General features: G+C 40.8%; 1 protein-coding gene across 1 annotated transcript; it reads right to left on the bottom strand.

Annotated features, from left to right (window-relative positions):
- Positions 1-18,483: 18,483 nt before the first annotated feature.
- fgf11b (fibroblast growth factor 11b) lies at positions 18,484-55,649 on the bottom strand. Its single transcript, XM_004557336.3, has 5 exons — positions 54,472-55,649; positions 32,689-32,799; positions 31,608-31,711; positions 19,446-19,644; positions 18,484-19,349 (listed from the first exon to the last, which is right to left on the bottom strand). The coding sequence occupies exons 1-5, from the start codon at positions 54,662-54,664 to the stop codon at positions 19,213-19,215; spliced, it is 744 nt and encodes a 247-aa protein (XP_004557393.1). The 5' UTR covers positions 54,665-55,649; the 3' UTR covers positions 18,484-19,212.
- Between the last annotated feature and the right edge of the window lie 16,440 nt (positions 55,650-72,089).

Consider the following 72,089-nt stretch of genomic DNA (forward strand, 5'->3'; position numbering starts at 1 on the left):
CCAAGTTCTGTGACTGTGAACTACGTCATGGGGGGGGGGCACATGATTAAAGCCATCGCCTGACAAGCTCCCCTCCCCCACAACTCCATCTCAAATTGTTAGTTGGTTGAGCCTAAACAACAGGCCATTTCCTCCTGTCGTTCGAAGATTTGAAAAGGTGAAGCTGGATGGAAGCCAGGGGTTTGAACAGGTTAGCTAATAAAAGAAAAACAAGCAAAGGGAGGGTGTGTTGCTTAAAAAGATTTAAATAGGTACTGTTTTTAAAAAGCGGAAAAGTGAGTATATAACAACAGCGGAGGGACTGTGTATAACATTTGCCTTTCAAAAACAAAAACCACACATACTCAAAAACGAAAGCAAAACTATGCAAGGGAACTTCATCTGATTCAAAGTGATTTTATTTCTATGGAACATTTTACAAAAGCTCAGTGTCGAGCATGTTAAAAACACAAAATTGAACGGATGAAAGAAATAATAGGTTCATGTCTTTTAATCTGTATTTGCTCTACACGCTGAATTCTATGAATTGTGTCGATGGCCTTCAGACCTTTGGCTATACTTAAAAAAAAAATCTCCCAATACCAGAAAGCAAGCAAGCAAACAAACACTAATTGGCTGAATGACCATAAAACTGACTAAAATCGATCTTGGCACTGCAGTCAAGCTTTTACCAACGTAGTGCTTACCACTCTTCTTCTACTGCTTGTTTTCACAGCTCACCCCAAACAGTTTAACACGGTTAACTGAAGTTAAAGCAGTAGGTGTAGATTTCAGACACCGGACACCATGTTATAAACCTCCATTCGACTGCTCCCTTCAGCTGAACATCTTTTTTATTCTTTTGTGTTCATGAGAACGAGAAATTAGCAAAAGGCTTATTTAGAAAAACAAACAAAACAAACTACTATAACATGTATTCAGCTGTTGTAATGCTTCTATCTCTAGGGTATGTGACTGGGCTTAAACACAATCCTAGCCTCTGGGGAGCATTGCGTCAGGAATTGCATCTGGTTTAAAAATTCAAATATACAGAACCATCTACTGCAACAGACAGCAGTCCACTTTTTTGAGAAACAAAAGAGCAACCCCCCAAAAAATTTTTTAATGGATTTGTCGCCGTCATAACATGAAATCAAAGAAGCCTTATATAGAAAAAAATGCTATAACATTGCAGTCAGCAGTTGTATAGACTCTCCTCTGCTGTGCACTCAAATGAAAAAAGAGGACAATATTTTCAAAAAGAGAATATTGTGCACTTCCACTCTTCAACTCCTCAATAGCACAGCTGAAATGTGCTTGAGTCCTAAAAATCATCAGAAACACAGCTGAATAAAAACCCTGAACATATAAAATCCTGTGGTTTATACATTAATTCATTAAAAGGTGACTCAATGTGCATTTAAGCAGATTACTTCCTCAAGCCAAGGACACAGAAGTACCACGATATCACACAATTGTCATATCTCTCAATCTGAAACAGGAAAGAGGACCACAGACTGTTGATAGACGTAAGCAGGGTCAACAGGGCATTATACTCTCTACTGACAATGAGCCAAATGTTGCAAAACTGATTGGACGGCGCAAATAGATATTGACCCAAACCGCACCGCTAAAGCAGCCCAAGAGATGGTCAAGTGTGGGATGTGATATTCTTCAATGGTCAAGTCAGTCACCTGATCTCAATCCAACAGGTGATTTTGAGTTATTAAATACTAAAGTTAGATCTGCACCCGCACTGAAGCAGTAATTCAAGGTGGCTGCAGTAAAGTGAAGAAGTCTCAAGTGAATATTTGGTTATGATTTAAAAGAAATTAACATCTGTAAAATTATGTTAGGTTGTGGGGACTATGTATAAAAATAGCTGTACTTCCTAAACAGTTGATCCAATTTTTCTTATCAATCACACCTTTATTGTTTGGTTTATAATCCACATTACTGACCTCACGATACATACAAACTAACCAAACAAGTTTTTGTAGTTTAGTTCATTTTATAGAGCAACGTAAGGAAATAACTCACTGGAACTCTTTAAAATGAAACAAAACCTTTGAAATTTTAACATAGTTTCAAAAATTCTCTAATCACAGATTTTATAGTTTGCATGAAACCTCAGCATATCACGTAGGACTTTTCCTCATACAGTTATGACTCACCTGAGGTCTTTTTTCCCAGAATTGTTCTTTATGATTCTTGGAAGCAGGATAAAGGACATAAGGTTACACAGGGGTGAAACAAACAGACATGTGAAGTGAAATGCTGCCATCTAATGGTTAAAGCAAATAGAACACAAAGCAGTTCTATACACAGCCATTTTAGCTCACGCTTTTACTAAAACATCCATGATGCTGTTCATATATTTAGAGGAGCTTGAATATTTAAGGACACGGTGTATGTTAGGACTTCTTATATTCATCATTTAAAGTCATTGGGTCACATATATACAGGTAAAACAAATGGACGCAATTTTAATCTTGATGATCACAAACTGTGTTTTATAAGCCTACTTCTTATTTGCTATTTTCTAGCAAACACTATGGGAAAAAAAAAAGAAAGAGCCAGCAGTCATTCCTGTCCCATAAAGCGGTGGAGAAATCAGCTATGATCTTAAACAAGATAGATACACAGCTGGAATGGCCCCTGCTTTTGCCTTCAGAACTGCCTAAATTTTTCATGGCATAGATTCAACAAGGTGCTGGAATCATTCCTGAGAGATGTACAGCTATGAACATCCTATTCCACCACATCTCAAAAGTGCGCAATTGGTGGCTGTGGAGACCATTTGAGTACAGTGAAATCACTGTCATGCTCAAGAAGCAGTTTGAGATGACATACTCGAAGCAGCCATCAGAAGATTGGTGCGCTGTGGTCATAACAGTACACAGGTAGGCTGTGGAGTTCAAATGATGCTCAAGCTGTAGTAAGGGGCCCAAAGAGAGGAAAGAAAATATCACCACGCCATTACCCCCCCCCCCCCCCCCCCCCCCCCCCAATGGATCCATGCTTTTATGTTGTTTATGTCAAATTCTGACCCTACAATTACAGTGTCCCAACAGAAATGTAGACTCAACGCAACGTTTTTAAAAATCTTCTATTGTCCAGTTTTGCATTGCAGACTCAGTTTCCTGCTCTAAGCTGACCGGAGTAGTCTTCTGCTGCAATAACCAATCTGCTTCTTCACAGATGGTCTTCTGAATAGCTTGGCTGTAATGAATGGTTGTGGTGGGCGTGGTTTGCGGTGCCGTGCGGACGCACCTGCATGGCAGCCGCAAACACGGGGACCTCTGTCACCTCGCGCAGCTCCTCTGTAAATGCCGCCGCTCCCGGCTGGAGCAGCCACTCGCGCGGCTCCTCTTCCTCCGGCTGGCGCAGACCTTCGCGCTCCTCGTCCGCCGCCTCAAGTTGGAGCGGCTCCTCCACCACTCGCGGCAAGAGCAGCCCTTCACCCGGCTGTTCCTCCTCCTCCGGCAGGCGCGGACCCCCCGCGCCCCTCGTCCATCACCTCCGGCTGCCGAGGTTACCGAGGTTACTGTTACCTACTTTTCAGCTTGAAGCAGTGTTGCCATTCTCCTCTGACCTCTAGCAACAACAAGACATTTTCACCCAGAGAACTGCTGCTTACTGGATAGTTTCTGACCATTCTCTATAAACCACAAAGATGGTTGTGTTAGACAATCTCAGTAGATCAGCAATTTCTGAAATGCTCAGACCAATCCATACCATGTTCAAAATCACTGAAATCACCCTTTTGTCCCTTCTGATGATCAGCTTTAACTTCTGCAGTTCATCTTGACCACATCTTAATGCCTAAATTTACATAGTATTTTAAACTTTAGCCAACTATCTAAATTTGGCTGTATTTCGACAGCAGCTGTAAAAGGCTTTACTCGTACCTTTAGAAAATGTTTTTCATTGCCCTCTTACATCTCGGGCATTGGACAACACTTGAGAAGAATGAAGCAGGAACACAGACACTGTGTCTCACTGACATAACTCAACATCTTTGAATATTACTTACTGATATGATTTATATTTAGTTTCTTTCCTCTAAGCAAACTTTTACTAAAATGTTAAATGTTCATTTTTGTTAGAATTAGTTTTTATGACATCTTTTGCTTCATATTTAGAAGTGATGCTAAATAGTAAAGCATGATTTTCATATGCATTCCCATAATGTACATGCAATTCTTTCAAATTTTTCTATCATTTCTCTGCATCCGTTTGATGCTGTGCTGTTGACAGGAAAATCAACGACAGACCATGTGAATTGCGTGCAGTCGGGAGAACATTGGCACTCACTGGGAAAACATAATTAAACGTGGTGCAAGGTTGTGATTTTCCCACGTTTGTTCAAATTTAGCATGTAGATTCCTATAATAGAAACATACACATGCTGAGGGTAATTGGTTCCTCCAGATACCCTGAGAACTATATTTGGTTTAATGCCTTAATCCTTATTTGTTACATTAAGAAATATAAAGCTCCATTCAGTCTGAGCACAGACTGCTCCACTCTGTGTGGGTTTACTGAGAATAATCTTATATAAATGCGCGAGTCATGCTTCCATGAGATTTAAGATGCTCCCATTAAGCAAAAGAAGGATCAGAGGAAGAAAGCGGGCTGTCTGACCCTGACTGAGGTCACATCTCAAAGGGGAACTTGTTGTGACAGACCAGAGTGCACAATAATCTCCTCGATCAGATGCTGCTCAACTTTGGCTCCAGAATATAACTTGTAGTCTAATTATCAAAGTCTGCGAGGCATTAATTTACCACAGTTATCTCTGACAGATTGTAATATGTAACTGACTGCTGGGTCGTGAACGAGAGACGTAATTGCAGCTATTCATCCGTCTGATATGTTTTGGTTAAATAATCTTAGGTCTTTGAAAAGACAGATTGCTTCTTAGTAGATCAGACAGATGTTAGTTTGTTAATTCCCCATCAGAAAAAAAATATGTATGTATGTATGTGTGTACATGATATGTATATTTATTTCTCTTGTTTGCTCTGTCCTTTGGATTTATACTGACAGATTTGACAGCAGGGATGCTGAGGCAAAGAGGCGGGAAAAAAAACAGACATTTTTTTCTTAATATATATCAGGCTGCAGAAACTACAGACATGCCAAAGAGCTGCAAATAACTGACAGACTTTGTTTTGATTTGGTTGTGCTTATCGTCTGAGACACTTGGAGAGTCCAATGCTGAGCAAGGAAGAGACACACAAGAAGACTGGCAGCTGTTGTCTTGAGCTTTCAGATCTTAAACATCATAATGTTTTACTTCAATAACCTCCATGAAAACTCCTTGAATTTGAATGTAGATTATGGCCGTTGGAAACCACAAACAAGATTGTCAATTGGATAAGGGGGCAATTTTGAAGAAAATTGAAGAAAAGTGAAATCTGAGTTGTTCTAGCAAATAATTTTGCCTTCTGACCGCCACTTCTCCACTTCTGACCTCAGAGGTCAAGCTGGAGATTTGGGGCACATTCTGTAACAGTCTGGCAACCTATGCTGTGTTCAGTATAAACAACTGGTCTCCACATATACACACAAAGAAGGAAGAAGGCACAACAATGCTTTAATTTAACTTGTAAGGCTGGAAAGGTGCAATGCCAAGAGGCAGCTCTACAATCCATACCAGTACAGTGTTTTGTCTTCGGGATGCACCTTTGACCACTAATAACTTTTACAGAAAAAGACACATTTGTCAGCACAGTATTCTCATGGGTGATCCACATACAGGCGGACTGCACTGACCGTGTCAGAACATCACTAATACAGAACGGCAAAGCACTCTAAGAAATATAATTTGCACTCAAGAAGTTCAAAGGGACGGTGAGGGCCTTGAGAGCAAATGCATCAACATCTGAAGAGCTTCAAATCAAGATAAGTAAGTGTCCATGCTCCATTTCGTGACATAACAAACTAATATGCTTCTCCTTTTTTTTCTATTAAAACTCACATGAAAGCTGGAATAGCTGCTAAGAGCGCGTTAGCTGTATAACATTTCATATTTGGCATTAATAGGACGCTGGAAAGGAATATTGTTTCGCAGCACACTATTCTTCAAACACTCTCTACTTAGTCGTAAAGCCATCTGGTTGCTGGCCTTTTTCAACTGGTCACCATGAAGGAGCTGCCTCTATTCCACCAGCTAGCGTAAGGGTGATTAGTGAAGAGCAATTACAGCGTTGGATTATTTTCCTTCTGGCCCACCAGAATGCCTTTTCTACTTGTGGAGTAAAATGAGAAGATATTTGCTCCTTCTGAATGACAGCTGAAATGGCTGCCAGCAACCAAATACTGGCCTAACTGAATAACGCCTTCTGTTGATTGTTATACTAAAGTAATTTAGGCCTTACCTAAAAGTGAAAGTGTTTCAATGCAGGGGCAATTCTAGGTTAATTCACATTAATGGAATAAGCTGTTTCCAAATGTCATCTACCCTTTTCACATTTGCAAACCTCAATTCAGTGGGATAAACATTACTATGTTACCTTCAAAAGCAACCAAATTAGTTACATTTACAAGAGTCTAACATGTAATTTGAACAAAAGGATTTTATGTTTCTACGGTAGTTAAATCACGTATGATCTGCATGAAATTCAACAACCTAAAACTAGTTAAATTTATTCTTGTTGAACTGAAGATGATCTTAAACAATGACATCTAAGGTAAAGTTTAAGGCCACAGATCGCAAGGACTGGAAGTGCATCGTTGACCAAGCTGGAATCCCTACGGAACCCACAGTGCATATTGGCTTCATGGACAGCCTACCTTGCTGGCCGCTAGCTAGGGACAAAAAAAAGAGATTCTTGTTGTGATGACATGATATACTCTGGTTTGTAGCCTGGAGTCGCAATATTACAAAGTCATGGACAAGAAAATATCGGGGGTTATTTCAGGCAGAGAAGCATACATACACCATGTGTATGCTATTGCTATTTATTGTGGTTTAACCTGTCAAGGACAACAACATAAAGAAAATTCTGTATCAAATTCATAGCTTTCCAACTTCTTTTAAAGTATGGAGTGGCAGCTTGGTGGCATGGTGGTTAGCACTGTTATATCAGTGCAACAAAGTTCTGAGTTCAAATCCACCAACTGGCCAGGGCCTTTCTGTGTGGAGTCTGCATGTTCTCCTTGTGTCTCTCTGGGTATGTGCAGTTACCCCCCAGGACAAGCAGAAAAGGATAGACAAGTGTGATGGCATTTCTTAAATCCAATAAATTGGAGGGGGGGAAAAGATGCGCATGACAAGCTTTATGTTAACCAGACTCTGATTTGTTGAACACTCCAAAAATAATTCTTTAAATGAACTTAAAATACTCATGGAAAAGATTTCCATGTTAATAAATGCCTTTCTAGTAGCATTATGTACTTTCTTTGGACTAACATAATTTGCATGTGTTGGATCAACTCAATTGAATTAAGCTGAACTCAACTAAAGTAAATATGTTGATTCATCATTAATTAATTAAGTTGGTCACACTCAAGTACATTAAGTTGGAATAACAGAACTGTATAATGCTAAAATAAAGCAATTTAATCACATGGAAATCCTTTCCATTATTTTTTAATGTTCACTCAAATAGTTCTTTTTTGAGTGTAATTTAGAGTGAATGATCAGAGATTTCAATCTAATCCACCCGTTTTAGCGTGGAGCCTTTAGTTATTAAACACAAGGCAAAGGCTAAGTCTTTAAAGAAGTTAAAGAAACATTTTTGGCAAAGCAGATAAGTCCAACAAATCATCAAGCTTAAAGTGGCATTATTCAGTACAAACACTGGAAAATCACACTGCCACTCCTTAGACATGTGCACAAAGTTTTTCAATTCATACAGTACAAACCCTCCCTTTATTAAGCAGACTCGGCACAGAGCATCATGTACCCCATTCCAAAACACTTGCAAACTAAAAAACACATGCAAAATCCAAAACACGTACAAACGCCAAAACACATGCAAACTCCAAAACACTTGCAAAATCCAAAACACGTACAAACTAAAAAACACTTGCAAAATCCAAAACACGTACAAACTAAAAAACACTTGCAAAATCCAAAACACTTGCAAACTAAAAAACACATGCAAACTCCAAAACACGTACAAACTCCAAAACACAACGGAAGTGCTCCAGGACGCTAGGGGCAGTGTTGAGCTTTTGTTACCTAGTAACTACACAAGCCAGGAAGTACCAATGACCGGATTTGGGGTTTGCAGCTGTCACTGTCACTACCCGATCCGTACCGGAAACCCGATCGGTACCCCGCATGCGCAAATCTTACGTCACTTCCTCTCTTTGCCAACATTGCGACATTCAATATATTTGAATGATACGGTTAGCGCCCAGTTAGCTCCTAGCATTTCTCAACAGCTCTGCCTCCTTTTCGACTGCCCGGGACATTTAAACAATGGATAATCCGTATACAAAGAAATTCATGCTTTTCTCCTCAACAGAGAGTGTCATTACAAACACACGTTTGTAATGACGCTAATTCAGTTTATAACAGGGTTTATTCGCTCGGTCAGCAGGTGGCGGTATCCTCGTACACTGGGGAGTACACTGCCATTAAACTAACAGAAGAAGAAGAAAACATCTGCACATGCGCGGTACGGATCGGGTAGACCCGATTTGTACGGTCAGACTTTACACAGGATCGGGGAGTCCTGATCCGTAACTATCTTTTTATTTTTTGTTTTTGTCTACATTGTACTGAAATGCTTCATTATTGCAAACATTTTAAGATATACTTGTTATTCTTAACATCTTAACAGATACTCTGACCTGTAACTATCGTAAAACGCTACGACCGGAAGTAGAAACCTTTCGCGCATGCGGGGTACCGATCGGGTTTCCGGTACGGATCTTGGTGGTTTATTTTGCAAATCGAGCTCAACACTGCCCCTAGCGTCCTGGAGCACTTCCGTTGTGTTTTGGAATTTGCATGTGTTTTGGATTTTGCAAGTGTTTTTGAGTTTGCAAGTGTTTTGGATTTTGCAAGTGTTTTGGAGTTTGTACGTGTTTTGGAGTTTGCATGTGTTTTTTAGTTTGCAAGTGTTTTGGATTTTGCAAGTGTTTTGGAGTTTGTACGTGTTTTGGATTTTGCAAGTGTTTTGGATTTTGCAAGTGTTTTGGAGCTTGTACGTGTTTTGGAGTTTGCATGTGTTTTTTAGTTTGCAAGTGTTTTGGAGTTTGCATGTGCTTTGGAGTTTGCAAGTGTTTTGGAGTTTGTACGTGCTTTGTCTCTAGGGGCCACCATAGAGAATACATTTATAGTCCACGTCAATGTAATGGCATCCATCCTGTTCAAGCCATGTTTAGAGTGACATGAATCCTGTAAAAACCTGTCATTCATATCAATAGGCTATGTTTACAATGTCCACTGGCTTTTTTTAAGTGTGCTACTGGAAAGCACACTGAGCATCACTGAAATACATGGGAAAAAAAACCTACTTTGTGAAAAATAACTTTTGTTTTTCCAGTTAACTTCACTATTTGGTCCCTCGTTCTTCCTGTTCTTGTGCAACCTGTCCTCTCCCCCCCTCTATCTCCACCCTCCTCATTCAACTAGAAACTAGAAAATGACAAAAATATAATCTTTTTTTTTTTTTTTTTTTGCCTGTCCCGTTTGGCTCTTTTGCCATCAGAATTATTGTCTAAAGGCAAAGAAAGATGCCCAACGGATTTACTTTACCAAATTGACCATCCCAGCCTTGCCGTAATGGTCCATTTGATTCACCTTTTATTGTTTATTTTATTTTCACTTGCTGAATACGGGACAGACTTGACTGGGGGAAAGAAGGGGAGAAAGAAAGAGGGACGGGGGAGAAGGGCAAAAAACAAAAACCAACAGAATGGGCAGAAAAAAAAAAGAAAAAAAAATGCATATACTGATCACCTGGATCACCTGTTGAGAAAGAAAAAAGAGAACAAGAAGAAGAGAACAAGAGTAATAGAATAAACAACATCACAATGATATATGGGAATATGACAGTAAATACTAAATATTAAACATTATTGTGCAGCACATAAGATCAACAGAACACAGTGTGCTTTGAGGTAGGAGCCAAAAAGGGTGTAGTTTGTGGGTGTGTTCACCCGTGTGTACACCTGTGAGCATGGACGCGCTTGTTTTTAAAAGGTTCCTTCATGTAATGATCTGCTAGAGGGTGTGGGGGGGGGGGGGGCACAGCCCCGTCCTCCAGGGCATGAAGCAGGTATGGAGGAGATCAAAACTCCAGACATCCAGAGGCCCCCAGAACACAAGAGACCAAGGAAGACCAACAGAGGGGCAGCCGCGCCACTGTCCCAGAAAGAGCTGAGGAGAGTCCCAGATGAGGGCTCACTCAGCAGCCGCGGAGCAGAAGCCAGGGGGGGTTGCAGTGACGTGCCTGTGAGCTCCACCAGCAGCCAGCTGTGCCTGAGTGACCGAGCCCCAGGCTGAGAGGCCGGGGGCACCCCACCTCCGAAGTGGCCCGAGCGAGCCCCAGGCTCCAGGCAAGAACAGGAAGAACGAGGGACCAGGCTTATCGGGATAAGCGGCCGCCAAGGAGTGAGCCGGTGTGTACCTGGACGCCCATCCCCAGACACAAAGAACCACCAACGCACCGATGTCTGAGGGAGTCCGCCACTGGCAGGGGAAGTGGTGGTGGTGGTGGTGGGGGGGGGAGATAGGCCTCCAAACCTTGGAGGGCCTGAGATGTCCCTAGAGAGGTGGCGTCTGATACCCAACCTGACACAGACATACAGGCACACACAGATACAAACGTCCATTCCCACCCTCATGCTCTCATATGCACTTACTCCACACTCAACCAACGTGGAGACAAACATAAAGAGACGCTGTACACACGATCACACTCCCCAAGCGTACTCTACGAACTGGGTCTAGGTACCCTTGACCCTGGAGGGGGGAACTGCACCCAGACCCAGGTGGTGTTACCCTTTTCCCTGCGGTGGGGAGAGGCAGACCGCCCCGACTCCGCAGCAGCAGGGAGGCCCCACACTCCAGACCGCAGTCGGACGGCCAACTCCTCCTCCTAGCCCCCCCGCTCCAGCAGGTCGCAGAGAATGGGGGTGAGGGAAGACTCCAAACCTCCCTCCACCCGCTCATTGTAGTGTTGATGCATGTGTGTTCTAAGGTGCATTTAAAACCCAGGAGGGCATGGAGCTACCTGCCAGAGAGCAGCAGGTAAGCGCATAGTCCCTCTTGCTAGACCTCAATGTCTACGTGTATTTAAAATTGAGAGGTGGGCAACGACGTCAGGGGTGAGGTGTACACCCTCAAAAAAAAAAAAAAATATATATATATATATATATATAGCAAGTGGGGCGTCCACAATCGACAACAGGACAGCACACTGTTTAGTTATGTGAAATCATCATCGATGAATGTGTGGAAAACAGAAACTACAGCTTTATCATTTTTGGTAAATTTACATGTTACAGTGAATAAAATACATAAACGGATCTGTTTCAGTTTATAGCAATATTTAGACTGAATACAGGCTGCTGTTGGACATGGACAGGTAACATCTTTTTGACTTGCTATCACCAGGATCTGGAGCTGTATTGTAAACAAACACTGAAGCTCAATTTGATCAAAATAGGAATAGAAATGTTTTAACAGACTGAAATAATAACACATTAGCTCCTTGGCTGGCAACTCATGAGATACAAGCAGACCAGTGGATCAGAAGGTTACAATTAGCTAATAACCTTTAGTGATATAAGTAGCTAAAGATTATTAGCTAACTAGCTAGTTAGCTAGCTAACGTAACTAATGTCCCCACATTATCAAAACAGTTTACACTTTTGCTGTATTTCAGTTAAAGTGTGTTTTAAATCTACATCACTGATGTGTGTCATGAAATTACCTCTTCATCTTCTTTCTCCTGCAGCAACCATTAATGGCAAGCCATGCTTTTGTGTGAGTGCACTGCAACATCATGACATCAACAACACTGGACACAAAACCTTTTCATTCGATCCTGTATTGTCCTCAATAGACAAGTTCGGAAAATATAAGATTTGAAAATAATTCCAGAAAATGATGCTAAACTATGTTATTATTAGTATAATTAATTTGAGCCAGGACACTTACTTATACTCTTAAGAGAAGAAGAGCAGTTAGCAGGTGGGTTTGATAAGATCTTGCAGTACTGTCAGTTGATTCTGGGTAAGCTAAGTAAGCTTTGATAAAGTAAGGTGGCATATAAAAATCAGCACATGCCTGTTGATACTACACAATTCCAATAACAATCACCCTTTTATGCAGTGATTGCTGCTAATATTTAGCTAGCAGTACACTACAGATGGAAAGTGACTTTCTGTGTGCAGTTTACGGGCTCTCAGGTGTTAATTCAGGTTTGACACAGGTCATTAATTTGCACTGTAAATACAGCATCTTATTAGGAACTAACCAAAACTGTTCTCCTGTTATCATTGTGCTTAGCATACGTTACTCTGCCTGTTGTGATGTTCTCTTGCTACTGCTATTTTTTCTCCTTTTATTGATTGTATCCTAATTGATTTATGTAAATTATGAAATTATCTAAATGATATTGTTCTTTGCAGACTGGTTAACCTCTGTCCATCTTTTAGCTGTTACTTGAAATACCCATGCTGTCTTATAACTACTGTAGTCAACATAGTCTGACCCAGTGCTGTCAACATTACTATTTAAAATTTATCATGAAGGTGCAGTTTATTTGACTAGGAAATGAGGGACGAAGTACAATCTCACATGCTCTTTAGAGAAACAAAGGGAAGAATAGGGGCAGGTCAGCTGATTCATCCTGAGCTGCCACCCTCTGTTATTTGTCTCCCGTAGCTCAACTCTGACCTACATTTAAAAAAAAACAATGAGATACTTCTTTATTTCTAACATAATTGTAACTTGGCTCAAAAACATTTTTTACTTTATGTATTTTTTTGACATTACATAGATCAGACTATGGAATAATAAAAGCAATGTGACTGCAAGGACAAATAAAGGAAAGGAAAAATGTTAATGTCCTACAGCGCATTAAAGGGGAAACTCATTTTGTTACTAGCTAATGCCTTTAAGAAAGATTTAGAAGGAAGCTGAGACAAAAAGAAATCACACAGAAAAATCAGAGAACATTGCTTATAATCATACAAATATATGTTATTTTATTGAATATTATATCAGAATAAGACATCTCCTTTCATTTCATGTAGGAGTTATTGTAGAAATGTACACAGGTCTGATGGCAATCATGGAGAGAGGGTGAATTGAGGGCACGTGTCTGTCAATACTGAGAGGGAGTCATCCGTAAGGAGCCAAAGAACATTAAAGTATGCATGCTTTGCAAAAACCACAAAATTAAGAAAAAAAACAACCCATGTCAGTAATTCTTATTGCAGACTGTCATTATAGCCTGCAAGTTGTGAGTGCAGTTAGCGTGTTAGATTTGTTTCCCCTCCTTGAGTGCAGGCTGGTAGTTCTGGTTGCATATTGCTGGTCTTTACTCCTGCTTTGCTGCTTCTTGGCATATCCAGAAAAGCCAGAACGTCCCTGCTTCTGCTGCTTCTTTGGGCTCTTAGTGCAAGGAGTCCGTGTTTAAATCCCTGGTGACACTCGGGAGGTGCCTGAGGAGTCAGGCCTGCCCTCTGTGGATAATCGGTGCCAAGGCCAAGTGTTATTTATGGCTTCTTTATCTTTTTCATTTTTTAAAGTGTTTGTTTGTTTTTTGGAAGACAACGAGATCAGTTTGAGAGAGAGAAGTTAAGAGTCTGTAAGAACAAGAGTGGGAAACCGTCTGGAAGACTCGTGTGACCGTAAGTCTGATGCCACCAAGGTCATTGCTGAACACGTTTTGGCTTTAGAAACTGTTCTGCTGTTTTTATTTTATCTTTCTGACTCGGTCACACAGTGAGATTCTTTTTGGGGGAAGTTTCCCCATCGGTGTAAGTTCAACAGTGCTGAGCAAATACAACAAATAAAACCGAGCAAGTCCAACCAAATAGGAACAATTCTTCATAAAAACAACATCAACGAAAAACATGAAAAGGTATAACAACAGAAAGGCAGTAAAAAAAAGAGTACAACATTAACACAGTTAGTACAGTTTTAAGAAAATGAAAATATGTGTTAGTAGATCAGATATACAATATTTGTTAGTATTAACATATATGTAAACTGACAGCATCCTGCACATATAAACCATCCAGACGACTTCTGTTGTCTGGAAGCAGTCTGCTACCCTGTGTAGATTCCTCACATACTCAGGCATTCCTGAAAGATGCCATTCACTCACTGAAACAGCAGAAATATCAGCATACTCCACAGGTTCAGCATATTTGGCTTTGTGCATTCTGCACATTAAACAAATCCTTATTCAGAAAGAACTATTAAAAAAACAATGTTGCAGCCAAGACTCAATTTCTGTTAGTGTCCTGTTTTGAATATTTAAAACGCTTGGAACAGCGAGCGTGGCACACATCCATTTTGTACTGCTGTAATTCCAGGACTGATTTATAATTTATTTAGGATGGTTTTTGAGGTATTTAGTTGGCACAACTGCCTTCAAAAATGAGATCCATCAGTTTGAACCCCACTTAGGTTATGCAAGAGGGAAAGGATTTTTAGAAAACTGTATTTTATAATGGTGTGCATATTGTGTTATCCAATTTATATTAAATCTCTTGTGTATGGACCACTGTCATGTACCATTAGTGATTGTTTGTGAGTTGTAATAGATAAAATAATTCATTGGGATAGCATTAATCAAATTCAGTGAGATGCTGCATTTTGACTATTTAAACTTACAGCATAGCAAGGCGGTGGCATCAAAACCACATTAGGAACCCACGACGAGCACATTATAACCACATTAGGGTATGATGCAAACAGCCAAATGTCATGATATATTGCCATCTTATTAAAATTCTGTGGAAGGAAAAAAAAATCTTGAAGTTATGCCTTCAGCACTGTGGCTTTCTGCCCCTGATTAAAAATTCTGCCTCTTAGCAACCAACTACATCCATTAGAGGGTGCTAGTTAAACATAATTTTTCCCTTTAATTTGACAAACTCCATGGCGCACATTTCTGTACTGTGAATGCAGGTTAAGTTGGTTCACGGTTTTGTGGATTTTTGAGGATCATTAGTGTTCATTAGAAAGCAATAAGAAAATCCTGCATGCAGGTAAAATAGATTTTGTAAAATGTAAAACTCAAAAAGGTGCATGGCTCAGATTGAATTTGTGTAGCGCATGGATAAATGCTATGCCTGAAAAGGCCGTTTTGTTTTTGCGCATGTCAAATGAAATGTTACCAGGGTTTGCTGCAAAGAATTCCCTGGATGTTGGTTAGTTATTGTACAGTGCAGTAAAACTGCTGCTTCTAAGGTTCAGTTTACCTTTGGTTTAACTGGTTTACTTTTCGCAGATGTGTGTCTCGAAGCAGACTACGGCTACTGATGCTCACACTGTTCCAAAATGAGAGAAAACTATTTATTCATCATCCAGTGTAAAAGCCTCCTCCACCGGGGGTTGTCCATGTGGCTCCTTTGTTGAGTTTACAGGTTGAAATCAAACAACAGCCCTCTGAGTTCATCATGATCAAATGGATTTCCCTGTCTTTGGCAGACCTTGGGGAGATTTTTGCACCTATTGCAGGGTTGATGTTTTTTTCGTTTGCGTTTTATTGAGTCTATCGATCATTGTTTCAGTCTCATGCCCTTTCTTTTTTCTCGCCTCTCTGTCTTGTCTTACCATACTGTTAGTCATAGATACACACACTCACACACAGAGACCTTATAAAGACACTAAAGGTATGCACACCTACACAGGCAATGTGATGTTGAGAAGAAACTTAATGGGCTGTAGGTACTCTGTTAAGGGATCTGTGTGGGATAGGGATTACGACTTTAAACCTCTCATGTGTGGGCACGCAGACTATAACATTTTTTTTTTTTTAAATTTTCCATGTCACCACCTTACTGTTAGCTTTGCGAGACCTGTATTCATAAATGTATTCTCACTTGCAAAGCAGAACAATTCAGACTTTAAACTACAATAACAAAGATCCTCTTAACAGCTTTTCTACTTTTAGGACCACCATGTCTTTTTCCTCTCCTAACTTTTCCATTCAAGAGCATGACTAGTTTCACTTAACAGCTGCATTGCTTAACTTCTACATTGCAGAACATTGCTTCATGGCCATAAAGCCATACTTTTCCATTTAGCCCCTCTGGTAAAGCATTCAACTTTGTTCTTCATTTCACGTCAGACCTGACATTCTCTGATCTAGGCTGTCTACTTGCAGTATCACCATCAGACAACTTACTGTGGCATTCGTCATTACTACAGAGGTGAGGACTGATTGGCTTTTGGGACTAAGGAATCTACGGAAGAATTTGGATCAAGCGACAGAGGGTGCTGAGGGTTATTTCTTAAAATCTTCTTTAAAAAATGAACTGGAGCTTCAGAAATATACATTTTTATACTCTTTTGTGTTTTTAAAGTTCCTATTAGTTGCAAGTCTGGTAAAAAAAAAAAAAAAAAAGCTATTACATCTCATTCCTTTCCTGTCAGTCATTCACTGCGTTGGGCTTCAAGTACTTCCCTTTCATAGAGTGAACTTGTGATCAACTTCAGAATTCAAAATCGTGTGCTGCCTGCTGTGCAGACACATTTATATCATGCAGTAGTTAGTAATGCATGGTTAGAACCCATACAAGGCTGTACCAGACTCCTCCGAGAGGCAGAACATTGGGTTTCCAAAATAGATATTTGTAGGTCTGCAATGCAAGGACAAAATATCCAAATTTAAACTGAGTGAAGCTCCCTCTGGAAAAGCCCAGAAAAATGAAAGACTTGATAAAAAAATGAAAAGCCCTCCAACTAATTTCCTCCATAGACCCTCTGTCCTAAATAGCACACAGTGCCTCTTTGTCTCACATTCATTATCATACCCACATGCCGCGCGCAATCCTGCCAAAATTCTTGCTTACTTTACTGCACACATTCCTTATCAACATTCCTCAAGAATACACCTCCTAATCCGTCACTCTTCCTAAATAACCTCCACCGTGTGATGACTTCTTTACAATTCCGCACACAATTTCCGACTTACTTTTCACCCTCAATACGGCACATTCGTAAAGCCTCTATTTCACTTTCTGTAGCATGTCTGCACATTTGCACATTATGTGACCATTCAAATTAAACTCTATTGCCAATGCACAGAAATTCCTAGAATTATCGGGGAATTTTTAGCAGCCATCTAATAGGCATTTTTTTTTCCCGTTTGGCTTCCCCATCTCCCAACATTGCTCTTTCCTGTCATAGCAAGGGACTTAACGCTGTCTGTGTTTGTTGGTAGTATCCATGCACCATTCACTTTGACTGAACATTATGGTGACATTTGTTTTTCCCCTCAGTGACTTACCAGAGCAGACAGCACCCAACAGCAGCCATTACTGAAATATCCCTGACATCTCCCATTTAGACACCTTGTATCAGGTCAGTTGCATACAATTCTAAAATTGCATGCAGTTCAGTCTCGATGCAATCAAAATACCGGTTAATTGAAACTAAAAAAAAAGTTACATTTAATGAAGATTCCTTTGAGGACACTCATTCATTTAAAATATATACACATCACACAAAAGATGTGATGAGTGGTACAAAGTATCACCTATTCCACGACACAGACATGTCAAAGACATTGTGCTGTGTCTGAAGGACATAGTAGAGGTTACCCACAGTTTCTCTTTCTATCCTCTGTGCATGCACTCATTCACATAGAATCTTACCTCACATTTATACTCTAAAAGACAGCGACATAAGGGGGTTAAAATACAATCACAGCAAGACGTTCACTCAGACAACTACATTTTTGAGGGCAATTCTTCCAAGGTGATTTGATAAAGCTAGTGAGTGGATAAGCTGCCAGACATCCTCAGAATAACAAGTGCTCCAACTCAGAGGCTCCTTCGGCTTTGATGTTGGGCTTCAAACCTGGCTTTACTCTGACAGCAGATGCCGAGCAAAGTGTACACTGGCGTGCTTTTTCAGGTGACTGATCCACCCTGGGTTTAAAATATGAGCCAGTTGTTTCATTTGTAGCCTTTAATGAGCGAGCGCCATAATTAGCGATCACCCGTTAGAGATTACTGCAGTAGAAAGAGGGTGTCATGCACTGTCTCACTTACTTATGCTGCCCCTGTTTTTGATTTTGCTGGTATAAATATTGCTCAAGCCTTTTGACCCTTTCCATTAGAGTCTGGAAAAACAAAAACAAAAATACATGAAAGTAAATTATATTTTATGGCTCATCTTCCCAAGAAGAGTAGCTGCTTCAGGTTATTAATTTATTTTACTGGGAACCACTGCTTACACCTACACCAAGCAGTTCCTTGCTCCTGAACTTTATAGCATTTGTTGTGAAATTCAAATATTCCGCTTTCTTATCTCCAGCAGGACTGAAGCAACCATCCCCACCTCTCTGCTTATTCAATATAAGGTTTTTAGCATCATCCGGTTATTATCACAGCTAGCAAAGAAAGCAAACAAAAGAGGAAAAGGATTCGTTTTTAGTTGCTGCTGACCTGACCCGACCCAAGCTTCCTGCAGATTTCTTTCGTCTCTAAGCCATATCATCTCACTTTGAGCTTTAGTTGACCTTAGTGATTAGCTGGTAGGCAGATGGTGGGTGGAAAGCTGGCTGAGCCACACTGTCACCAACTTTAGGGCTCAAGAGGGAGCCCATGGGTGAGGATTATCCTGCGGAGTCAGTGCTGGATGTGTGTGTGTGTGTGTGTGGTGACTATACAGTACAATAGAGCTGATGATGGGGAAGGCATATGAGAAAAGATGAAACTGTCAGCAGACAAAGAAGCTTGATCCTGACGGAGAAATAAATGGGGCTGCACGTAAGCAAATCACAACAGGTACAGAAAGAAGTGACACTGGGAGAAAGGGTGGGGTGGCGGTGGTAGGAGTTCTGGCTCAGACCCTGGGCTTTCCTTTCACTGGTTTCAGGTGAGGGGGGACTCCTCTCTTAGGTCTTCTTGGCTGCTGATGGACTGCTGACTCTTTATCCCTCAGCATCTTGGAGTGCACTTCTGGAATGAGGTGGCCGCTGAGCACCATTCCCCCAGCCACCCTCAGTGCATAGTGGGCAACTTTGTTTCAAGTGTCACTGCTACCCTTTGTCCCACCCTCATTCTCCTGTGCTATGAGGCCTCAGCCTTGGGAGCTTCTTTCTGTCCATTCTTTAGGGACGGCGAATCTGATGTCTTCACCGTCTTCCGAGGTGGGCTCACTGGCTCACTGACTAGCTCGTGTAGCGATGGCTCCTTATACATTGCAACTGTGTAACAAAGATAGGAGTCGTCAGTTAGCAATTTAGGTTAATGATTAATAACTGAGAAATAAACTATTTCAGTATAGTTTTTTTTAAATATACCCTCTATAACTTTAGGCAGGAAGTGTGCCGCTCCCTTGGTCTTCTTTACCCGGTTGCCCTTCATGACCTGACCGTCACGGTTGATACCGATATACCAGGAGCGGCCAGACTGGGTCTGCCGATAGAGCATGGAGGAGTACGTAACGTAGTAGTTCTCAAACACGCTCTCTTTGAACCTGCACTCAGGAGTGAAGTGCTCCTGAAACGAGATATGGAATAGGAGAAGAATTGCATTCATATTGTCAAACTGAACATAACAAGAAAAAGTAATCTGCAAATGTGATGAGAATATTTCTAAATTATCGCAAGTCTTTGAACTTGGACTACACTGCATGTCAGCCCAGACTAAAAAGGAAACAGAAAAAAAACAAAAAGAAAAATATGGGATGCATACTGTGAAACACATTAATGAGGTGGCTGTTTCCGGAGGGAAAGGAAGGATAGAATTAGATCTGAACTTGTGTTTCTTTGAGAGCGTGGATGTTCCGGTCTTTTAAGAACAGCAAGAAAAGGTGCAGACTATAATATAGATGTGAGAAAAAGCATTAACATCTCTGCTAAACATAACAACTACCCAAAGGGAAAATGCATAGATGGAAAAAGAAGATGAAAGACACCTAAACAATGACACCAACACACAGTGTGCACACATACATTGCTGTGTGTACATATAAATGACATCAAAGTGCAGGAACTGCTTCGGAGACATCACAATATGCTGAGCCTGGGATGATTATAGGGGTGAGGATAATACTGGTAAAGTTTACCAGTGTTTGGAATCACTGTTTCTGCAATATGTATGCCATAATTGGTTATGACATGCATACCGCATTTAATTTGTGTTAAGCTTATAATTATGACATGCATAAGAAGTTGTTTTTAATGTGTTTCCTGGTTAAATAAAAGTTACATAGACAGAGACGCCCATTGCAGAGCCAAACACCACAGTTTCCAAAAAGTAGACACCTATGTGGAAATTACCCAACTGCAGTTGGTTAAAATTATTATTCTTTTTTTTATCAATGTACAGTGGCAGTTACTAGTTAAAAGATGTTACGAAGCCACAATCCGCTACCCAAAATTTCAGCCCTGACAAATGGCTGCACCACCGCCTCTCTTTAAACCCTCTTTTTTGCTCTCTTTGTAATTAGATGTTGTAACATGATGTAAAGTAAATGGCTGAATTTCATTTAAAAAAATACAATAAAAATCAGTGAAGTCAAGTGTAACTATATTCTGTACTGGGACGTGAACGCCAGCATGGAAGAAGCTAACGCTACAGCTGCTAGCACTGCAGAGGCCAAACTAATCTGAAGTTCTGCACATTTCAGCGACACTTCTAGCAACGGTAACGTTATATTAGCTATTAGGTCTGGCTTTGGGGACAGGGATGGGGACACCCTTTTGCGCCTGGGGACAGCTAGACTGGGACATAACGATAAACGTGTTTAACAGTTTCAGCTCTTAAAATGCAGACTGAATACTCATTTGACCAATATTTAATTTTGTATTTTTAAAGCATGCTCACCTTCAAATCTTTTCTCAGGATTTTGTATCTTTTTCGACAATTAGAAGACTAGTTGCCAATAACATCCTTAGTTAAAGGCCCGGTGGAAATAGTTTTTGTTTCTGTAGTTAAATTTAACCTGTTGTGACAACAATATAGCATTTTCTTTTTGACATATAGTGAGTGCCATTTCTTGAGCATAGAACATAATGGCTATAACACGCTACCTAGCAATTGCTAGCATTAGCTACAGCAGAAACAAGCAAAGAAACGGCACAGCCAAAATACCAAAGTTGAGCATTTAAACCAAGGGGTGGTCAAAGGAGCTTGCAAAGAAAAGCGTCTGGACTTCTTTAAGTTACTTGAAGACGTTTCCAGATATAAACCTAGTGGGAGTAACCCACTAGGTTACTCCCACTAGGTTTATATCTGGGACTCTCCACCATTTGACCTTAGAACTGAAGAAGCTTCTCGGATGAGAGGTGAAACGTCTTCAAGTAACTTAAAGAAGTCCAGACGCTTTTCTTTGCAAGCTCCTTTGACTACGATGACCTGGATGACTGAGAACCTTCACAGACAAACCAAGGGGTGGTTTCTCAGTGGCCCAAATTAATGAATTGACTTAAAACAAAACATTTTTTTGGGCAGAGTCAACGCTGAGGTGTGAGAAAGTTCACATCTATAGGACCTCTAAATCTTAGAAAAACAGGTTGAAAACAAACTAGATTTTAAGGGTCACAAACTAGTATTACATTTATATTTACGATACATGTTTGGGTTTTTTTTGTTGGTTTTTTCCAGACTCAAATTAAACAACAGAAAGATCTTTCACCCTGCAATCCCCTAAATGAGATTATTAATATAGGCCACTCTCATGTAATGCCAATTGTCCGTGACTGGCCAAATGTGTATAGACAACAGAAAATCAAATTAGAAGAACTTGGATCATGTCCAACAGTTAAACCATTCTTTGTAAGTGATCATGTCCCTGCAGCACTTTCCCTCTCTCTGTACTCAGTGTAAGGGCTACTGAACACTGCATAATGTTGGCTGGTGAGATTAACCAATTGTGACAGATATACATCACTCTTAGTCTCCATCAGGGTCTGGACAGAGTCTGTCCCCTGTCAGAGAGCAAAGCCAATCTGTTGGATTGATTAAGTGAGAGCAGCAGGCCAGAAATGGCTGAGTGGAGAATTTCTGAGACTCGGGACAAACAGTAGCATCAAACTTGGCGTAGACACGTTTTAATAAAGAGACATAAGAGACCTTCAGTTTCAAACTTATCACAGATCATCAACTTTCTGCTTTATAGGGGAGTTTTATCCTTTAGCAAGGTATTTCAGGACTGTGTGTCCTCCCTCCATTTATTTCTGACCCACTGCTCCACCAATGTTCATGTCCATTTCACTGCCACCTTCCTACCATATGAAAATAAGCTTCTACCCTTAACTCAACAAACACTCCTGCTACCACCACATTGCAGAGCTATTTTAAGATCCACTGACAGGTTTGATATCTTCTGCTGTGCTAACACAGAGGATGGGATCGATAGATGATCTGCTTCATTCATTATTAATCAGACCAGAGAGCAAGGGGGTGGGAAGTGCGGGAGACAGAAGGGGAAAGGTAGGGGAGACAGGAAAGAAAGCAGAAGATCACTCAGAGAGGACAGAGGGGTTGGTGGGTAATAAAGGAGATTAAGAACTGAGAGAAAGGGAGATCCCTATTATCCCCCAGGACCAAAAGGAGCGCACGCTGAGCTGACAAGGGCTTTAGTCATCAGCACCCCACAATCTAACACTCACATTCCTCTGGAAACAGAACCCATTACTACAGCGCAATGCCCCTTAGTTCAACCTCTGAAATGACACCAGTGATAACCCCTCTCCCAAGTCATCCTATAATTACCCTTCATAATCACGCCCCTGAAATTAGTCTAATGATAGAACTCGTGTTTTCTGTACTTCATTCAAGTAGTCTCAGAAGATCTAAAGAAAAACCATTCTGCGAGAGCAGGCAGGACAGTAAAAAAATGTCCTTATAATACAAGGATTTTTGATGATGACCTACTGCAGTGGCTTCTATTGCTCTCCCTAATGGATACAAATATGTTACTGTAATTATCGCCATCTCTCAAACTCACCTTGAGGTAACCTTTAGACCCTAGCAAAACAATAGTTTCCGCTCCCACTGACAACATCACTCAAGCCACCAACGTCTGCAGATGAATTATTGCTAATGATGTGTGGAGCGTTGCACATTTTAAAGAGCAATGAGGGAATATTTCCATCTAAGTGGTGGGTACTTGGACTGAAAACGAAAAAAAAATCTCCTTCTTTAACCGTGACTTATTCGGAGACTTGGCTAGCTAGCTTCCCTCTTCATGTGTCGCAAGCCAAAAAATTAATGCAAATGAAAGCAGATGAGAAAGATAATATGTAGGGTCCGTGCGGAGAATTCCTAAGATGGGTAGAACCTTTTTATGATGCAGAGTATCATCCAGACCTTCCCCGCCCACACACGCAACCTCCTTCCTCATTCCTTGTGTGTGATTACATCTGTTCTGCCTGCTTCAGTAAGCTTTGCTCTCCACCACGACCATACTCTGGAAGTGCATCAAGCCACACTCACACACTCACAGGGCAGAGTTCCCTAATCTTACCCTGCAGATAATTAGGATATAGGGGACAGGAGTGAGGTTGTGACTAATTAGAGAGAGTAATTCCATGCATGATATGTAATATCTTGTTCACTTTAATTTCATCATGCATGTACAAGCATGAAATCAGAACTGATGCCCCTGAAAATATAGCTCTATTTCTGTAAACCAAAACATCATTTGCATTTATCATGTTAAAACATTTGCAGTTCCCCATTTAGACAGCAGGGGTCATAGTGTCATGCAGGCTTCCTGCATCTATTAACCGGCCCATCAACTCCTTGTGTAATCTATGGGAAACTGTGAAATGTGCCCAGCTCCAGTAATCCCACCACATTCCCATAGTTCTGCATCACTGCTGCAGCAGCCCACTCACATGACAACATGAAATGTAAAGCTCATCCATGCAACATTCACCTAGTACACACACATACATGCTCTCTGCGTTCAGGAAGCCTTCCACCTCCCCCTCCCCAGCTGGGCATGTTGCTGATGTTGTTTGTCAAGCCAGATGTGGATGCACTATGACACGACGAGTTACATAAGTCAGTAGACTACAGAAGCTTATTAAGAGGGATTCAGAGAGGATGAGAATACTGTCTAGCACCACACATGTATGATCTGTCCCTAATGCAGTCCGGGGAGAAATGAAGCTCACATGACAAGAATAGAGTGGATGATAATGTGCTGAGACTCGTGGCTCTGCAGTGCTGATTGATAGCTGGAAGTCCCTTGTCAATATAATGCTGCTGAGAGTGGAGCTGTCGCTGACATTCCCTTCTTCCACCGTCGGCGACAGCGGTGACTGTTCCGCACTGCCCGCTGCCTTTATCAGAAAACCCTCTGCTTTAAATATTCTGGGACGCAGCACTGTGGTTAATAGCTATTCCATACTAGGGCTGCCACAAACGATCATTTTGATAGTCGACTAGTCACCGATTATTTTTGCGATTAGTCGACTAATCAGATCATCATCCATTGGACGTAAAACTACAGCTTATTGCACCAGCAGCATCTGCTCATATAACTATCATTAGCTTACAGCTTTAAGTGTTTAAGGTCTGTGCTAACTAAAAATAAAGACAAGATGATAGTTTATTAAATTTTAATGAAATTTGCAGATTGTTTCGGTGAAGTTTAATGAACTCCTTGCTATCTAAAATATAACAGGACACTGGAGTAAATTCTCCAGCATCTCACACTTCTGATAATCAGCTGTCTGCTTGACGTTTATTCAGCTGTGATTAAACTATAACTTTAATCTCAGCCAAACTGATTTACTCAGGAACAAATAAAATACTAAAAAAAAAAGCCAAACAATAACATTTTAAGTTATCTAAGTGACTCATATATATTTAACCTGAGTAGCGAAAGACGGCAGTGGGTTTGAAAACGATTTGCGGGGAGTCCGGTGTTCTCACGGCGCTAGTGAGCCTAGCCCCCGGCTCGCTAACGAGCTAGTGGGTAACAGATGTCTCCGAAAACGTCGGAGCGCTTTTGAAAATATGTGGTGTCCTGATAAACTGAGCAGATATTTGAGGTTTACACAGCTACATTCTCGCCTGAAAATATGTTAAACGTTTATTTTGTGACCCAGAAAGAATAATAAGAGTAACATTAAAACTAACCAGCTGCTGCCATGGTTGGAAACTGCGCTGGGCCGCGCTATGAATTCTGGGACACAGCTGCTTCTTCTTCTTCTTCGGGGTTTAACGGTAGCTGACATCCTTGTACATGCAATGCTGCCATCTTCTGTTTCAGTCCGTTATTACACTCTTAAATCCTGCCACTTATTCCTGCGTCTTTTGTGATCTTACAAAGCTTCAAACGACGCGTCGACTATTAAATCAGTCGTCGACGCTTTTGATAGTCGACGTAATCGTGACTAGTCGACAAATCGTGGCAGCCCTATTCCATACAGTAGCAAATCGGATAATGTATCCTGACTATTTTGGTAGGAGAGCCACGGTACAGGCCGGCTCATGAATCCATCACAAAGAATAGGATTTTTGCCTTTCCTAAGTGCTCCTAATTGGCTGCCTTGGAAAAATGTCCTGCTTTATTGTTACATTTCTGCACTCTGCCTCTTTTCTTTGGCTCTGGCCAATTATTCTCCCTGCTGCTTTTTCTAATGTCCACATTTTCCCCTGTCCTGTGATAAAAGCGATGCTATCAAGCAGTGGTGCTGTCCTGCATCTCAATGTAATCCTTTCATGAAAAAGAATAAGAAGGACACAGGTTTTCATCAATACCTTCTTCACTATTCTTCTCCCTTTCCTGTGTCTGTCTATGTTTCGTCTCTTTTGGTGCCGGTCTGTTCTAAACACACCCATCAATACTTTAGTATCTTTTAATTAATTAAAAGACTTGGACACCACACTATTTAATTGCATATATATATATATATGTGTGTGTGTGTGTGTGTGTGTGTACTGACTAGTTTTGACCAGCACATCTTTGGCCAAAACTTGCTTGTTGATGGTCATGTTAGCCTTCACTAACACAAGCTCTTTTCTCCCTCCCTCTCATTCTCTCTCTCTCTCTCCGTAGCACATACACACACACTGTTTCTCTCTCTTTTTCTCAGTGTCCATGAGGAGTTTTTCCAGAACACATAGATTATAAAATGGGGCAGGAACAAGCGAAGCTCTATTTTTGTATCGGAACCAGCCTTTTCCTGTTGTCACCCACAGGTTGAGATTTATGTCTGAGACAACGCTACTGTTGACTTCCTTCCTCTGTTTTTTCCAAGTCTGGCTCAACAGCCACACACTGCTGTATATGCATGAGGCAGGGGCATGAGAAAATTTTCCCTTGAGCATGCAGAGGCAAAACCTTCTAATAACTAACATAAGTGGCAGAACAAGCAGTGAGAAAACACTCTGTTAGCCACCTCAGCTCTGTTGTGACAGCCAAAAGCATATGTATCACATAGAACGCTGTCTGAGTAAAAAAAAAAAATCTGGCATCTTTTAAATGAAAAAGATGATTTACATTTAAACACAGCACAAAGTTGTGTAGACATTTGCCAAATGCACTCACTCAAAGAACTAAGATTAAATAAAATAAAATGAGACTACTAATGTTTCAGAAATTAGAACATGCTTTATGGCCAAAAGAAAATCATGTTCTGTTGTACTGCACCTATATGAGCCCATAACTGTGTGTAAAAGAGAGGAATCTCTCCGAAAGAGGTCAGTTTGGGATGTACTACAGCTATCGACTGCTGCTGAGGAAATCCCTTCTCTCCTCTTCGCACAGAGGAAAGGCACCAAAGTCTAATGCATGCTAATCAGGGGCTGAGAAGATAATAAGAGATGTTGCAGTCCATATGCCAATATTCAAGATTTGACTCTTTTATGCACAGATGGTCCTCTCGCATTTATATGCATCGATGCACACTTGCATTCACTGATTTTGCATGTAATTTTCTGTTCTTGAAAACAGCACATATAACCAGTAGAGAGAAAAGATCCTAGTTATACAACATACATGAATAAATAAATGTGTTTTTACAAATGGGTGCATGAGTGATTCAATATTTGTACTTTTTCATAGCTAGGATATTGACACAAGGTGAAAAATGATCAGCTGTGCACAGTCTAACTTTCTAGTGACTTTAAGATAACCTGGTCTTTGTTATTTATAGCAACAAATGTAACTTTATCACCTTGGTATTTTTTTTTATCTCATGCAGGATTTCATAGAAAACAAAGTTGTCACAGTAAGGTGTAAAGAGTCAACATTTCCTGTAGTAGTCATAAATTTTTAAGCATGTAGCCATGGTTAAGTGATTTGACACTAATCGCATGTAAGCAGTATTGCAAGCACTGTCCAGAGTGCTGATCAGACTTTATCCTCTTGAAGTGACACCAAAGCTGTCCAAGGTGCTGACTGAAAGAGTCAAGTGTTCTGAGACAGACGACATTGGAACTATCCATCTGCCCTTTTTGTCCATTCCTTCACTTCTTAAAGTATAAACTATTTAGTTAAAACTCCCAGATGAGTTGGTACTGTATATGCTTGGTCTCAAAGCCTGAACATTTTATTTTCTTAAACAGTGAAAGGTCGACTTTTAAGAATATAAATGACTTCAAATAAATACTTAAATATCTAAAGTGGTAAAATGTAATATATACATAAAACAGAGACCTGGGACACATTTCTGAAAAATAAATTGTTGTATTTTGCTACTAAGCATTGCCTCACATATTCTAAGTTGACAGGATATTTATTTTGTTGTGGAGTATTGCCACAGTGTGGTATTGCTACTTTTACGTCAGTTAAGGATCTGATGACTTATTTCACTACTATGGAGCAAAAACTACAGAACTGTACAAGTGTTGAGCTATCTCTTATTATAACTTGGAAAATTGGAAAAGGGTGTAGCAATCTATTGAAATTTGTAAATAGAGCATCCATCCATCCGTTCATTCATTCATCCATCTGCTGTGGCATATCTGGCTTTAGGTTGCGGGGTGCAGCAGTCTAAGCAGAGTAACCCCAACCTCACTCTTTGGCTATTGTTTTAGATGTACAGCAATTGTTTTTAAGTATGCTATAGAAATAAACATGACTTGACCTCTTCCAGCTCTACCGGGGGATATTGAGGCATTTCTAAACCAATCGAGAGATTTAAACTCTCAGTGTGCCCTCCTCTCAGTAGGACATGCTCATAACACCTTACCTAGAAGGAGGTGGTTTGGACATCAAAATCAGATCTCCAAACCACCTCAACTGGCTCTTTTCAATGTGAAGAAATGGCGCAGGGCTGTCCAACTCCAGTCCTCGAGAGCTACTGCCCTGCACCTTTTAGATGCATCCTTGTTCCGATACACCTGAATCAAATGAATGGCTTGTTACCAGGCCTTTGCCAAAGATGATGGCATGCTGAAGAGAAAATCCAATCATTTGATTCAGCTGTTTTGGAGTAGGGACTGAAGTTAGACACCCGTCGAATGGTGGGTGTACTCCAAATGAATGAGCTCCTGATGCTATTTTACCATGCAATTGACATGATTGAATGCCTTCTGTAAGTCACAAGGCACATAAACTCGAGGGGCTAACTCTGATATACACTTAAATATCCTCTCCAGTATCCTGGCATGAAGCTTCCCAGGTGGGCTGAGGAGTATGATCCCCCAATAGTTGGGGCACACTCTCTGGTTCCCTTTCTTGAATAAAGGAACCACTAGTTTTTGAGATGTGGTGGTCCTTGAAGGGTTCCACCAACCATTGTGGTGCCTCTTGAGGTCTGGCCTCTTGAGGTCACTCCCTATTGTTCCCAGACTTTCCTTCCATTACAGAAGGCAAATCAGTGGGGCCACTTTTGTGCTGCTGGCCATCAGATACTTTCCAGATGGTTTTACATGGTGGATCACAATCTGATGGAACTTTTCTGCTTTCATATTTCTATTAGTTTTGACAAGATCCCCAGCACCACTGGCTGAAATTCATCCCCAAAACACGACAAAGCCTCCACCGTGTTTTACTGATGGCTGTACATACTCACTGTTGTACCACTCTCCTGACCTCCACTGTACATACTGACAACAACTTGAACCAATTTTTTTTTTAACTTGGATTCATCACTCCTTAAGACCCAAGTACCTCTGACTTTCAGTCCAGTTCTTGTGTAATTTGACATACCTCAGGCTTTTATCCCTGTTTCAAGTACGGAACTCATTATATTCTATTGGTTGCAATAAAAAAAATAAAACGTCAACAGTTAAAAGGTTCTAAAGATGTTTCTGAATTATAAACTATCTCAGTAAAATATGTGTAGCGTAACCTGTTTAGCATAACTCACTTGACCAGAGCTGTTTATTTTCTAGCTGTACTAGGACAAGAAGATGATTACATCAAAGTCCCCAAATTAATGTTTTTTAAAATACTGCAGCATAAAGATAGGTTAAATTGTTTTGGTACAAATGATCTGTAAGGTGTCTAGTATCAATGTCTATATTTGCAATTATTTAGCTTTGTTCAGTATAGCCATAGACTGACTGAACATTTTAATGGCAACAATAGTGACCAGAATAATGCTGTATATCTAGGCATGCTCAGAAAGGATCGTTCTTGCGCTTACTATCACAATCAATGAATGATAGTTGACAGCAAAACCCTGCTTTGAGGCACTATTTCTCATCCCAGTCACTTCACACTTATAGGTGCAAATCACCTCAGTGCAAACAGAAGGTCATTTACTCGGTGAAGCCAAAAAAGCAGAGATGAGAACCTGAAACCACTGAGCCCGACACCTTCCACCCCTTGGCTGCACCTAGAAATAAAAAAGCCCAAAACAGACTTTTTTTATTGAATTTTCCCTTCCCTTTTTAATCGGTGACAAACAGAAGGCCTGGTTGAATTTAAAGCCCACTTAGAATCAAGCTAACTTATTGCTGGCAATGAAAGTCAAGCTCTTACTATGGTTTTACAGGGACCAAAAACAGTCCTGATACCCAATACCACCACAAGCATCCCCCGCAGGATACCCCAGTCCACATAACACATGTAGACTGGTTGAGCAATCGCCCATACACCCTCAAATATCATGACCAGGATGAAAACCACATTATTTGTCCAGAATCCAAGATTCATCTAATGGTTGAACTCTCCTCTGAGGTATGCTGGCATAGACCTTACTGGTCAAGCTGAGTAGTGTGATCCCCTTATAGCTGCAATGCAGAAGAAACTTAACGTGAAGCTCATCCACCCCTAGTGCCCTGCCACCAAAATGTTTTTTAACTACCTCCTGACCTCTCACTTCACTGTCTCTCTTTCCACTACAAAAGGTGTGTCAGTGGGATTGAAGAGATTCTCGAAGTACTCCACTATCTGACTATATCCTCTGTTGAAGTTAGCAGCTCTCCATCTCCACTGAATAAAGTGTGAGTTGGAAGCTGCTTTTCTCCTTGTGTCACCTGACAGTTTGCTAGAATTACCTCAAGGCTGACTGAAAGTCATGCTCTGTGGCTTCAGTTTTTGCTTCTGCTACTGTGAGAACCACACTTTGCTTAGCATTCCAGTACTTGTCAGTTGCCTCCTAAACTATCCAGGCTTGACAGGACTCATCTCCTGTGTCCACTTTCTGGTTCTGGGCTCACTGCAGTCACAACAGACATCGACCACCTTATGATTGTAATCTGTACACTAATGGCAGTAGGGAAAATGGTCCATTCATACTTGTGAGGTCCTTTCTGAAGTGCTTGAACTTATAGCTAAAGAATATTTTTATCTACATAGCTGTGATTAAGACGTTGAAGATTACTTTAGCATACAAGATCACAATCTAGTTGACCAACCCCATGCAACCCAAAGGGAGAAAATTGTCATTATTTATTGACATCCTATTTAGTAGTGTGTGCTCAAATAGCTTTACAAACTGTAATACATCAACTTATATTAATACCCATACTAATATATTGTTCTTTTCACTCTTTGTTACTTTATTTCTGTTTTACACCTTTCTAAGTTCATAAATTAGAAAAATGATTTAAAATTGAATTTATGTTTTCAATGCAATAAATAAGCGAGGCAAGAATCAAAAAATATGCAAGCTTTTGTGGTAAGTGGGCTCATATCTTGAATTTACCCTCATTTTTACAGTTCTGTATATACATGCATTGCGAGGTTTGTGATGCATGTACGTATACATCATCAGACCCATGTCATGCAAATTATGCTGAAATAGAAGAGACAGTAAACTGAAGTCTAAGTGACAGACAACTGAACCTCTAAATCCAATATGACAGTTGATGATAACGCCCTGATTGGTTTTCTCCTTTTTGATTTCCTTGTCAGTGATGTGAGTAGGCATTAGCTTTTCTGTAGGAAAGATATCAGGACCCCGCAGCTGTTATCCAAACCTGAATGGATGCATTCTAATCCAAAAGCAGAACAATCATCTTGGATTTAGTGTCACAGCAACATATCTCAGATATGTCATGAAATGGAAGTATTTTGTTTGTATAAGCCTAATGGGTATACTTACTGATGTATAGAGGTATCCTTCACTATTCATGGCGAGGTACAACCCTGTCTTTGCCCCCTGAATTGCCACAATCCGCAGCCCCACTGGAATTAAGTTGAACTGTGCTAAATTGGGAAATAAAGTCAGAGATAGAGAAGGAAGGAAAGGAAAAAGTCAGAAAATCAAACTGCAATACCATATCACAACACATTCTGCTATTCTGTATTCATATTTGCAGGGTGAATGGCTCCAGTGTCAGTGCTGCCTGCGGTTTCTCTCTTAAGCCCAAATGCAGTGACCTCTTACTTTATGTTTATGGAAACATAACACTCTGTCACCTTCACTGAGCTTTGTGCTGCCACTAAAACTGAACAATAATGGAAATGTTCTGCCATGCCAACTGCAGCTTAGAGTAAAGACAGCAACGCAGTGTTGGTAAAATACACTAGTAAGCTAGTTAACAGTTCACCAAGAAGTAATGTTACATCGAGAGTAAATAAAATGCCACATTCAGACTTCGGCTTTAAAAAAAGGCCTATGTCTGACTCTTGAAGGTCAAAAACAAAGAAATGATAAGAGAGCACTGCATAGTTTCCGCTCTGATGGCCAGATTTAGTTTGCGAAAGGTCAGGACGAACATTCACATCGTCTCAACGGTTGTAATATGTCACTGCTCTCTCTGGTTTATAAAGTGCATATAGTGACCTGCAGATCCAATCAGAATCTGTGATCCAAGCGTTTCTGCACGAGAGCCGAACACACTAAATTGCCAAAGTTTGACAGGCACTGCGACATGATGTGCTTCCTATTAAGAGACAAAAATAACAGTCCTAATTGAACCAATTTTGACAGGTGAGCTGACAAAATCCTAACTTTTTCCTCCACTCTTCAGCCATAGGCCCTTACAGCACAGCACGACACCTGCTGTTGTTCGGTTAAGTTCTTTACAGCATTAACTTTGGCAAAAAAATTACGAGCATTTCCATTTTCCAGTTTTATATATATATATATATAAGTGGGTAGAAGCAATGCTGGAGGCTAGATTTGTAATAATTGTTAAAAACTTACAACATAAGCATGATATCTGTACACTGATACTCACAAAATGAGCTGCTTTCATCCCTTGTGCTGTCGACAGTGCCATCAGGCTGCATCTGCAGGTAGTATCCATGTTGGCTGTACAGCCGGGTAACGATGCCTTTCAGCTGTGGCTCTGCAAGGGAGGACCAGAAAGCAGCGTGGCATTAGACAGATGTGACATTTACTAATTTAATGGCCCTGAAAAAAAAACGAATGGTTAGTCAAATATGTCATTTTAAACAAAGGCACCAATGAGAAAAATTAAGAAGTGTATTATATGAAGCTAGAATGTGGTTTATGTGCGACGTAACCTTAATGATTTTCTGTTATGAACTAATTTAAAATGATCATGTATGCTGAAGGGCAACTGGGCATCAGCATTACACATTTATAAACTTTTATTGGCGGTGGAAGATCTCTAATATTATAATAGAAGAATATTTGTACAACCTTAAAGCAATTTGCAATAACATGTAAGAATATTACACGGCTATGTATTTTTTTGTACAAGACAGTGATTTCTCTGTAGGGAAACCAGTGGGTGATGTCATGCTGGTAACATCCATCTTTTTTATATACAGTGCATAGTTTGTTTCACTGTTCTTCTTTAGCCATGTGCCATGAGCAAATAAAGTAAAGTGAGATACTTCACAGTCTCCTTCTTGCTAAATAAACAATATATTCAAGGGGACTGGGTGCTAAATGTGACTGACTAGAGGAGCTGAATGTTTCATGAGCGGAGTCCCCACAGCCTACTCTGTGTCCATTTAACAAACTGAATCTCTGCAGCACCAGGCTCTTTGTTGTGATTTCTCTTTTGAGCTCAGCACCTTAATGTCGTGCTACTCCAACAACAAGGATAACCCTGCATTTCCCCTGATTTTGCTTGTAGCAGAGTGCTTTATTCAGTCAGGACTAGTGACCTGATCAGCCCCCTTCATTCCAGCTTTAATAAGGCAGATGAAAGATGGTTAAAGGAGCAGTTTATGATGGAGCCTCTGGAGGGCCATCTGGGAGTTCCCCTTCCACTATACTCCTCACATGCACTCGCACACACTCCTCTGGGAATGACCTGGGGCACTGCGCAATCTGCCCGTCTTCTTCACACTATAGCGCGAGGAGCCTGAGCGAGGCAGAGGATACAGGGATGAGATCTGTAGGACTATTTCCCAGAGGAAGTGTGCCAGGGCTGAAACATCAGTGAAACTGTGACCTACTCCCATTGTTACACGCATGCACGTCCTTTTGTTTTCAAAGCCTCCTGTCAAAACATTTCTCTGTCTCCACTCTCTCACTTTCCTCTCCTTTTCCATTCCATACCCTCTGAGTTATATTTGCTTTCATCCCACCTAATAACATCATGCATCATCCAATCAGAGCAGGGAAGCCGTTCATTAGTTGTCCCCGCAGATTCAAAAGAGAGAGATGAGAGACAGAGAGAAAGAAAGGGAAATGGGAGGATCGGGGAGGACAGAAGCGAGCAGAGGGACAGCGAGGGAACAGTGAATGAGATGACACTGACATTTCATGAAGAGCTGTATGTGCAGGAGAGGGGGGGGAAAAAAAGCACATTTAGGCAGAAATTCAATAGACAGCTTGTGCAATATAGCTGCAATCAAAACTCCCATGCTTGGTGTCAGGCGCACTAAAACTAATGTTTCACTTAGCAGAGCTGGCTCTGACTCCACAGTCCTCACCACAGCACCAGCACACATTAGATTTTGATCCAGCATAATGAGAGCAGGCTCCCAGGAAAGAACACGACAGCTGTATTTTACCACAGCTGCACTGAGGGTTCATTGTGGTCAGCGGATTGGTCACGTCGTGTGAAAACACTGATGTCACCACAGTCCCATCACCATTTATACTGGTGATCAAGGCACCAGATTGCTGAAATAGTCTCCTAAATGATATGTGTCGGAACTCAGCTGTTGCAACATCTTCCTCTTGTAATATGGGAATCTCAGAGCTTTTGCAATGGTGTGTCACTGAAATGTTGGCAGAAACCAGCTCAATCGTACTCTTGTATCTTCAAAGCGCAGTTTAAACCAAATGTCCCACCATTTCTGGCACACGTCACCATTTGTGAGGATGTGAGACGCTGACATAATGGGCCCTGCAGAAATGTAAGGATCTTTAGGTAAAAATTTGTTTGATCTTCAAAGATATTTCTGCTCTAGAATAAAAGACTCTGTAAAAAAAGAGTGAAGCTAATATGGAAGTGACTTAAACTTCTATAGTAGCATGTTAGCTTATAACTTCCAGTTCTTTCCAATGGCAAGTATTTTAGCAGTTGCAAAAATTCAATTCAGGGTCACAAGAGGGCTGGAGCTTATCCCAACTAGCATAGGGTGACAGGTGACAAATATTTGCACTCACATTTAAATCTTATTGAATACAATAGTGCATAATAATACTGCTTCTTGCATCCTTTATGTACAGTGTATGTCTAAAACTCAGGCAGATAGACACTCACTCTCTGACTTTGGCCCAGAATATTTTTTCTTGTCATATTTTTAAAAGAATGAATTAATAAAGGAAGTAATCCATTGATTAATAATTAATTAGTCAAATTAGCTGCAGCCTTGAACTGATTAGTTGTTTTTTGGTTGGCTATTTTCAAGCTGAGGTAGTGCAGTTTCTTCTTTTCAATTCTTTTTTACCAAAAGAAGATTAGTGGAGCAACTGAGGCCAAATCCGCACAACAAATGTCGACAGTGATGAGATATAGTCCTGTCTTTCGTGTCTGAATTCTTCCCGGTAATAAGAGGTCTCTGATTATGTGGGCTCGCGATATTAAGATTGATGAAATAGGGCTTTATGAAGAATTTCACTGGGTAGCTAATTCTTTATAGGGCACCAATGGCTTATGTAAAAAGGAATAAATATGTTTTCTATTGCCATATTGTAGTTGCTTGTTGTATTAATGGATTGGAGAGACAAATAAATAAGCTGGAAAAAAAGAGGATGGTTGTGCCAGGGATTAAAAAAAAAAAAAAAAAGCAGACTTCATAAGGACAATGAAGACGAGGAGTTTGGCCAAACATTTAGATTTTCAGACCAACATGGTGAGAATGGCAAATAGGTTGTTGTGTTTACCGTCCAAAAAGAGGGGATAGTGTAATATATCACTGGGATTTAAAGCAAATTGGAATCTGAAGTCTTTTTAAACAGCAAACTGAATGAAATTCACAAAATCATGAGGAGAAGAAATCTGAGCAAACGGTAAAAGTAAGAACTTATTGTTTATTCAAGAAAGATTACAGATGTCACAAATGTTTTAAATATAATTTTTCTTATTTTGCTCATTAAAGATGGGGAATATTATCATTACATATTAAACGTGGAAGATACAGGAAAATTCCCTTCATTTTATTTTGAAATTATTTATATTTTATTTATTTAAGTCCACATTTCTGATTTGGATAGGCTTTGATATTGAAGATTCATTTAAATGTATTTTTATTGTTTTTTTTTTTTCATTTTATAAATATATCTTTCTAAATCATGTAAAGAGGACAACAGTAACATGTTAGACAAATTCTTCATATTACTCCATGCGGATTATAGACTTATATATATATATGGATTGTGTCAAATATGCACATGCAGCATTTACATCTTTGGTTAGAAAACATAGTAGGCACAAGCATTCTCCACTGCAACCACTGAACATCCAGGGTATGGACATTGAGGCTGTGGACAGCTACAGGTACCTTGGTGTTCATCTGAACAACAGACTGGACTGGACTCATAACTCAGACGCCCTCTACAGGAAAGGGCAGAGCAGGCTGTACCTGCTGTGGAGACTCAGGTCGTTTGGGGTGGAGGGCCCACTCCTGAAGACCTTCTATGACTCTGTGGTGGCTTCTGCTATCTTTTATGGTGTGGTCTGCTGGGGCGGCAGCATCTCTGCTGGGGACAGGAAGAGACTGAACAGGGTGATCCGAAGGGCCAGCTCTGTTCTAGGATGCCCTCTGGACCCAGTGGAGGTGGTGAGTGACAGGAGAATGGCGGCTAAGCTGTCATCCCTGTTGGACAACATCTCCCACCCCATGCAGGAAACTCTGACAGCACTGAGCAGCTCCTTCAGTGGCAGGCTGCGGCACCCACGGTGAAAGATTCTGCAGGTCTTTCCTCCCCACTGCTGTCAGACTGTACAACAAAGACTCCAACTGATCAAACACACATATCCACACATGTGCAATAACACTAAGTGCAATACTCTTTTTCTGGCATCGTTGTATTTTTACTCAGTTGTATATAGCATTCGTATTCTATTTTTATCTTATTGTATATTTTTATTCTATTTTATTCTACTGTATATAGTATATTATTTTATTCTATTCTGTACAGCTGTGTACTGTATTTATTCTTATTGTATTCTAATTTTTGCGTCATAACTTTTGCACTGTCCACTTCCTGCTGTGACAAAACAAATTTCCCACGTGTGGGACTAATAAAGGTTATCTTATCTTATCTTATCTTATCTTATCTTATCTTATCTTATCTTATCTTATCTTATCTTAAAATATCTCCTGGAACATTATTACATTATTATCTCTGTTTATGTTTACGTTATTATACAACTCTGATATGCTGATGTTGACCTGTTTAAATAAGCTAGCTGTGTTGTAAATGTAAAGAACATTTAACACTTTGTTAAAGAGTCAACTAGAAACACCTGAAAATCTTATTTTCTGCCCATTGTCCAGCATCACTACTGAGAGATTTTTGTTTCATTTAAATAGAACAATTTAGATTAAAGGCTTAAACTAAATAAATATCTTACTATAATGATTGTATCAAATGCACACGTGTCTGTTCCCTAACTCCTCCTAGACTTGTTAATCAATGGGAATGAAGAAAAATTAAAAATATATGTATTTATTATTAATTTATCTGGTGTGTATAAACAGCCATTTTTGCCATCTGACTTTATCTGACTTTATCTCACTATCACAACAAGATGGCGGCGCGCACGGGTGCAGCGGCTCTTAGCTCTCCAGTTTGGTGCTCGTTTTTACTTTTAATGTGGATATTTTTGAATGTTTGCAACGCCGCCATCTCTTACAGTCGCCAGAACCTAATTGACCTAGGTTTTAAATATAGTCACCGTGGATGGTCTGCCCGCCCAGCAAGCGTAGAAGGCGACGGAGGGAAAGAAAGCAGAAGAGGGGATGCCGGTCGGGCTCAGACGCTAGGCTACGCAAACATCCACACCGGCCAGCACTTCCGAGCCTTTTCCTATCGAACGCCAGATCCATCACCCACAAACTTGACGAATTGGAGCTACAGATAGCCAACACAAGCTTTGCACGTAACTGCAGCATTATTCTTATTACGGAGACGTGGCTTCACCCGCTGATTCCCGACGCTGCAGTCGAGTTAGCAGGCCGCACGCTACACCGGCATGACAGAAACAGCAACTCAGGTAAAAGCAGAGGAGGGGGGCTATGTGTTTACGTGCATAACAAGTGGTGTTGTAACAGCAGGATCATTCACACACACTGTTCTCCTGATTTGGAGGTTCTGGCAGTCTCGTGCAGACCTTTTTACATCCCGAGGGAGTTTACAGTAGTTATTGTGATAGCTGTTTATATACCGCCGGATGCTAACGTTAGCACGGTTCTCAGCCTCTGGCTCAACACCATAAACAAACAACAGCTTGCCCACCCCGATGGGGTTTTTATTGTCGCCGGCGACTTTAACAAAGCGTGCCTAAAGACTGTGCTTCCTAAATTTGTCCAGTTTGTGGACTTTGCTACGAGAGGAGAACACACTTTGGACCATGTCTATTCAAACATCAGGCATGCTTTCAGAGCGACACCCCTCCCCCACCTGGCTGGATCTGACCACCTCTGCATGTCCCTCACCCCCACCTACACCCCCCTGCTGAGAAAAACAAAGCCCCAGACAAAGACAATAAAAACCTGGCCTGAAGGAGCCCTTTCTCAACTGCAGGACTGCTTCTCAACAACTGTATGGGATTTATTCTCCAGCCACAACCTCCAGGAGTACACGGACACTGTACTCTCGTACATCAGGAACTGTGTTGACAATGTCACCGTCAACAAAAGGGTCAGGGTATTTCCAAATCAAAAACCCTGGATGAATAGCGAAGTGCAATCCCTCCTAAAAAGCCGCAACACTGCCTTCAAGTCAGGGGACAGGGCTGCGTATAGGGCGGCCAGGGCAGACCTGAGTAGAGGCATCAGGAAAGCTAAGGCTGCCTATAGGAGGAGGATTGAAGATCACTTTGCTGACAACAACCCCGGAAAAATGTGGCAGGGGATCAATCACATTACCAACTACAGAAGCAATAACCAGGCAACATCTAGGACTGATGCCTCACTGGCTGAGGATCTAAACCGTTTCTTCGCCCGCTTTGAGACGACCAAGCCCTCAGCTGCCACACCACTTCCACCCGCCCCCAGCACTGGCACACTAACACTTAGGGAGCACCAAGTGAGGTGTGTTCTAAGGTCAGTGAATCCCAGGAAGGCGGCAGGTCCTGATGGAATACATGGAAAGGTTCTTAGAGCATGTGCTGACGAACTGACCGGAGTCTTCACTAAAATCTTCAACCTTTCCTTGTCATCAAACACCGTCCCGCCCTGCCTCAAAACCTCCACCATCATCCCCATCGCCAAGAAGACAGCTGTGGCCAGCCCAAATGACTACAGGCCTGTTGCACTTACGCCTGTAGTGATGAAGTGCTTTGAGAGACTGGTCTGTCAGCACATCAGGGCCGGTCTGCCTCCCACTCTGGACCCCCACCAATTTGCCTACAGGACAAATCGTTCCACCGAGGACGCTATCACCATAGCGCTCCACACTGCGCTGAGTCACCTGGAGCACCGAGGAAGCTATGTGAGAATGCTCTTTCTGGACTTCAGCTCAGCATTCAATCATATCATCCCGGAGATCCTGGTCCAGAAACTGTCTCACCTGGGACTCTCCACCCCCATCTGCCTCTGGATCGAGGACTTCCTGACAAATAGACCACAGTCTGTCAGACTCGGCCCCCACCGGTCCAGCACCATCACACTCAGCACCGGGTCTCCACAAGGATGTGTTTTGAGTCCCCTCCTGTTTACGCTCTACACATCCGACTGCTCCCCTACCCATCTCTCAAACACCATCATAAAGTTCGCGGATGACACCACAGTGGTTGGACTCATCTCAAGGGGGGATGAGTCGGACTACAGAGATGAGGTCAACAGACTGACTGAGTGGTGTTCAGTTAACAACCTCCAACTGAACACCACGAAAACTAAAGAACTTATCTTGGACTTCAGGAAGGGCAGAGCAGACCCGGCCCCACTTTACATTCACGGGAGCTGTGTGGAGAGGGTACACTCCATGAGGTTTCTGGGCGTGCAGATATCTGATGACCTCTCCTGGACTGCAAATACTACAGCGGTGGTTAAAAAGGCCCAGCAGCGTCTCCACTTTCTGAGAGTGCTCAGGAGGAACAACCTAGAGGAGAGGCTGCTGGTGACATTTTACAGAGCCACCATAGAGAGCATCCTAACGTACGGCATAACAACATGGTATGCAGGGTGCTCAGCTGCAGACAGGAAAGTACTGCAGAGGGTCATCAACACAGCCCAGAAGATCACTGGCTGCTCTCTGCCCAGCCTGGAGGTCACTGCAAACTCTCGGTACCTCAGCAGAGCTGGCAATATCATCAAGGACCACTCTCACCCCAGCAACCAACTGTTTGAACTATTACCGTCAGGCCGACGGTACAGGTCACATAAAACCAGGACAAACAGATTCAGGGATAGCTTCTTTCCCAGAGCTATCACCGTAGTAAATAAGCACAAAAACAATTGAACCTATTCCATACCGTCACTGTCATTATATTATGCTGCTATTCATACTGTCATTATATTAATGCTGCTATCCTGTATATATTGTACATACTATTGTTTGAGTACTTACGATTGTTTTTTTTGTACCTTTTATATTTTACATTTATATTTATTATTGAAACTTGCACCAAGGGAGTGACACTCCAATTTCGTTGTACTCTGTACAATGACAATAAAGGCTATTCTATTCTATTCTATTCTATTCTATATTGCGATATAATGAAGAACAATAACATGAATAAATGAGCAGAATCTGTATCTGCAGAAAACTGAGTGACTTAACTAAACTGACTTCATTTTTTTAAAGTTACAAATGGTGCTTTACCCCCTAAACTAGTTTGTGTACATGCCACAGTATAGCAAGCGCACATTATTAGGCAAGCCAACTTCTCCTGCTTTTATAAGCCCTGGAGGAGCATTCTGATAGATAGTGACACAGTCTGACAGCAGTCTACCTCTGGATTAGCAAAGCACACAGAGTTGTTTACATGAGCAAAAAGCCAGTGTTTGTATCATGAGCATGCTTAGTGTGCACACTGAGTATCTACTTCTGCTTCACAGGGGTAAACAGAGAAGATGATAACTTGGAGAGCTACTGGATCAAAGGTCATGTGTACTGATTTTGGCATAACAGGGCATACGTGCTCTAAAACAGTAAAAGCATATTTGATTTATTGCAGGGGACAAAACAGTGACCATTTTATGGTCCTCTAAGTCAAAGTACTGCATAATGGAGTGATAGAAAGCACACAGGTGCAAAAGTAAAACTTGGGGTTGCCATTTCCGCTGTTTCTCAGTTCTGTTTAGCTGTATTCAAAACAAATATTCTAGCTCAGAGTGTAAAAAAAAATGAGGCCCAGGGGATCACAGACAGACCAAAGACTGCAATTTGGCCCAATATGGATTTTAATTGTATTTTCATAAGTTTTGCAGCTTTTCCTGCTGATAAAGAGCTCCACCATGCCCATTCATACAACAACAAAGTAAATACGTAATAGATAAACACAAAGTTTCTATTTTCTCTGTCTATTATGGAAATGTATGCTTTCTACAAATGGATTTACAGTAAGAAAAAAACAAAAATAATAACATTCAATTGAATCTTTTATGTAATTTTCCACCTTTATTTCTTAATTAAGCCTAAAGAGTCGTGCTGACAGAGTTTTCGTTATCATGTTGAAAAACTGAGGTGTGTTAGCGAAGTAATTTTTTTAAAAACATATCAGGCATTAAATGTTTAGTTAAAGTTCTTTACACTGACATAAAGAGGAGTTTCACTGGTTTCTGCCCTCTTAAGGGGTCTGAATGTGGCCCACCGTGCACAGCTATAGTCCCAGCTTTAGTTGCTCGTTAATTGTTACTTTTATGTCCTGTTAAAGATTCAGTGTGGTTTTAGCTTGTGCAGCTTTTTTAGTTAGGGCCTTCTCTTGTTTCAGCAGAGTAAATTTCCAAACTGTGTCTAAAGTAGTTAAAACTAGCTCCGCTTCAGCCAGATGCTTCTGTAAGAGGGCATTTACACATTGTTGCGTAAGCATTACCAATGATATAACGCCTTACTCAGTATTATAAAGTGACAGGGGACTTTCTGTAGATGCCTTTTTAATATTTAAAATTACTTTTATCTGTCAGCTTTTTGGAATTTTACTTAAGTAAGCAGGACTTTTACTAAGAGTGCTTTAAGATCAGTTTACTGTTTTGGGGGCAGTTACAGTCCCATTAACTGTAATGAAGGGCTGCAGCCTGTGATATACACTGTGAGAAATTATTGAAACATATTTGCAAATCCAGTTTGCTTACTTTAATTGGATTCAGAAACGGAACTTTTTATCAAAGTGGTTGCAGGCTCTCTGCAATTCTATAAATTCACTAGTTGGCCAATTGTTTCAACTTTATATATTTATGCACACATTATCTAACACAGTAACGTGAGACGGTTAATCCTTTGGGGGGGGGGTTGAAACTGAGGCCATTAATCAAACCAGCCTTGTTTTTGTAGAAAAGAAAAACAATGTATTTTTCATTGGGTCATGACCAGACGCATGACATTGAAAGTGTGCTGGAAAAATGGAACACAAGCTTTTGGTAATCAGTGTTTCTGCACTCAAACGTGACCATATATTTAAAAAAAGAAAAAAGAAAAAAAAGCTCATGATCATCATTAATCCTACCATGTTTATCTGCTGTGATTCATTCAGAGTCAGTTGCAACCCTGTTCTGTAGTTACACGAGCAGCGGGCAGTGCACACATTCTTTCAGGGTGAACACACCTACATCTGCCTTGCAGAATTTTCTCTAAATATGCCAGCAGCACAACGTGCAGCTTCCACCGTCCAGGGTATTTCCCATGGAGAGGAAGCACGTGTGTGTGTGTGTGTGTGTGTGTGTGTGTGTGTGTGTGTGTGTGTGTGTGTGTGTAAGACTACATTCATCACTCCTGGGACATGTGTGGGCTTGAGTGACAGGAAACATTCGCTGATCCAGGTCAGTGGAGTGTGGGTCAAAGAGAGCTCCTTGTCTGTTTATGTACATCAACACAGGTGTTGTCAGCTCACCCGACAACATGTTGACTCATCAGCCGGCCCATTTTCAAGTGACCTCTCCACACATGAGAGGAAATATGACAAGCAGAAAAGAAAGTGTGTAGCGAGTCTCCCCTTAAGAGATGTGGATTTAAAAGACGCCGCACAAATGTGACACAACACAAGTCCCACGTTTGCTGCACAAAGTATAACGCAGTTTTCAAACGGCAAGACGGAGACATTATTAAGTTAGGTAAGTTGTCGAGAGCAGTTTGTTTATTAAATTGACTTTTCCTCTAATCCCAGCAGAAGCCGCTGCTAGGTTTACACCGGGACGCCCCTCATCAATTTGCATTCCACATCGATAATCATTTTGAGAATCGCACGGGGGAGAATGGAGCCTAGCCCTCCAGTTCAACCATACACACAGCAATTATGTGGGTCTCTGTATAAATGAGGTCAATGCACATAAGAACCCAAGGTAATCACTTCATACATCCCGGCTGCCATCAAGGACACTTAAACCATTCGCTGCTGTGTAATTGCTCTGAAAAATAAGCAGCGGTTGAGATTTATCTCTAATCAGCGTAGTGTATGTCTCAGTGTTGGTTATCATTACACTAATGTATTTATCTGGCTTGATTTGAGCTCAGTATGTTGCTGGCTGATCTCCCCAAAGGCGAGCTCCTCTCGATAAGGTTGGAGGTAATTACTGGGGGCCTGCATGACTGAGCAGCCAAGGGCATTTTCCTCTGCTTTGACCCAATCGAACAACGGGGGTTTTCCTTGGCTTATATTTGCAGGAGTTCCCGATTCGCTCTTACCTTTTGCGTGAAAATACTCCACTCTGTGTTTTTGCATGCATGTACTCTACTGTATTTTACACATAAAAGAACGCATGTGTGTTTGATTCTGCATGTAATAAAAGGAGAATACAGTTTCTCGTTTTCTAAACTGGGCCAGGTCTACAGTACAGTGCTGCTAGTAATTATCAACCTTGTGGAAAGAGAGGAGGGAGAGGGAAGGGAAGGAAAGGAGAATTGGAAGCCTGAAGTCATGGTACCCAGCTAACAACTTTAACAAGAGTGAGGAATGCTCTGTGTATGTCCAGAAATAAAAGAGATAAGGACAGCAAGTGCGACACAAAAAAGGGCAATGATGGAGTGATGGAGCTGCAAAAAGATGCGACAAGAATAACGGGGAGGGAGAGGAGAGATGGGAAGACGCACCGGAAGGGATGTTGTAGAAGAGGGATAGGAGGACGGGGCGAGGTTAAAGAAAGAATAGGAACGAATGAGGTGTATCTCATCAGCAGCGAGTTCAAGAGTGGCCTCTTAATTTGAATTCAAGGCTTCATAAATCATTTCCTGTGACAATGGCAGCGATTCACATAAGTGAGGCACAGTTATTGCTTGTTATTAATGGCACTGACAAGAGCATGTCACACACGAGCACGAGCAAATAGGACTCACAACGCTTCCCTGACACACATTCAATATTCACATATGTGCTTCATTAGCATTATGACAGAAACGTATCAGTGACAGTTAACAACATGCTCAGCTCAGGGGATTCAGAGTAATGTGGGGCAGACCCCATGCTGCAAGTTTCTTCAGGTTGAAACGTAAAACACACACAGACACAAGTGGAGAAGTGCTCAAGCTCACGCCTCACCTATCCTTTTTTCTCCAATTGACCCGCCAGCAAGGACACAAATAGGCACTTGATATATGCAGAACAAACAAAGACAAACATCCTCTGAACTCCCACAGGGGTCCAGACCTCTGTCAGAATGTGTGATGATCATGCCAGCGAACATGCGACTGCGCTAAACAGTGTGATTGGGGCCAGGAAAGGATTTACACATTAAAGGTGTGGTTTGCAGTGTTTTTCTTTACTGAACCACTTATATGATGAGGTCCCCGCACAGCAGAGGAAAGTCATGCATAGAGATGCTTAAAGGCAGCTTCTCACCCATTGTAGATTTTCTGCCAAGCTTTGACTGAGATTAACTTTAGCAGACGCTGCCACACATATAGCATTTAAATAGGAAATAGAAAAGACCCTGACAGAATATACAAACAAGGAAACAGCCACAAACATTTCCAGTGGAATAATTTGCATGTATTCAAATAAATTCAAATTCAAATTTTATTTGTCACATACGCAGTCATACACAGTACGATATGCAGTGAAATGCTTACACAAGTGCTCGTGACTTAAAGAAAAAATTAATAAATAAGGGTATGAATAAGATAGGAAATAAATATGAAAATTAAAAAGGGTAAATTTAACTGGGAAGAATAAGATAAAAATATATAAATTAAAGTTGAAAATAAAATAACTGTACAACAAAATACACAATACACAAATACACAGTCTAGAAATATATAAGAATGTATGACGAAATATAAATATATATATATACAATAACAGCAGCTGTACAAGTATTAAATGGAAATGAAGAAATATAATGTCCAGTGTTGTGCAATCCACATTTGTAAGTGTCTTGTGCAGTGCAAATATGCTTAAAGTGATTTAGTGATGAAGTGATTCGATTAGATGACCACGCATCTAATTGAATTAGTATAAACAAAGTCCAGAATGTCCAGTGTGTGTTTAAGAACCATATGTGTGGGTCAGTACTATGTGGTGGTGTGATTGAGAAACCGTATCGCCTGCGGGAAGAAGCTTCTCCTCAGTCTCTATTCACATTTTTAAGTATTGATGCTTAATCAACATGTAAGGTATCAGAAATGGCAGACTCGTGACATTTCAGTACCATATTTATATTGCACATTATCATAGACAAAATACTAGGAGAGCATATTGTATATATTCCATTGCGAGTAATTCTGTTATGTAATTGAAATAATAGCTATTTTAGGTTAAAGACCTCATTATCATTTCATTGGTCCTATCTCTTAGCTTTTCTGCTTGGACTGGTGCCCTCATGACCCGAACCCAGATAAGTGATTGTAAATGGATAGATGGATATCTTACATTGGGCCTTGGTGCAGTCCCTTAGTTCATCGTCTGAAACAAGTCCTTTTAGCTACTTCCCTCTCTCTTTAATCACAATAGGTAAAACAATTGTTGGAGAAAAGAAAAAAGATGGCAATTTAACTGCAAAATTATATAGGTGCTGGACAACCTTGGTTTTATATGGGAACATATCCAGAAAACTGGCAACCAGCTGAGTCCAGTCTCCTATTGTAAAGAGAAGTGCCAAGACGAGTTGCGCATATCGCCACAGACTGACTCAGATTGATTGCAACGTGTTGGTAATCTGTCTGTGCTTATAAATTAGACTGCAGCTCTTTGCAGACTTTCACCAACCTGTGTGATAGTGATGGTCGTCAGCCTAAGATGGGCCGCCATTATTTGGAGACAGGTTACCTCCCACCAGGTGACCATAACAATTGCCTTGTGATCGAAAGTTGCTGTCCAGCTTCTGATGGTGTTGCAAGCTCAACCACTGGGCAACCATTTGGTCACTATAACTACTAGCAATCAGTCACTGAGCCATAAGTCAACTTTCTTCTCATTTGCTGTCTCTTATAAACTCAAGGGTTTGACACCATGGGACGGAGAGCTTCTTCACTCACAGCTCATGCCGTGTGCCTGAGATGACCAGGGATATCTGCTCTCCGTGACATTGTAGAGCCAATAATAGAAAAAAAAAGAGCAGTCCGAAGCGACTGGAATATACTAGTTTAACAATATATATGAGGCAAAGTATGTAATTGCGTAATAGGTCTCTTTTTATGTCCCTAAAATATATATTTTTTGGTTTCCCATCGCAGTATCCCATGGTTGTCTTCCATTTATGATCGCCTTCCTCTTACACTCTCCAAATTTCCCTCCACTTGTCTTCTCATCATTACCTCTTTACAGTAGGTGTCCTCTATTCTCAGTTTTTCTCTTGTTAGAGGTAAATTCAATCTCCCCTTGTCAGCTTTAATCAAAGCACCCACAGATTCAATTTAGCAGGCATGTGTGGGAGGTTAAGGTGGCATCTTCAGTAGGACAGGAAGAAAAAGAGGCATTTTTTGTACACACATCCTTCCTCCTGCCTCACTTTGAATAAGATTTAAAGCCATTGTCAACAAGCTCTCTAAGGCAGGATCTTTTTCCACAAGCCAACTCCTAAACTCTAGCTGTAATAATACTTTAAAGTAAAAGATCAGTCTGTCATGTCCACTCACTTTATTTGTTAGACATAGGTAACTTAAAGATATAAAGTTAGGTAAACCATCAAAATTAAAATAACTAAATCTCTTAATCTCTGGTGTTTTTTACTTTACACAAGAAACTGCAAAAGATTAAAGCTTAAAACTTTTTCTTTCAAGACACACCATTTGGTGCCAGATAGTTTAGATGGCTGTGGAATACCGCGGGCTCTTTCGTGCTGGAAATCTCCTGACGTTGGTGGGATGACCTCATCAGCAACCAACGACTAATCTTCTGTTTGTCTCATCTAAATATGTCAAATTGTGATGAATACTAATCTTATTACAACTTTCCTGCAATGATGCGAAACAAACAATCTTCTACTGCAAAATTTTAATTTCGTCTTTAAAATTTAAATCAATAGCTGTCTAATAACATAGATAGGGTTAGAAGTCTTAAGTAAGTCTTGAGTTTTCTGTTCTTGCCCAGACTTAATGGGCAACAGGACACTTATAATGTATCTGGTAACAGCTGGGCAGTTAGAAATGAGTGCTATTATTGATCCTGCTTGTCAGTAGCCAGTCTTGTTGAAACTCATTAAGCTAATGAAACCTATTAATGTTATTCTACAAGTTTTGCACAAAATAAGCTATAACCTAGGTACATTGTGACACTCACCAATGATATTTTCACCTCAAATTCGTAATGAGGAGGAAATAGTTTTTGGTACTATGCCTCTGGGTTGGATGTACAGCAATCTTCTTGCAGGTAAAGGTTTTAATAACTAAAGAAAGTAAGGCATTTGTTACCTCGTAATGTCAGGACAGTAAATTCTAGTTTAAACTTCCACTGAGTGTTTTTTAAAAATCTTGCAGTTTGTGTACATGCATAATACTGACATGGTAACACTATTGAATCTGAAATAAACTTGCCAACACTCCTTGTTTTCCCTCAACTAGCAATTAAGAAGGGATTTGACTTGAGTGTGTGACTGCTCTCCACTGATGAAGCTATTGCTGCTGCTTGTCCAAAAACTAATTAGGAACATTTAAAGAAGTGCTAAAGCCCCAGTGCAAACGGTGCCCAGAGTTAATAACTACAGGTTTAATTTGATGACGATTGCTAACGTTTCCGTGACTTGAGGTTGGGACAGTTGCATTTTTTCTTCTTCTTTTTTTTAACTTTAGTAAATCCCATCAATATCAGAGCTGGGAGCCGGGTGGATGCACTGATGGTGCCGGTATAGCAGGTGCACTCAAACCTGCTGCACAGCTTCAGATAAAGATGCTGTTTTTTTTCTACTGAGCTTGCTGTTTTTATTCCATTTCGATTTGTCTTTACCTGCAATTTCAACACATGTAGTAAAGTGAGCTTACTGAGTCATTCGAATGACACCATCCTCACCAAGCAGCCAACTGATGATCGGCGACCTAATCCAGCGCCGCCGACTCCGTTGGTTTGGCCACAGTTTTCGAATGGACCCGAGCCGCTACACCCATGGCCTACTCTGTTTGACCCGCCCCACCGATTGGAGGGTGCATCGAAATGCACCAAAGAAGACATGGATGAAACAAATCCAGGATTATTTGAAGGCCCTTCGACTTGACCTCGAGCAGGCAAGAACCATCGCCTTAGAAAAGCGTGGAAGATAATTGTTGGTCAAGCAAGAGAACCTGCGGCACCTACAGCAGCGTACTGGTTGTGCGGCAGACCACCGCCGCTGGTCGCCCGCTAAGGACAAGAAGAGGAAGAGAGCCTACGGGAAGTAAATCTAATCTAGGGCAAGATTACTTGAAACCATCAGCTTCACTATGAGGAGGCAGTTTCTAACTTCTGCATGTCAGAATGAATTACTGTAGCAACAGCATTTGTCTTGGCACTTATTAAAAGTTTGGTACTGACCAGTCTGGCATAAGACCAAGTTATATCAGTCCTTGTTTCCCATCCCTGGTCCGAGTGACAGGATTCTTATTCAACAGCAGCAGGCAGCTGGAGCTCAGCTGGTGGAACAGGTTGTCCTCTAATTGCCAGGTTGAGGGTTTGTTTGACAGCCAGGGCATGTTGCTAAAGTCAAAGTTGCTCCCAATGGCAGGTGAGCACCTTTCACGGATGGTCTGACACCAATAGTGTGAATGAGAGAGAAAATAATGTATAAAATAAATTGCTGTGGTTACCACTAAGATCAACCATTTAACCCATACCACACTGAAAACCACCTTTAACCCACTACAACGCCCGCAAACCTTCATTCCAATTTAGGAAAGATGCTCAACTTTCGAACCATGACTGACTACTCTCTAAACAGATTAAGAGGATAACTGAAGAAGTGTTTTGCAGTGGCACTTAATATCCAACCCCATGGTTTCCCATCTCATCTTCTTCTCCACATGCTGCAGCTATGACAGTCTGATTCACAGCTCTCTGCTGTCCCACCCGCCTCCCCTTTAATCTCTCCACCAATATCTCTCCTTACTCTTCTGCATTTTTGATCTTTGGATCTGAGTCCACCCCCGTCATCACCATCCACCCCCAAAAACAATTTTCTGTGGCATTAGTAATATCTTCTACTCTTTTCTTTAAGCTTGTGTTTACCTCTGCAGACTTGCCCTGCTTCACTGTCTCTTTCTCTCTGTCTCTCTCTCTGACCCCTGTCACAGTCAGTAAAGTTCTGATGAGAAGCTACCTAACACTGCATTGTCTGATCAGGTGTTGTTGAGTAAGCGAGTTTGCAGCCTCGATCTCTTGGGGTCAGCTTAATGCTATCCTCTGCTGGATCTCTCCTTGTAACCCGGTCTGCTGCCTGCCAGCCAGGCCCTACATTTCTGCTCCAACTGTTGACTGGCTTCTCCAGTGCTTACACCTACAACATACTACTGCACCTCCATGCCAAACAGCATTTTCAATGCTACAAGATGTCCAGGTCTGCACTATATTTGCATGCATTAGTGTCTAATGACTCAGCTAATAGTGTTACTATTTTTAATGTGTATTAATATGTTTATGGTAAAACCTCTCTGAAGCCTACTAACATTTTTCGTCCACCAAAATCAAGATATATGGTTTATCTGAATTTTTTTCTGTATCTCATTTTATACCTACCTGCTAGTGCTTGTTTTTTCCAGATCTGTTGTCCGTGTGCTTGTTTGATTTAACTTAGAAAAAAGGTACCAAAGTTAATCTGCAGGGCCAGGGAGTTTGATATCCTTTCACTTTTCAAGTCAGATTCAACCTTGAACAAACCAAGAGGGAGATTATTGATTAATTGCTATACATTAATGAGCCAAATTGATCTGAAAGAAGGGCAGGAGTATAGATCCCTGACAGGGCAACCACTTGAAAGGGTTTTCTGTACAGTAAGGGACTATGCAGGACACCCAGAGGAAGGTGATTACACGGTAAAATCAGGTAGATGATCATCCTTTCTGTGATTTGTGCCAGCCACATTTACAAGTGGTGGGCAGTAGCAGTAATAAATTTAGCTTGTGTCTGCTGGTGTGATGCTAAAATGACAACTGAAACTATTCGCGGCTCAAAAACACTGCAGGAAGAGAATTTACATGTGGAGACAGAAAACATATAATTATATTTTTTGGCATCAGAGTATTAACTTGTGCAAATGGCTTTTATATGTACATGTTTTTAAAAGATATGCACTTGTGTTATATAATGGAAGTTTAATCTCTAATCTCTAAGCCTTTTTTTAAATCCATAGAACTTATATAAGATATTTACATTGCATATCCTTCCAATGTCCCCATGCGGTCGTACTGGGAGTCTGGCTTCACCTTTCGGATTGTGGCTGTTAACTGTAGTCCTTATTCTGCTCTGTGAGCTCACTGGCCAGCCTAAAAAGGTGGACAACTGGTTGTACTTAAGGCTTTTCCTGGGTGATCAGGCAGTAGAGTACTTAGATGTATATGATGGAGCATTGTCCCGCATTATTGTTCTTTCTGCTTTAAATGCTCTATACTCTCTGATGTCCCAAATTGTAGACAGTCCAAATAGCTCATCCTTAAAGGAAGCAACCAATACCAATACCCTCCACTGTGCTTTCATCTGGTCCATTAAGAGTTACTCTCATTTTATCTGTTCATCAAATCTTTGAAAAATCTTGCTTTGTGAAATCTTGATGCTTCCACCATGTGGCCATTTTATGTTGGCCTTATTTCTGAGCACTCCTGTCATTCTTATTCATTTTAATTGTTTAAATGTAAATGCACAAAAAGACCAGAGATCAGACGATGGCGCTCATATGGGATTTCTCTACTCATTTTGAGCACTCAAAACACTATACAAGCCCTGTTCATGCATTTTAAGTACTATTTTTAACTTATCAGTCAGACTACAATGCATGCATCAGGGGAACTCAGGGTTCAGTATCTTGCCCAAGGATAAGAATCACGTGCAGATTAGAGGAGCCGGGGGTCGAACAGCTCACCTTCTGATTGGGGAGATGAGCTGCTTTACTTCCTGAGAGTTTTAATTTTTTATGTCAAAAAACCCTCAAACCACCAAAAGTGGTGGTGGATTGTAATGCTTTCCATCACATTACATTTTTCTATTACATCTTTAATATTACCTCATTACAGTACTAACTGTATTAACATTGCTACTGTTCAAGCAACTGTTATTACTACTAACACAAAGCTAGCTTGATTGTCAACAGGTAACAAAAGCAGTAATAAGCGTTGTTGCTATGTAGCATCCATTTTTACCCATACCTGTCACTGTAGAAGTATTCTTTGGGCTGTTTTTCACCAGCTTTTCTGCTGGTTCTGTGTTTATACTTCAACACTAAAAGAAAATGTGTGCGCCTTCATTAGCATAGGGATTTATATGGCTCTGTACTCTCAGGTTTACATTTTTAACTCATAATTATGTGCATTATTTTTGTATGACGACCCCAACACTGAATGTCACACAAAGCTTAAAGCTCAAACAGCAGATGGGATATCTGGTGATTTTCCCTGAAAACACGATTAACTGTACTATATGTGGTCATAGTCGGTTCATTCATGTCCACATCAAATCACAAGCCACTGCAGCTCTAACAACTCATTATGTAAACAATTTACAACCCATTTCATAGAAAACAGGAATCGTTTAGGCTACACTGAACAGATGCATAGTGAGGGGAATTTAGGGATGCAATATTTTTTTCATTGTTATGTCACATCTGTTAAATCTGAAAATTTTAGCAATGTCTTGTCAAAACAGACATGGTTTCTGAATAGTTCATTGGATGTGACTGACAGGAAGTTATTCCCGTTTTAATGATATGCGGGCTTAAATGTATTAAGCCAGTACAATCTTATCATCAAACAATACCACCAACACAATTAAAGAAACTCCAAGAGTAAAACACTCAGATGCTCAGACCAAATGCAGTAAATAGTGTGAACTAAGATAAATACAGCAAAGCAATATTTTGGCAATGAGGATCCCGTTGAAGCAATGTAGACATATGTGAACAAAGGGATGCAGAATGAAATGAAAGTCCTCGTCAAGCATGAAGCACTGCTCTTCGCTTTTGATTCTCGTGTGGGGGAAACACTCTGAATTCACGGTTTCTTCTCCAATCAGCCGTGAAGGTATGTTTCCTCTTTAAGAATGATGTTTGTTCAGCAACATATTCTGTAGCATACTACTGTCGCTATTTGTGCACCAATGAGCCTAAACATTTCGAAGTCATCAATTCATTGCAGCAGTCACACCAAAGAAGAAAAAAGTACTTTGAAAATAAATTTAAAAAACATGATTTTTCTCCTGAATTAAAGCACACAAAGGTAAACATATAAGGAAAAGCAAAGACGCTTACTTTGTACGAAATGTTAAAAAAATAGCAAGCCATCATATAATAAGCACTATCTTATGAGCACTAATACTACAAAGCTTTTGTTTTGCATCCTTAAAGTGGTAAGAAAGAAAGGAATCTTAGCATCACATCACACGAATCTCTGTTCAGAGACTCAGAGCTGAAGTTCTGCTTTCAAAGACCAAGCATATCAGACAACCTGACAGAATTAAGCCTGCACTGGGATTGCAGTGGTTTTTAGCTATTTTGACAATTTATTGTTTGTGCAGGTCTGCATAATTATGTCTGGAGATGCAAAAGCTCTGTTATGTGCATGTAAACTCATGTCAGAGTTTTGTCTGACTAAAAACTTGTTTTATTTTTATTATGCAGACTTGAGAGATGTGGCGACCATTGGGAGAGGTGAGGATGCAGGAGGTGGCTGAGCTGAGAATGACTGCTAATGTGAAACTCAGATATGACAATGACAAGTGTGAATGGTTGGGTGTGAGCTTCACTGTTCATTAGAAATAAATGAGGACTGACAAAAAGAACTCTTAAACTAGTAAACAAACAAATGCGTTAAAACTGCTTACTTTGTCATTGATTTTGCACTAAAATGTGTGTGTGACTAGCAGGAAGCTACTCCTTTTGAATGATATGGGGGCTTAAATGTATTGATCCAGCACAATTAATTCTTATTATCAAACAATACCAGCGGCAAAATTTAAGAAGCTCTGAGACTTAAAACAACCAAATGTAGTAAATAGTGTGAACTATGATAAATATAGTAAATAAACCTTTTGGCAATGAGGATCATGTTGACGCAATATAGACATATGCAAACAAAGGCATTCCGAATGAAATGAAAGTCCACATCAAGCATTAAGCTCTGCTCATCAATTTTTACTTTTCATCACTTTTCTCACTCTGAATTCACAGTTTCTTCTCCAATCAGCCATGAAGGTATGTGCCCTCTTTATGAATGATGTTTGTTCAGCAAAATTTCCTTAAGCTGTGGCTACCATTGGGAGAGGCGTGATGCAGGAGGCGGCTGCACTGAGAATAACTGCTAATGTAAAACTCAAATATTACACTGACAAGTGTCAATGATCAAGTGCGAACGGAGCTACAAGGCATCTTGTTGAAGTGTTGATCATCATTGTTTGGACAGGGAATAAAAGAGGACCAAACAATGTGAAAAAGGACTAATAACAAAACCCTGTGAGTGTCTTTCAGAATGAACGTTGAATTGGAAAACTTTGTATAAAAGTGACTTATCTCATTTTAGTGCATAGGTAAATTTTCCATTTACATGAAGTGTGAAAAGTAATTTTAGCCCAGTTTTAAGATAACAGGTGTAGCTCTCACCTCTGGTACAATATCCCAAAATATGGGTGAACAGAGAAGCAAGATGGAAATGATATTAGTTGACTCACCTGGTCTTTTGTCATTTCGCCCTTTTCGACCTCCGCATAGCCGTACTTTGGAGATCAGGACAAGGATCTGTTTCTGGCACAGGGACTTGTTGCTCTTAGGACAGGGCTTGCGCTTGCTGGCTACCGGTCGGTTGGCTTGGTCGTCCTTGACCGCCCGTTTCTGTCTAATGAGAGAGCTGGCGAGAGCTGCCATCTTCCCCCCCTCTCACCTTTGGGAGGGGGGTGACTTCCTTCCCGGTACCCCCTTTGCTGGTTTGGCTTTTGCTTTCCTCAGTACACTAGAATAGGACGAATGTTATAAAGAAAACCCCACAGGGGAGATCGGGAGTCTAAGTGGGTTAACAGGGAAGAGTTTAGTTTGAGGGTTCCCTTGGAGAGGGATGAACTGGATAAGATGCAAGTTCACATGCAGTCCAATGTAATGGACCCAAAAAAAAAAAAAAAAAAATCAAAATCTGACAGTAACAGATCCCAGGAAAAATTTTTTTTTTAAACTGATACAGTCACATTTTCAATGTAAAACTTTGAGACCAGCTTTAAAAAGACAGACTTTTCCAAAAGGTTACGCTCGAGACATGATTCTATCCCGCTTCCCCACTCATCTTTCACATCAAAATGTGGCCTGGCAGCCAAGTACAAAATGTTATATTGCAAAATAACTAACCTACTTTAAACAGGCGATACAGAAGAGAAAGAGCTCAAATTAATTTACGTATAAAAACACTTTTAAAGAAGAAAAGTGGGCTCATTTTGAATGCTAGGAAGCTCTTAAAAGCGCAAGAAAAACCAAACTGTTTTTCACCATTCGTGCATTCCATGGCGGTCCAACTTTGCCTCCCATTTAAATGTGGCAGCGTGGAATAATGAGCCGAGAGTCCAAGCAGTAATCCAGCTGACTTAAATCCAGAGGTAGCACAGCAGGCGGGACACTGACGGTCTTTGTCGGAATGAAGCCGGGAACGGAGCAGAGACATGGACACAGACAGGCAGAGACTCCTCTTCTGCCTCCAATGGCATGCCTCTTTCCCACAGACCTCACCAAAACCCCCCTCTTTCCTCCTCCCCTCCCCCCTCCTCCTCCCATCCAAAGTCAGCGAGTGGTTGTGAGAGTATGTGTGTGTGAATTCCAGCAGCCACCATCAGTAGAGGTGACATTCATGACAGAGAGAGAAAGGAAGGGGGGGAGCGAGAGACAGCAAAAGAGACTGAGGGAGGGGAGGGGAGGGGGAGGCAGAGGCTGTGATGTGTAAGAATGAGCTTGGCGGGGAAGACGGAGGAAAATGTGGGAGAAGGACGTCTTAACAGCCACTTCACCGAGGCTACAATTTTGTTATTTCACAGAAAACATCCCCCTAAAAAAACAAACTAGAGCCCCCCTGAAACAGAGACACAGCGCCAGAGTAGGAGAAAGACACCAGAGAGTGCTGGAGGTGCAGATTGTGACAGTTCTCTGTCTCCTCGAGAGGAGCAGCATCACCACGTGCTACCTTCCTGTCACATGCACCCACTCACACACACACCCAACACACACACACAGAGCAAATCAGCATATTTTGTAATGGAGCCTTCCCTGCTGTATAATTGCTCATCTCTAGTCTGTGTTTTTCTTCATCTCCCTCTTTGAAACTCACTTACATGATAGTAATCTCCATATTCTTCTTTGCTTCCTTCAGCTTTACATATACAATTGAGTGGGGGGGGGGGGGGGGGGGGGGGGGGGGTCTCTGTACCCTGAAACTGACATTTAGTGTCTGACATAGCCGACTGCTGGCTTACACTAACCCTGACAGAAACATGAGTTAGGACAGATTGAGTAAGACAGCTAGCCCTGCCAACACACACATACTGTCCTGCTCTTCCAAAGGCAGACTTTATGTTTGAAATTTTAGAAAAAGAGCAGGTCTGATTAAAGTTTTTCCTTTATTTCACTGAATGGAATGAAAACAACCCATGCATTTGACTGCATTTATACACGAAATGTCATGAATTTGCTTGTAAAAGTAGATATATATAAATTATCTTAAAAGATTTGGGCCATAATTTGAAAAAGCCATCAATGAATCTGTAGCAAAACTGGATATAAAAACACTAGACATCTCTGGCCCAACCCCTCAGACTCAGAGCCAATAAATTAACTTATCTGATTGGCAATCAATCCAGTTTTATTTGACACGGCACCTTTTTACAAGCCAGTCGCTGGGGAAACCAGCAGTAGAGGCGACTTCAAAATGCAAGCTCAATTCAGATCGTTTCTAACAATGCCACGCAAGGTCACTGTCTCTCAGAACTTGATTGACAAGTGACAGCAGATGTTTAGTCTCAGCGACGGACGAGGGCATGCCTGGGGCAGAGGAGAGAGAACCACGCATGAGATAATGCAGTTTGTATTGATGTGAAAACATAAAAAGGATTTTTTTTTCTAATGATCCTCCCCTCCCTTCCAACAATCCCCACCATTTCCAACAATCCCCAGCCACTCCCTAGTCTTACTCTGGGTTAAGAATCAATCTCCTAATGGACATTGCATTGCACACATTGCCAAAGGTTGTTCTTCTTTTTGCTTTTCCCAGTCACAAGTACATGCCAAGTTACACCAAAAGAAAGCTAAGTAGGGATTCTTGGGACATTATACTGTCTCAAGGTTAAGAAATGTGTCCAATATTATAATGAAATATCACGCTATAAACTTAGAGGACTCATTAAGACCCAGCATTTTTTAATTTCTTTGTAAGACCTACTGTATCAGCACAAAACCAAACTAAAAAAAAAATAAACACTCATTATGCCAGAACACTTTAATATCCTGGTTAGAGTCAATTACTTACCATATCACTTTTGCCTCAAACACCTAGCTAGGTTCTTATACCCACAAATGCTCACACAGGAGACTCTGCCAGCCTTAGGATGTTTTATTCAGGAAGGAAAGAAACAGTAAATCTAAATGAAAGTAAGAATGATAAAAATAGCAAATGAGCTTTCTGTCAAATGTACATGTATAAATTCTCATCATCTGAATAATATACAAAAGAGGATTAAATTATGTTTTGCTAAAAACAATCCATTGCACAATCCCTGCATGCATATCAAATTACATGGAAACGGGGGGTATTAACAGCATATCCTCTTTTAAAGGGCTTTATACAGAAATGTTTTTCCAAGGATAATGATTCTCAGGTTTTGGTACATTCCATGTTACTTAACAGTCTTTTATAATCTTCCCTAGATAAGCCAGATGGATGAAAGATAGATGGAAAGGAGGGATTGTTTATCCATCTTCATCCTGAAAAGTAATTACAGTTGTGAAAAGTACGTAGCTTGGACAGCTATTAGTTGGCTAATAAAAGTGCACCAGGTTGCAAAAAACCCCATAAGTAAGACTCTTGAAACTACCAAACTGATAGCTTGGCTGCCAGAAAAGATACATCAGAACAAGAGTATAATTGGTCTGCAAATGTTGTCCAAGGAGTCATAAAGAGCCTACTCCCAGCTCCAAGGGAACAGCAGCACAAAGACTGAACATCCATAAATGACACTAAGTAGTGATGCAAGGATATCTGGGAGAAAGAGACATTACACAATACCATTGGCTTTGGTGGATGGAGCTAAGATATACAGTAGCTACCAAGAATAAGAAGATCACAAAGGTGGTCCACTGCCTGGACCAAGTACGATCCAACTCCTTTTGGCCGAAACACCTAACAGATATCTGTGATCACCTGGCAGAACAATTGTATGAGCTACAAAGAATAGGCACACCCAGACCTGCCAACACAGAGCAGAACAATGCTGATGAGGATTCACACAAGGGTAACTTCCAGCTACTGGCGAGTAACTTGCCTTTCCGTAGGATGGAATCTCCTGTAAATTGAGTAGGCACATAAGCTGACACATGCCCAAAGCTCAGAATGGCACTGGAAGCAACGCCAGGAGATCAAAGCACCAGCTAATAGGGGAATCAACATAATCAGTGCCTTGATTGACTATAAATAACCCTATCACTGATGCCCCATACATGTCATCCACCTTATTGCAGAAGTGAAGTGACCATCAGCCATCTACATGGATGACATCAAGCCATATGGCAAGAGTCAATGAGACATTTGACACACTAATCCATCCAACATCTATATGATAGCAAAGAAAGGGCAAATAAAAAGTCCTATCAGTCATTAATTAAGCTGGCCATATAAGAGGTAATAGATTGACGCCAAGACGTGAAAACTTCTCACTGTTCCATGCGAAGAGGGTCTATGTGCAATCAAAAGAGGGAGGATGTGGATTAGTGTGTGTCACAATCACGACTGAGAACGAAACAAGAAAAATACATCAAAATGTCCCTCTGTGAAGAACTGCTATATGACTGCCTCAGGCAGCAGAAGACAGATGACCTGGAGGAGGAAGATAAAATATAATAGAAGACCCAGCCCCTCCATGAATGCATCATCTGCAGATACTGGCAGACATCAAGATATTCTTCCAGAGGATAGAAAAGGCCACCCTGAAGAATAGCACAGAGTCTCGGATCACGACAGCACAAGAACAAGTCCTAAGCACCAGATCCGCAGAAGCAGGCGTCGAGCACAGCAGCCAGAACCCAATGTGGTGATCCAAATGAGATAGTCCAGCTATCTCTCTGTCCACTCTGTCCACTGTAACAGAGTGTAAGACAAAACAAACCCTGAAAGCCTTAGCCAGGTGGATGGCATAGCATATAGCCACATTTGTGTAGGAGCCCCAAAGTCCTGATGGAACACATATCTAAAAGTGGTTGAAAATAACCAACAACTTCAAATTCCAGACGGACAACCAGATGCTGGCTAACCAACCAGACACTGTGGTGGCTGACAAGGAGCAGAAGACTGTGACAGAAGTCTCCATCCCAGCTGAACATTTTGGATTTCTTATCAGTATAGATTATAAAAGTTATTTGGAAATAAGATGTTTGTTCATTTCCTCAAACGTATGATTGCTCATCGGACACTTTGTCTTGCAAGATCTTTTTCAGACCCGAGTAAAAGCAGTGAGCTTGATAACGCCAAAGCAATTATTTAATTGATGATTGGTTATTTATTAAAGAACTGCAAGAAATGTTGACAGGGATTTATATACGGATGGAAATACAGACAGTAAAGCTGCTGCAAGGTGCTCCTTGAAAACGCTGCTTCATTGAACTGTGATGGAGTATAGCTACCCTGAACTTTAGACATGCGCCCATGTTTATGTTAACACATAGATACACACACACACACACACACACACACACACACACACACACACACACACACACACACACACACACACACACACACACACACAGCCAGAAAGAATTAAGCACATCAAAACAATTGGCCCAGTTCTGTCTCTTTCTCCCTCCTCTCTTCATCACTCTCTCTCCTTCAATCCTCTCTCAGCTCATCATACTGTCCACAGATGACAGGAGGTATTCTTCGTAATCCCCCTCCATTATGCGACCATGTAGAATCCGAGGCCCGCTTCTTGCATACAGAAATATTCTTTCCTGTGTCCATGACCCACGGGTGAGTTGCCCATTAGCTTTGAGCTGCACATATCATTCTCAGTTTCATTGCTTTTTTTAACAGTGTTCAGACCATTCTGGTAATTAGCTTTTAATACTGATTATTCGGACAGATACGGAATCTCGTTTTTTATGTACAACACCTCCTGAGTTTCATTTGCAGACACCTGGTTTCTAATTAAAGCTAGTTATGCTGATTTTTTTTTAAAATCATTCAAGTAGTTATGTTATTGATAATTTTGTTTCCAATATATTCCCAGTGTACAGAAAGTTTATTTAGGAAACAGTCGTCTGTTATCAGATAGAGTACCATCTTTATGCAGTTTCCCACAAGAACAATCATCAACACAACAATGTAAGTATGACTACCACAACTTTACTATGTTTATAATTGATAAATTATGGCTATTATGTATTTATTCAGAATTGTATTATGCTTATGGTTTGGGGATAGTGTAAGTATGTTTTATTGTGTGACTGTGTTAATGAAAATTTTATTTCTACATACATCGTGTGCTTAGATGTATCTATTTATAATGTTTTTGTAACCATGCTAATGCCATGGCTCTAGATATGTCTAGTTGGCCTGTCATTTGGCCAATCTGTCATTCAGTTGTCCTGGTCTAGACAGAAATATCTCTGTGTGGTGTTAATGGAAACATTTCATGACTTTGTGGGCAGAACAGTCTGCAACATTATTGAGTTTAATGATCCCCTTTCAGTGAGGACATGTGCAGAATACTGGAGCTACCTAGCAAAAGTTTGAACCATAAATTATAATATCAAAATGATAACACTCACCTACCCCAATTTCTTAATTGAGAAAGGTGCTTACCTTATGTACATGGTGAAAGCAACTTTGGTGCAACTTTCTGCAAAAGCACACAAAACACAACAGAAATAGAAAAAAACACAACAGAAGAGTTTCTGGGGATACGGCAATGTGACGGACCAGCTACGAAAGCAACAGAAACCAAAGTAAACTAGCACTGAAACAGGCTTAAAAGAAACAGAGGATTCATCAGTGCTGTAAGAAAGAAAACAATGTAATTTAATGTGTTTTCATCACATGTTGAAGAGGCATTCTTGCCATTAGCCATTTACTGTTTACTTGTCACTTTGCAGCTTTTCCGTCACATATTGTCTCCCAAAAAACAAAACGTCAGTTTTGTTACATGATTTTACATTTTTTATATATATTTTTTTAAGTCTTGCAGCATATTTTTCTATTTCTGTTGTATTTTATTCAACTCTCTCTCATCGTGTTTTGTGTGTTTTTGCAGTGTTTTCCTAGTTGCTGGTTGGCAATGGGCAAAATGCTCAAAGTGTGTTGGCTACATCCATGTTTCTCTATGGTGTTCACTCAATAACTGTGCCTCTTTTATTCTGCATGCTAATTCAGCACTGGCATGGGTATCAGGTAGCTAGCTAAACTGGACAGCTACTTGAAAACATATTCAGAATTTATGTTGTCCATCTATAAAGCTGCTAAAGTTACAAGAGCCATGCAGACAGAGAATTTTGCCATCTTTAGGCTCTATTTGAACCTGTTTGCACCCCTCATGAACACTCTCACAGCAAACTAGTGTTTCCAAGCAGACTACAAAATATTATTTGAAACACGGATCTTACTGATCTTATTACTATCGTCACTTCTTTACAGGAATTGCAAATCCTGCTTAGAATTCTTTTGAAACATTCAACTTTTCTAAAGTTTTTTGTGTCAGTAAACCACAAGAATTAACAAAAAGGAAAACACACCCATCTTCTCTACATAGTCTTTGTACTTGTACGTGATGTTTTTCTCATTGTCTTTGTCTACGCTGTTGCCTGAGGTGAAGTCTTAGCAGGTAGATCTGTAAGATTAAGCTTGACTTTTTCAGAGTAAGTAAAGATTTCATGATGAATATAGATTTTTGGAAAGCCTCTGTGTTTAAAGTTTGCTCTCACCACAGCTTGTTCATCCATCACCACACTAAAGCCCTTCCCTTTGTCCTGTGTGATCCCCTTCCATACTGAGTCTGACAGTGCTGCAAATTTGCATTTATGTACCCACTTTTGAGGGACTCAAGAAACTTTGGGCATATAGAAAGAGAGGCAGAAGATATAGCCCTAGAATAAAAAATGTAGCAATGTGGGAGTCTTTTGCAAGTGACAGTAGGTCCATGCAGGGGGAGAATTCTAAGGGATGGTAGGTACCACTCAGTTGTCCAAGGACTTCAGACACTGGGATGGAGTACAGGGTGGGACGAGGCCAGATAGGTACTTAACAGCAAGGTTATAAAGCTTTTGCAGGGGGAACATTGTGTTTGCAATATTGAGATATATAAAAAGTGTTACAGTTTTAATTCTGGATACTTTTAAAGAAAACCAAGCAAGAAGGAGATTCTCTGTGTCTGATTTTAATCCTCCATTCATCTGAATGTCAGGGCACTCAGAACAAAGTGAGATGTTGTTTAATTCCCCCAAACTAAATTTTCTGTCAGTGAGCATTAGACCTGCGAGATGCAGTCTATAAATAATATTTTTTTAAACCAGTTAACTGTGACACATCTCTAATGCTTTTGTTTGTTTTGTTTACAGTCACTGTAATGTGTTGGTAGAATATGAATTTAACCGCTCGCATGCAACAGCAATATTTTAGTGTCATTAATACAAGCTGGGGATCATTATTACTTCTCTTTTTCCCTGCTTGCCAATATTTATCCTCCAGTTTCTATAAAACAGAAATAGACCAGATTAGGGTGACCTTTCATTTCATGGTTCAGGAATGGAAATGAAACGTTTGGGTTTAAATAAAGACTCCTGATTTATGAACCAGTCTTGCTACAGCCGATTCTCATCATCCCCAAAGGATTGGGGTTTTTTTTAGTGAACACAAACGGCTCAGAAATGCAATCATGGTGTGTTTACATGTTTACAGACCAGAGGTGATACAGCAGATATTTATTTATTTATTTTTATTGCGTGTTCTCGCATTTATGAAGAGCGTTCACAGAGAATCAGTTCAAAGTAGGAATACAGAAATGGCAGCAAAATGAGGTCGAATAAGTGGGTTTTGAGATTGGCTGTGTGTTCAATATAAATATTGATTTTATGTTTCTGGAGATCTCTCAAGTGTCCCATCAGTCTTTTTTGGCATTTCACTACACAACACTTACTGCAAATTCTGAGAATAACTCACTGTGATTGACTCACCAAAACTAGAATGACCTTATATATATGTGACGCTGGTATAGATTTACACACAGTGCTGTGTAACCAGCATTATTCATTTAGCTGTAAGAATGTGATTCAGACATCCAGTTAAGGTGGTTGAGGAGAGAAGCGGTAGGCGAAAACTGGCATGTCAGATGGGCACCTCCCATCGCAGATGTAATGAATTAGGATCATAACGTCTCTAGAAGGCTCTAAACTAACCAGGACCACCCCACCTGCTCTCAACACAGTTTCAGTAGATTGTTCTGTTTATTATTACAAATATTCTTCAAATGTAAAATCAGACGGCAGCACTTCTTCTCTACTCTTTATTCTCATTAAAAAGGCATATATGTGAAAATATAATCATACTACTACTGTACAAAATAGCAGTGCTGATTATCTCATGTTTTTGTTGTTGATGTTGTTTTTTTCTAATCATACTTATGGTATTAATAAGCAAGTCCTCAAGAGTAATAATGCCCAAACCACACTGCATCGTGAGCCATGAAGCACCAAGCAGGCAGACATGGGGTGTATAAAAATCACAGAGTACATATTAATTAATGTATTTATGTCTCATAGGAAGAAGCATATTTTGCTCATCTTAGACATGCCATCCAATGTTTTCACTGACTTGCTATGCTGATGAAGTTGAAGCATATTTCTACCCTCCTTATCTACTTCCTTCTGCTACACTGATAACTTCAATGATTTGTGTTGGGCTCTGAAGGTTGCCAAGATGTGGGTGATCTACAACTTAACATGGTTCTTGAACATTTTGTCCAAACACACATGGAGCCAGAGCTATATCAGCTGCTTACAGACATAGTGTGAAGAGCACGAACCCCACCTCCTTAATCAACTGAAAATACCTTTTCTTTATAACTGTATTTCTAAGAATGCAAAAAATAACAATAAGGAAATATGGCAGGAAAATGCTAAGTGCATTAGTAACTCCGGGGATGGCTATATCGTTCCAGCACTTTGGTTAAGAATGAAATATCTTAAGAATTTTTTATGGGTTGCCTTTTTTGCAATATTCAAGAACCCCACATGATGAATCTTATTAAAATTTTAAAATGAGCCGACTTGATGAAGGAGAAAGTGGTGTACTTATCAAAATAACAGTGTAAGTGCAGGTTTGAAGCACTAAACAGCATGACAGTTCAGATCAATGAGTGGCACCTGAAGGAGAATTGCTGTGTTCTGATATGAGGGTGAACTCTTCTATTAGAAACTGATGGAACTGTTTGAGACTGATGAATCATCCCAGAATGCCAGAGTTACCCACAGAAGGGCTGCTTCATTAGAAACAAGTTTGCTGAATAAACCTGAAATCTGTGTATAATTGTGAACTTGTGGGATGAAAAACAGTTTTTACAACAGAGTTTGATCAGCTTGTAAGTTAATGAAGTTACTGTTGTTGTGCCACATGTGTACATGTGCAAATTTTAAGTATTTTCTTTTTCTATGCCATGTGAAGCTACAGCTATTAATTACTGTCTAACTAACTACCAACTAAACTACTCAACTACTTAACTACTGACTTAACTTACTGACCTGGTAGCCTGGCTGCCCCTGGGTGGGTCCGGGATGGGCGTGAGGTTCTGGGGGCGCTCCGTCTCTGGGCTGGGGCCCTGGCCAAGCCTCGGGGGCTTGGGTCCTGGTTGGTGTGTTTCCGGGGTTGTGGGCGGGTGGGTGCATGGGGGCCCAGCCCTGGCGCAGGGTGCAGCCGGTGCGTCGAGCCACCTGGGGGGCTCTTCAACTGGTGGGGGAGATTGTCACATCTTGCAGGAGCTTTCCGTTCTTCAGGAACTCTCTCTGCAGGAGGGGGAGATGCAGGAGAGGTGGAGGAAGATCTCAGCCTGGGTGTCTATTGTCTTATGTGGTCTGGAAGATGAGTGGATGGTGGGGTGGGTGCAGTTTTCTCTGTGGTGGGGTTGGGTGGACTGTCCCGGGCTCTGTGGGGCCGTGAGGCGCTGCTGCACTGGGCCCCGGTCTGGATGGGCCTGGGCCCCCTTTCCCTGGCGGGTCGCGGAGTATGGGGGTGCCTACTGGGGTCAGCGGGGGAGCTGGCCCCAGGGAGGGGTCACTTGCCCCTCCCTTCCTTCCCTCCCCATCTCCAGCTGCCTCCCTCTTCCCGCTCCAGCACAACCACCCACACAAGCAGGGCCTTGGAGTAGGGGTATGTCACCAGGGTGCAGAGGAGGCTACCCCCCCCGTCCCCCCCCCCGTCCCCCCCCCCCGTCCCCTTCTGGCTGGCTCTGCCTCAATTTTATCCCACAACTTGGACATTCACATTACTCAGACTCTCATTACACATACATATAGGATCTTGGGGGTGGGCACGATACACGGAATCCAAATTACCATCAGGGTGTACACCTCACCCCTGGCGTCGTTGCCCACCTCTCAATTTTGAATACACGTAGACACTGAGGGCTAGCAGGAGGGACTATGCGCTTACCTGCTGCTCTCTGGCAGGTAGCTCCATGCCCTCCTGGGTTTTAAATGCACCTTAGAACACACATGCATCAACACTACAATGAGCGGGTGGAGGGAGGTTTGGAGTCTACTCTCACCCTCATTCTCTTCGGCCTGCTGGAGCGGGGGGGCTAGGAGGAGGAGTTGGCCGTCCGACTGCGGTCTGGAATCCACGTTGGTTGAGTGTGGAGAGAGAGTGATATTATACCCCTCTTGTCAAACTGACAGGTCATGAATTATTCATGAGCTCCGGAAGTAGGAAGTAATTAAGGAAGTAATAAAAATATGATATTCATAAAAATATAATTGATTATTTAGAAAGTTTCCTATATATCAAAATAGCATTCTTTTATTTCTTTAAGCAATTAAATTGTTTTTATTTTTTTATGCTCAAAAAACGCCATCTGGTGGCGGGTCAGTGTGTGTGTGCGCGCCCGAGGCTGTGTGTCTGGGCGCGCCCGTGTCTCCGGACCGTGCTCTCTCGGGCTCTGTGCTCATGTGTTTAAAAATGTATTAAACCATATTAAAATTGTTTAGTTAAACTTGTGCTTTTGTAACGTTCAGTATGGCCACAAACACATGCTGCATGCCTTGGGGGAAAACTTTATTTCGATTTATATGCATTTGTAGATTTAGAATAAAACTCATACTGATGTGACAATAAAAGTGATTTGATTTGATACTCAGAAAAAACTCGCGATCCCCTAACCCTAACCCTCCTTAGAAACATAAGCAGGGAAAACTCCTTAAAAAACCCTCCGCGTTTTCTCCAAAACCCTACAATAACTTGTTAGGGTACCCCCTCTATTCCCAAAACCTTATATTCGATAACAGGGGAAATCCTGAAAAAATCCTTAGTCTTTTTTCTCAAATTCAGCGCCCCGCGGCTCCCTTCATGCTCAGCCAAATAAAGCCAAAACTCCTTTAAAAAAAAATTTCTCCGCAATTTCTCCAAATCCCTAGAATAACTTGTTAGCTACCCCTCTATTCCCAAAACCTTGTATTCGATAACAGGGAAAATCCTTAGTCTTTTTTCTTCAAAAACTTCCCTCTTACTAGCAACCTCTAAAATTCAACGCACACTCTAAGTTCTACCTCGCTCTTAATCTCCGATCCACAACTTCTTGCAGAGCACAATTTTTTCCTGCTTGTTCGCTCCCCGCTCTGCTCCCGAATGCGCTGCTTACCTCGTTCGAAATTTGCGCCGGAGACCAACTCCCCCCCTTACTTCGCCCCGCTGCCAATCACATAACTATTGCACCGCTCCCTTCGCACCCCGGTTAGCCAATCCGCTCCAGGTCCGATTTTTATGATCTCCCGCTCAGGTTAAGACTACCCCCGAGCTCCCAGAAGACCCCTGCCTTCAGCCATATCAACAACTGGAACCGCTCAGACTGCTTGCGAGTTCGCATAGGGAGCGGCCGATTTCAACAGCAACTTGCGTCTCTTTCCTTATCCGCATATCATTCGGTAAGTGTTAATCTTCCTCTCTAACTACATTTTTGCATTTTCCTTTTTACCATTCTGTCAATCCTTTCATTTTAAAAAATAAATAAATATCACAATGGTTTGTAACACGTACAATACACCATCCATCCATCCATTCGCCTCCACTTATCCTTTTTTCAGGCTCGCGCGGTGCGCTGGAGCCTATCCCACGTACAATACACTTTAAAATATATATAAGCTCCACTTTTAACTCCCGTAAAAGTTTATACATTACATGTCTACATCACCTATCATGGCCTCATCAGGTATCTCATATCATCTTGTTATTGTTATGTTATGCTCCTTTGATATTTTGCTAGTTTGCGTGTTTTAAAACTCTTTTTGTTTTTCTTTATATTTTTAGACCCAGATGTGTTAACCTGATCCCTGCGAAACACCAGCTCTGCGTGGATTTTGACCGAGAGTGACCGGATGTTGTTTCCGGCCTGAGGTTGCCTGAAATGCCGTGAGGCTCGTTTGAAAGATTGCGCCCGAGACCAACTCCGCCTCCAAGGCATGCCTACCTTTAGCTGCCACCAGTGAGATATCAGAGCCGGGCTCCACATATCCAATCAGGAGCACGAGCAAGACAGCTTTTGCAGACTCTCCAGAAATATACAAGTCCTTACCAACTGCTCTGCAACCCAGTGTTTCTGGTCCCCTCACTAACATCGCTTTTTGAGATATTTTTTATGAACCACCAAAAAAGCAATTTTACCCCACAGTACAGAAGACTGGGTCTGAGGGCAGCAGCGGGGACAAATGATTGTAATGAAGCGACGGACATTTCATGGCTGGTCTTGCATAATCGTGAGTTATTATGTCATATGGTGATAAGTACATAGTTTTGCAAGAGGCATACAAGCACTGTGGAAAAAGTAATCATAAAACTGTTTTTGTGAACACCCTACGTTATGCTTTAAAAAATGTGATACATGTAATGTGATCATCAAAGAACATGATTTTTTTAAAAAAAAAAAAAACTTTTATTCTTATGCTTTTAAAGTATGTCAGATTATCTTAAAACACTTATTTGTATGTTATAATGTTTTTCTTACACCATGTGTAATTTTTATAGACACCTTATTCATTGTATCAATGTGTAATTATGTATCTTTGATAAATAAATAAAATATTTAATCTTGTATTTGTGTACTTTCTGGTGATTCAATAAAAAATTAGTCACATATCGCTCTGATAAACACAGATGGCTGAAAGAAATGTTTGATGGAACAAAGGAAACAAGTGTCTTGCTGCTAAACTTTTAAGTCACCATGGTTTAAATGAGAAAGTCTGTATGTAAAACATGAAAAACTCCATATCAGTGATATCTACAAAGGTGTACTCATTTCTTTGTAATGGTACTTTACTGTTCCAATGAAACAAAAAGAAAATCTCATTTTTAAAGTACATTTTTCGGCCATCCTGACCTATTTTCAGGGGCAAGAATGTTGATGTTAGACTGTGTTTTAAATCAGGTTGTGATCTTAAACTAACTATCACAGCACTGATTTCAGTTGTAATCTCAATTAGAATCCCAATTTGGCTTTTCTCCAGTCAGTGTTATGGTGAAATTTAACTTGTTCTTTTGTGTAATTGCACATGGCCCAGCAAAGGACCCCTTAGTAAGCTGTACAGCATAAGTTTTCAATTCACTTTTGTCAGAAAACTTCACAGTATGAGAAGTTACAGCACAGTTTCTCCAAACGTGTGGTTCTTTTTCAGCCAGCGTGCTTTTAGAGCATCTACATTAGACATTGAGGCTGTGGACAGCTACAGGTACCTTGGTGTTCATCTGAACAACAGACTGGACTGGACTCATAACTCAGACGCCCTCTACAGGAAAGGGCAGAGCAGGCTGTACCTGCTGCGGAGACTCAGGTCGTTTGGGGTGGAGGGCCCACTCCTGAAGACCTTCTATGACTCTGTTGTGGCTTCTGCTATCTTTTATGGTGTGGTCTGCTGGGGCGGCAGCATCTCTGCTGGGGACAGGAAGAGACTGAACAGGGTGATCCGAAGGGCCAGCTCTGTTCTAGGATGCCCTCTGGACCCAGTGGAGGTGGTGAGTGACAGGAGAACGGCGGCTAAGCTGTCATCCCTGTTGGACAACGTCTCCCACCCCATGCAGCAGACTGTGACAGCACTGAGCAGCTCCTTCAGTGGGAGACTGCGGCACCCACGGTGTGGGACGGAGAGATTTCGCAGGTCTTTCCTCCCCACTGCTGTCAGACTCCACAACAAAGACTTTAACTGAACAAACACACACATCCACACATGTGCAATAACACTAAGTGCAATAATCTTTTCTGGCATCGTTGTATTTTTACTCAGTTGTATATAGCATTCGTATTCTATTTTTATCTTATTGTATATTTTTATTCTATTTTATTCTACTGTATATAGTATATTATTTTATTCTATTCTGTACAGCTGTGTACTGTATTTATTCTTATTGTATTCTAATTTTTGCGTCATAACTTTTGCACTGTCCACTTCCTGCTGTGACAAAACAAATTTCCCACGTGTGGGACTAATAAAGGTTATCTTATCTTATCTTATCTTAGCTCATGTAGTAAAAGTACAATCAGTAAGTGTACTTTAACATTTGAGATTCCGAGTCACTCTTGCTTAGATCATGTGAACTATATCATGAACCTTTTTTGTATAATGCATCAAACGTGTTCAAATCAGTTTATTTTCAATTTATTTTAACTAATCTAGAGACAAGCAACTCCTTTTTAGCTTCTGTTATGTATTTACCTCTCACACCTTAATCTAGATGTTAGTGTTCTCAGAGTTAACATGTCTCATGTTGCCATGTTGTATTTCTAATACCCAGCCTCAGTGTTCGCCCTGTTCACCCTCAAATCCAAACACCAATGATCTAGATATTCACAAAATTCATAAGGAGATTCTTAAGGTCTTAAGTTTTGTTGTTTTTATGTTTTACAAAAAAAAAAACTTCACATTTTTTATATTTTTAAACGAAAGTGACATGCAAGGATATTTTTCTTTAGTGATGTTGCTTCAGCAATCTCAAATACTAATTATTCTGGGAATTTTTATGGTCAAACTATGTGATTTTCCAAATGTGTGTGTGTGGAGTAAAATGACCTTGTTCTTATGATGTTGTCACCGTGAATCATTTAGGATTAACAACACAAATTGTATCGATAGCAGAAACAGTCTTATAACTTATAATTCTCACACGTTACCGCTAGTTTTACAAACGCAGTCTTCTTCAGCTCTGTTTATGTAGCTTTTATGAAACTGATTTTCCATAGTACAAGTAGAATTTAATTTTTCTTTGCTCTCCAGTATAAATGCAATAATTTGCAGGCTTTTTACTGAAACTCTCACAATGCAACACTCAATGCTCAGAGCTTCATATATCAACAGCTCTGAAAATATCTTCTTTTTTAAAGTAATGTAGGACAGGATCTCTCACTCTCTGTGTCTCAAAAAAACCCAACTAAACTGGCAATCACCACTAAACAAATGAAAGTAGTTTATGGCTTTTTTTATCAGCTGCATTTCTTTCATTTATGTATTGATCCCATTGTTTATTGGTAATGCTTTTAGGTCACTGTTTTAGCATGTCTGCCTCACACTCCATTTAAACAGTTTAACAGATAGTGGGGTCTGGTAAGGAAGTTGGGGGGAAGCAGACAACTCCACAGGAAGAGTCTTTTTGTCTTTTCTCCACTGTAAAAGATAGCAAGGCAGTGTGAAACTTTCTTTGCGGGAAAGACAAAACTGAGAGCCATGCTAGGCTCAGTGAGAGACTCTGCTCACCCTCTGCCCCAGCGATGGCAGTCCCTCACCAAGCTTGATTTCTGTTCTTTGTCTTGATTAAAGAATGTTAGCTACCGCTCATCGCTTGTCTGCAGGCTTTATTAAATGGAAAACTTCCACAACAACCTCTAAACAGTGGTTTATGGCTTTTTGTCACCTGCAACATCATGTAACACTTGGATGTTAGATTCTTTTACCAGTCAGTGTTGTTAGCCCCAACCCCCAGGCTCCAGCTGTCTGAGCTCTAACCCTGGCTGCCAAATGTCCCCCTGAGGCCTTTGTGCCTTTTACCACCAGACTAAGTTTGTAGTCCTATCTACTAATATTATTTTATTTTTTTATTATAGCACAAGGTTCAGTTAGGTTACTACTTTGACTTCCTCAATTTGAGCACATTTCTGACCCGATACTTTATCAAGCTTTTACTCGAGTGTTTTTGACACTAGCAGCTGTACTTCTACTTAAGTGAAAATTGCCTGCAATTTTGCCACCGCAGTTGCCACTTTTCTGGAGTTTGTACACTTTTTATATTGAAACGTTCAACGTTTTACGTGTTATCCTTGATCACAGTTCTAAACAAGTTAACTTTCTTCACTTCAAAGTAACCCAAAAAAGAAACTATATGTCCAGTTCTCTTTACTCCAAACCTGGTTTAAGGCTATGCTGTTGTTGTGATATGGCCATACAAATAATATTAAGTTTAATTAATCTTTAAAAAAAATGGCTGCTTCATGGCTACCTGTTCAGAGAATTTGCAGACTTTTATGGAAACTGTCACAATGTAACACTCTCACTGTCAAAACAGGGTTGATCCATGTTTCTATGAACACTGATTAATATATCAACAGCTCTGAAAATCCTTTTTTTTTTTTAAGTAAAGCAGAACAGGATCTCTGTATCTCTAAAAATCCCAACAAAACTGGCAATCACCTCTAAACAAATGGAAGTAGTTTATGGATCTTTATCACCTGCAACACCATGTAACACCTAGATGTTAGACTCTTTTACCATCACATTTGCAAGGGTTTATGTGTTATCCTTGATCACAGTTCTAAATAAGTTAACTTTCTTGACATAAAAGTAGCCCAAAGAAGACAAATATATGTCCAGTTCT

Source organism: Maylandia zebra, linkage group LG10, assembly GCF_041146795.1.
Source record: "Maylandia zebra isolate NMK-2024a linkage group LG10, Mzebra_GT3a, whole genome shotgun sequence".
Classification (NCBI taxonomy): domain Eukaryota; kingdom Metazoa; phylum Chordata; class Actinopteri; order Cichliformes; family Cichlidae; genus Maylandia; species Maylandia zebra.

Excerpts from the sequence above, each read along its gene's own strand:
- fgf11b (XM_004557336.3), bottom strand. The coding sequence starts at position 54,664 with ATGGCAGCTCTCGCCAGCTCTCTCATTAGACAGAAACGGGCGGTCAAG. Across the intron at positions 31,712-32,688 it reads GGATGAAAGCAGCTCATTTT|CACAGTTCAACTTAATTCCA; the intron begins GTGAGTATCAGT and ends TTCCCAATTTAG. Across the intron at positions 19,350-19,445 it reads CCTGCCTAAAGTTATAGAGG|TTGCAATGTATAAGGAGCCA; the intron begins GTATATTTAAAA and ends TTTGTTACACAG.